The sequence below is a fragment of the Ischnura elegans genome, chromosome 9 (genome assembly GCF_921293095.1).
Source record: "Ischnura elegans chromosome 9, ioIscEleg1.1, whole genome shotgun sequence".
Lineage (NCBI taxonomy): Eukaryota > Metazoa > Arthropoda > Insecta > Odonata > Coenagrionidae > Ischnura > Ischnura elegans.
In genome coordinates, this window is record NC_060254.1 from 66,257,092 (window position 1) to 66,329,180 (window position 72,089).

The window sequence follows — 72,089 nt, forward strand, 5'->3', positions numbered from 1 at the left end:
CTATCCATTGCAACCTCTCCGACCCGTCTGCTCTCCGAATCCCCATTTGCGTTTCCGGAAAGTGTAACACCACTCTCCATGGCGACCCATGCGTTTCGCATTCCATTCCTGCTTTCCAGACTGAAACATTAAACCGCTGCATGCCGTACGCAATAGAATGGCCGGAGTGAGGGTCGTTGCATTTTTGTGGAAGTTTATGTACCAAGGAAGCGTTTTCAAAGTACACGGTGAGCTCTTTAACCTGGTTTAGTTATTTAGAAGCGTTAGGGTCGAAATCGGCGATTCAAGTCGTATCAAATTTCCCCGATTTCGTCTTTCCCTCTCTCAACGCTCTCTTTTCTAAGGTTTCTCTGTTAGTTTACTTTTAATTATACCACTTCTATTTTGCATGAAGTGACCAGGGTTTCGATGACTTATCGCCATCATCAGGCGTAAATTATAATAATATTAATACAAAATTGTAATAATTTACGTCTGATGATGATGATTATGCATCGGAATCCGGACTGCTTTATGTAAATAGGGTGTGGTATGAGTAAAAGTTAACTAACAAAGAAACCTTATAATAGAATAGCATGCACTTTAAAAGAGCTACTGAATTTTTAGAAAGTAGGTCATTTTTGAGGAGAGCCTCTGAAATAATTAAATCAGGGAATTTTCAATTATACTCCGTCTATTGCTTGCTTTTCACGCAGGAAATAATTGAAAATTTATTTTGATGTTATTTATTTGAAACAATCATGTATCATTTACTGCATTATTATTTTTTATTGACATACATTTTGTTATTTGATGGTGGCTCAATTCTGGTCCTATGACCTTGAAGACCACCGAAAGCTCCTTCTCTGTGTTATTTTTGTATTCAAATGTAAAAACAAAATGTAGGAGTAAATAAATTAACATTATTCATCACCAGGCCTTCTCGGTAAAATTTTCATCTGCCTCACACCATATTTAACGAATAACGAAATAAACGAATTTATTATTATTATTATTATATTGTATTGCTATGCCAAATTCTCGTATCTCCGTATATCTGAGAATGAAGGTAAGTAATCCATTGCTGTGTAATGAAAGAGGATTAATATCATGTGTAGCATCCATTCCATTTCACTTCACCTTATTCACTACACCATTACGGTGAAGGAAAGAAATCTCTCTGACACTTCTTTTTAGGGGCAACTCCAAGGGGTTGTTACGTTAATGTATAAAACGTGAATTTCTTCTGCTTGATTTTCTACTTGATCCGCCCGCTCCATCTCCGGTAAGAAGATTGAGGTCGTATTTCAAACCAGCGAGATAAGTCCCGGATATTCGGTCCGCGGAGGAGGGGGCGAATCTGTATCCAAGGACCTTGGTAGGGATAGATAAAATGAATAGGGGTAGGAGTGGGAAGTTAGGGGAGGGAAAGGGTTCAGTTTAGTCAGTAGACGAGATTCGGGGTCAGTTTAGTCTCAAGCCTCGTTTAAACTCGTTTTCTTGAGCGAAAAGAGGAAATGGAAATATTTTTACAAAAGGCTCGGCTCAGTGAGCTGGTTTCGGCTGTAGCAAAAAGGCAACTTAGTACTTATCTCGGCGTATTCGGAGCTTTTAGATAACGACAAAAACTGCTACACTTACAGAACTAGAAAAAATAGTTTGTGTGAGTTAAATGGAAATCCTGACCCGGCGCTATACACGATAGCAGTTAATTTAGTGAATTTAATCTTTCATGGGTACACTGTACTGGTAAAATATGAGAAAAAAGAACTGGTTGCAATGCTGTGATGGTAGTGAATCATCAGCTGAAGTAGAATATTGGATTAATGGGTGTATTAAGTAATGAAGATATTAGTTGCTGAGGATCATAATTATAAGTTTCATTCCTCGTAATCTGTGGTGATCATAAATGCTTGATTGGCGTAAATAGTTTAATAAGTAGCTATGCCACCTCTGAAACTAGCTCTTAATCTGGTTATAGTAAAATGGCAGCTAAGTAGGTACTTATTTCGGCGTAGTCGGAGCTTTTAGAAAGCAGCAAAAAGTGCTTCGCTTACAAACCTAGGAAAAATAGTTAAAGTGACTTAAATGGAAATGTCGACCCGGCGCTATACACGATAGCAGTTAATTTAGTGAATGTAATATTTTTTTTTGAATTGAATTGAATTGAATTTTAATACTCCAAGCTTGAATGTACACTTTTTTTTTTAACAGGACAACACAATGGAGCTTTAGGTAGCTCCAATGGTTAAAAAAACCAGCATGGGAGCTACCATCTTAAAAATATTAATTTCACGGCAGACCAGAAACAAAAAGAAAGTATGTATACTTTTTTTGAAACATTATCACTATGAAACATATATGTGATACAATAACTTACAATAAGCAAGAATAAAGTATAATATGTGGACAGAACAAAATTAATTTCTTTTTTTCCTCCTTTCACAAAAATATAAAAATAATATATAATAATACTTATATTATTCATAAACATCAAAAAGATCATCCATATCACCATGGGACAACAACCAAAATTTAATGGATACGCGGCACTGGAACATGAGAAAAAGAACCATCTGCAGTGCTGCTGCGAGGACAGTAAATGTCCAACTGCAGTTGAATATTGGGTTAATAGGCGGATATAAGTGTTGTAAAAATTAGTAGCCGAGCATCGTAATGGTATGCCATATTCCTAGTAAACTTTGGTCATCATGAATTCTTGTGAAGCTTAAATAGTTTAATTGAGCAATCAATTGAAGGATATAGCTAAGATAAATTAAAATTATATTTGTTTATGGAATGCTGTGAGGAAGTCCTCCTTGGTATATTACCAGCCAGAAATTTCCTGATATCCGAAACAAAAGGCTGTATATTCTGCTTCAGTTGTTTTGGAACTGAATTTCTAACGCTCACCTATTACCAACATTATCTACCTATTCAATTTTTAGCACAATAAATCCTGTCAAGTTGATAACTGAAGAATAAATAATGGCGCGCCGCGCGGCGTGGCATTGCGTTGTTTTATTTTATTTCTAGTAATATCAACGGTCATTTGGCTAAACAGAGTTTGTACGTATTTAGAAATGTATCGTTAACGATAACCCAGCTCTGATACTTCGTATATTGGTTTGTAAAGTTTTTTATTGGATGGAGTACTTGACTCATGCCTATCAAGTCAAGAGGTTAGAATATTAATTTGAAGTGGTTTCGAATAGACCAGTTCCTGGTGCTTAACTGCGGACATTCCCCATATATTTCTTCTCTCGTAAAGCGGATGCAATTTTATCAAGGCTCTTCTGGTTGATCTTAAATTTCCGTGCGGTCGGGAAGTGCGAAAGCGATTTTTCGAAACTTAGCCACTGGAAAATGCTTCACAAAACGTTGTCGAACTCGGTCGTCGGCTATCTCGTCGATGCTATTGGAATTAGGCAATTTTGCCGGGTGAACGCGGGGAATTTGCCAAGGGAAACTATGGTGTTCCCATCCCTCTTCAGAGTCTCTTACCTCCATCGGTAGAAATCGCTAACTTTACCTTTTATTCCATTCGAATTACGCAATAACTATTCACCGTCACTTATAAAAGGGCATTGAACCGTACAGTTTGGAATCCTCTCTTGCGCCTGCATTCCCTCACCTTTGATTTAATATGAATTAAAAAGCCGCTACTTTAAAAATCTATAATCAACTTTTAAATCCCGACAGTAATTAAGTACGAAATATTATCCGATTCCTGTATTTGTAGTTGATGATCACCTCCTCTTCACAACTGATGATCTCCCCTCCCAACGTGAGATAGTTCCTTAACAATGACGAGGTGGACTTAGTGACCTCAGGTTTATCCACCGAATTTCAGGCCAGTTATATCTAAGGAGAGTTTCCGCGGTTGAGCGCCAGGAACTTGCCTTCTCGAAACTACTTTAAATTAATATTCTAACTTCCAGGGCTATTAGGCATGAGTCAAGTACTTCATCCATAAAGGAAATCTGGCCACTTCAGGTCTAAGGACATTCTCTCAATGTTCTGCCTCCGTGTCCCCTCCCGTAAAATACGGAACTCGTATTTTTCTCAAAGTTTCTCGTAACCGTTTATTTGTCACTCAGAGATTCTCTAACTACCAGCTACCTCTTACCTACAATTCCATCAAAACTCCTACTGTTGATGTAATATCATCAATTTCAGCATATACCACCGCTATCAGGAGACTTCCTCCCTCAATTCCTTCTTTCTTTTCACCTCCCTCCTTAACTTAAATAAAGAGCGGATGAGGCAGTCATATTTTGAAATAATGCGTGATGTCTGGGTTTATTTATTGAGCGTTTTTTGTTTTTGTGTCTATTTTGCACTTCATTTTATAACAATTTGTTTACAAATCCAATGTAAAAGGTCTTCTTGATTGTTTTTGGGTTTGATGCATAAATATATCAATAAATGAACGATGTTATATACTAATAAATCTTTTACTAGGAATTTAATAAACTAGGAAAAATAGTTTACGTGAGTTAAATGGAAATCTCGACCCGGCGCTATCCACGATAGTAGTTAATTGAGTAAATGAAATCTTTCATGGATACGCGGTACTGGTGAAATATGAGAAAAAAGAACTAGCTGCATTGCTCGGTTAACTAGGAATATACTTAATTAGTAATGATATAATAATGACGAGAAACTTTGTTCGCTGACCGCACACTTTCATTCAAGAAAAATTGGTTTATTCTTTATTTTCTATGGATGGTAAAACCTACATTCTATGTTCTTAAATCAGACATGTAGATCTACATTCTTGAAAAAATGATGTGATCATTTTATTGGAATTTTAACTAACAATCGTCACCCTGAAATGCTCAACGTTGGAGCATTATTAACGTTCATTTGTTCAGATGGTGAGTAACTCATTTTTATGCTGGCGTTTATCAACTCAAATTGTCACATTGGTCTAATTTTAATATTTTTTTGTATGAACCGGTTCTTTCGTGAAGGTATTGATTGGTTGCGAGGGACCGATATTATTATCCAATAGTACCGAGGTCGTTGTCTCTCATGACTTTCCTGTGTCTGTATGTTTTCAATATGCCAGGTTACAGCCAGGTTTAACGTCTCAAGCAGGTAATATTGACTAAAATTCAACAGTTTAACAATATTCCTTAAATGCACTGATGGTCAGTACTGAAGCCACAGTTATATTAATTAGAAGACCTATTCACGCTCGGTTTATTTAGATCCTCACTCTTATTAAACTAGAATAAATTATAAGCGCTAAAATTACTCAAATACTTTCATTATGGAACCACTGATCATCGCACTAATTTTATTTAGCTTTGAAATATTACTTTAATACACTGACTATTTCTTTCTTATGGTCTCTTTTAGGTCTTTCGAAGATCACGAACTATGTTCACAGAATCTGAGTGTTGTTATTTTCTGACTATGATGTATGCTTTACCTGTTGAAGCCACTTTGGGTAACATGTTCAATAACTCTTCACCTGTATGAAAATAGAATTTTTAAATTCTAACCTTGGTTACTCATGCTGCACCATTCGTATCTCTCTCTAGAGGGTTAGCGGTTTGGTAGATCCTTCCTTCTACCCTTGGATTCCTTGAGTTTTTTGTATATTCTATTATGGATATTCAACTAGTCGTCTCCAACTATTTTTTAATTAAATGAAGTTGCGCCGCACTATGGCATCTTCATACCGGTATAATATGTGGGTTTGAGCAATTATCTCCAATGAATTGCTTTATATTTAGAGAGCAATGACTGGACTAAATCTCCCTGACTGCGTCTCGGCAGTACTCAACACTCCATCTTATCGTGGAGTATAGGTAGACATCGATTTCGCTCGGGCGTTGACCACCTCAGGCAAGCTTTTAAGAAGTAGTTGAGGAGACTTTCGTCGTGTGTAGAAGGTCCGATAGACTTTCGTCGAATTGGCAATTCCCATTTCTTCTTCGCATGGAATCCTCTTTCCCGAGAGCATTCGCATCCCATTTGAGCGCTCCATTCCATTCCTGTTCGATCTGCACGAAACCAATTCCGAATATCACGGGAGCTGAATGGGGTGGCGACGGGAAATGGAGATAGCGGAGAGGATACACTGTGAGGTCGTTCCTCGCGTGAGTGGATCGGGCAAGAAGAAGACCGAGGAGGTGACGGGGCTCACGTTGGAGTGAAAGGGAAGACGCTTTCCCTCTGAGGTTTTATGGCGTCTCTAAAAAAAGGGCATTCCCTTAGCTTAGCTGTCATCGATATTATTTTATTTTCGGTTTCCTACGGTAGTAAATCTGATTGGTGGCTTCCCTTCACTCAGTGTTTGCTTCAATCTCCGCAATTTTTCAGCGTAGCCCTGGTCATGAAAAATGAATTGTGTAATGTTAAATGATGAATAACCTCTCGGAGTATAAGTCTGAGAATGATACACAAAATTTTTCGCCAATTATTTGCGATATATTTTTTATATCATCTTTAGGGCTTATTCGTAAATATTTGTTTAGCGATTAAGGTTCAGTCGGCCAATGAGCCCTGAAGAAGTTATTAAGAAGACACATCCGCAGAGACCTACTAATCACTCCAATGCTTCACGAACTTAAAGCTAACCTTAACACCCTCAGAAATTTACTCTCCCGGGCCGAAAATACCAAAATCATCAAAGAAAGAAACCTTTCAGTGCACCTCTTGCAGTGCCCAGCGATTGCATAATAAGAGTCATTCGTAGCAGTATTTATTAATTTTACTTTCTGGAGATTATTTTCTATCACTATTATATCTGTTATTCACATATAAAAGTGAATGAGACCATATTGCATCCACACGCTTGCCGCGTCGCCGTACTCTCCGCCGCTGCCGGCCAGAACCGGAGTCGACCGCACGCTCGAAAAAACGATTTAAAATTCGGGGTTGCATGTCGGTGCAAGGTTTTACTTTAGATCCAAAATGTAGAAGCTTCATAGCTTAAGTCCGGGGTAATATCTACTTTTGCTCTACGTTTATGTAAAAAAAGGGCTGAAAACAGGCTCCGCCATTTTGTTTTATATCTATGGTTGTTGATGAAACAAAATCTTTAAAAACCCTTCAAATGAAAGATAAAGAAGTGTCAATTAAGATGGTATAACAATTTTGGTGATAAAACTATTCTTAAAACCACTGCACGAGGATAAAGTTGGCAATTTTTAGAAAAAATTGAGGGTGGTCGTTTTTCGTTAAATTTGTTCAACTTTGACCTCACATATATTGTTAACGTGAAAACACAGGAAATAAATAATCTGGAAAGTTATGCACAATTTATTTTCAAATATGTATGCGAAGTTTCAACTTCCTAGCTCAAAAAAATCGATTTTGAGGTTTTGGCCAGCTTTTTTCGATTCTAGCCCTGTGCAAGGTGAAGAAGATATGAGAAATATATCGAAAAGTTGCCATAAAATGTTGCATATCATTCTCAGACCTATACTCTGAGTCGTTATTCATCATTAAATAATTGAGGTCAAGAAAACGAAGTGATTTGTAATGTTCTGTAAAACGTCTGGTCCCGCACTTTAACGTATCGGGAAACTATTCTGATGGATTTGATTCATATTGACCTGTAGATCATAAAATCAATGTGAATTTGCTCGACATACCTACCGAAGTACTTGTTCTTCGTACTTTGAATTCACCTTCCACTGTAGTGCAGCTGGTTAAATGTGGAATACTACATGCTAAACAAAGATTTATGGAGGATCTCGAGTGACCAATGGCCACAAATAGAATTAAAAAATTGTTACAAATTATCTTAAAATCCTGTCATAGTCTTCGCACGCACTACTCCATGGGTTGAATTTCAATGTTAATCTACTACGCTAGAAGGGGCTCCAGTTTTTCTCTAGGTTACATCTTAGAAATATCAATAAGGTGCTTAGTTGGTTACTCAAAATACCTTTGGAGTTTCCTTGCGGTGGTTGAACCTTCAAGTAGTAACATCGAGAACCTTTTGGTTGTTTGGAGATTAATGCTGCTGAAAAGAATTTTTGACGCTTTGATGCGATGCGTTTAGTTTTTTATACCTAAAGACCAGTATGATTCTTGCGCATGACGGGAATGTATGCCGAATTGATGCTTGTAAATTAGCTTCTCTGGGAAACTCACCAATAGGTTTTTCTCTCAATGATGCATACACCAGACTTCTGAAATTCAATCAATCCACGTTAAATTGATGAGCAGCGTTACTGAGCGCAAAATCTCGGAAATAAATTGCCTCATCCGTTTAAAATTAGACTGCAGCGTTCATTGGCGGAATAATCGAATATCGCTGTTTAAAGTAATTAATGGACAGTCAATATAAATTGAAAGTGAAGGGTAATAAAGTAAAATTACCCAACATTTCAAAAGGTGACCAGAATTTATAATTTAGATTTATGCCGCTAATTAAAGATCCGGTTATATTTTCATTAATTTACGTCGAAATCGTATTTGCGTGTAAAAATTTTATGCCTTGAATATTTCCGAAGAATAAATTAACTAGACTCGTTAACACAGGCGGAAACTCAATTAAAAAGAGCAATAATTTTAAAGTGAAATTTATCTGCAGTTCGTTGTTCCTTGCCTAAATAATGTGCCATTGGTCCAGATAAAATGCAAATGAGTCCCTCATGTCTTTCACTGTTTGAGAAACAAAGTAATAGAAAGGACTAAATTTGGTGTAATACTAGCGCTCAGGCTTTGAACATGATTCTTTCAAATCAAAGTCCATTTTTTACCACGCTTTATTATACCCGCTTTCTTGTTTGTCCTTCCAGGAAAGATCTTGTAACTCAAATTTCGACCAATTCCTGATTAGCTATGAAGCTGAAATTTTCAGGATAACTCAGAAGCAGATGAAGGATCTAAGGCGAATAGACTGGAGGAAGAGTTCTCGGGTTTCCAGCCAGGTCTAAGGGTTTTTCTCCACCGACGTTTCGAAGGCTAAGTCTGCCATCGTCTTCAGGTATTCAAACTGAATCTTAGATCCGACGCCTACGTTCTTAGATCCGAATTCAGCCAAGGGAATGTGGAGCTGTGCGCACAAACTTGTGTCTTGAGGCATTGAATGTCTAGCAGCATGAAAATCTACTCCTCTAGAATCAGCAGAAATATGCGGGAGGAAAAAGATGCTTTGGTAGCTTAAATGCTAGAGCACATGACTTGAAACTTTTGCGGCCCAAAGCGAGTGAGTGATAAGATTCATAGCCGGACGGAAAGCTGTAAGAAAAATCCTTCTCCTAGCGGAAATCGGGAAAATCTAACTCCGTGAGATAGCTCCACAGGCGGCGGCCAAAATGACTCCCCGCATGATATGAATATGACGGAAGAGAGCAATCTGCCGAATTTGCATCACGATATGCCCTCAGGGCCTCGCTTAATCCTACCGATCCCACGGTGGGAGGGCTTGGGATGAGAGGGCCCTGAAACTAGGTCCGAGGGGTTGGTCCCACCCCTGGCAATCCTCAAATGGATGATGGAAAGGAGAAGATATGGGAAGAAGTGGGGGGGGGGAGCGGGGTTGGTTAGAGCGATATTTCACTTTTCGGCAAAAGACGGGCATTAATACGCATCAAGCACGATGCTTATCGCAGTGGCGGACTTTGGGAGCATAAATCAAACGATTTCCTGGAATCCTATTCGCTCCCTTGTTTATCTCCTCGGGATTTTTCTTTTCGAGAAATAAAAGAGCCTTCCGCTTGTCGAGTCGTTTTGGTGGAAAAAGGCTTATTTTTCGGAATCGGGAAGGAATGAGAGGGTCGTAATTGATGGAAAAAGGTCTCCGGTCGAGTCGTCCCGCGGGAGGTGCTCCGGGCGCCGTTCCCTTTTTAAATGGCGCACCTATCCCTTAATATCCGCATCTCTGTCATTTAATTTCTACCTCTCTCTCTTTCCTTTCCTTTGCTAGCGCGGCCAACTCTCGAAATTCAGAGTCTACTTGGAAATATGGAGTCTACTTTTGAGATTGCTTGTGGCCCGTAGCGTACGCGAAAGGGCCCTTCCACGGCGCTCATAAGGATAGGAAAAGGTCGGTGAAAATCAATGATTAGAGCAATCGATTTTAAATCGAAATGAAATGTTGGAATTTTCAACAAAAATCACTTTTGTGTATACCTACGCATTTTTACAGCGAATTTGATCCTGACACTACTAAATGCGTTGCAGGGGCGCAGCTAGGAATTAAGGTTAAGGGGGTTTCAGGCGCAACTAATACTGGGGTGCTTGGGGTATTGCATACCCCCCAGGGTTAGCGGGAGGTGCGGAGGCCTTCCGCCGAAAAAAAATTAAGATAAATGGTTCAAAATATGTAGTAATTTTTGCGGCCTTCTGAGGGATATTTTATTAAACCTCACAATATTCTCTCAGCAATATTAATCCAATTAGGTAAAATAGATTTAACTTAAGCCCCCAAAACCCCCCCCCCTCCCTCGCTGCGCTACTGATGCGTTGTAAAATTTTATAGAGGATTTTTGGTTTCACCAGCTCATATGGAGCTTAGCGTTGGAGGAAGCAAGGCTCACTTGTTGTCGGAAAAGAAAGGCGTTGGTTATCCTCCTACAAAGCTCGTTTTGTGGCCACGACTGCGTTTAAATCCCTCTTGGCTGCACCGTGAGGCCGGACGCGGGTATTGAACGACGCGTTCATGGCCAGGCGCATGGAGCATACTAGTAGTTTCAGATCAACGCACTTCACAGCCATTCTAAAGCTTAGCCTCTTCTCAACCAGCTAAGCAGACTGCATTGAAACGGGAGCAAAGGAACAGCGAACATCTATAGAATACTTTGCCCGCATTTCGTCCCACGGTCAACTGCGGAAGAGAAAAGACGGTAAAGCTTAAAGAAAAGCTATTACGAACCGGATATCACTCAAGAACTAGTGATGGAAAAATGTTGGCCAAAATCGATTCCAGTAATCGATTTTTAATGAAAATGAAAAGCTCGACTTTCAACAAAAATCCAAATTTGAACTGAAAGATCGGTTTATTGCATGAATCGAAGGGTATTGAAAAAAAACAGTTTGTACAAAAACGTGTTTATTATTCATTCGAAAAACACTCAAAATACGCATTTGAATGACTGAAAAAATCCACTTGGGTTAGATTATTTGATTAATAGGTTGTAAAAATTAACAAACGCACCAATCTACATATAAGTTTTGGAATCACCGCTTGGAGCCATTCGGCTTCACTTAAATTTTAAAGAACGATCAACAGATGGTGATTCTTTTTTGATAATCGCGGGAATGCTTCTCAAATTTTACCGGCCTTAGAGAATAGTCTTTTACGTTGGATGGATGACATAATCATAGGCATGACGAGACTGAGTTCAAACAAAATGGTCAAGATCGAAGTTCAAAAATCGAGTTTGGGTCGAAACTCGAATATCAAGTCTCGATCTCGATTTCCTCGACATTAGGCATTTTAAAATCAATTTTTTATTTGAATCGAAATGAATTTTTCTATCACTAGCCGCAACAAAAGTTTTTTTTTCCGTCAGCGGAGCGTTTTCCAGGAAACTCATCTTTATTAATTAAAAATATCCTTTATTGATCATTCTACATCTTTTGAAGCAAGTATTTTACGTAGTATAACTGCAATTGTTCTAGTATTGTAGTAAATTTTTTCAAAAGGTGATAGACTCGCTGGTTTCGGAAATAGCTTTGTTTTGCTAATTGAAATTTAATGGTGAACAAATTTTTGGACATTTATTTGAAAATCTTTTCATTCCCCTGTCGAAACTACAATTATGGTATTTGAAAAGGATGTTGTATTACGCAAGGCCCGAGGAAGTTACTCGTGGCCAAATTTTCCGGGTCCTATCTTCTCAAACTTCTCTTCTCTTATTGGCATAGTATGTGCTGTACATCTGTTTAGTTCTGCTGGTGTAATGAATCATGTGCACCACCGGTGTTACAAATTTTAATTAACATGAGTTCCAATCTCTTTTCAAAATGTTTGCGCTAGGACGTTTTATAAAGTACAATAGCTTGTATATTGACATTATAAGTACATCAACCCTTCTCTTACTTGATCTGTAGGAAATATAGCGATATTTTGCTCTATCTTGCAAACGATATTTAAATTAGTTGCAGTATATTGACCAGAATCCTAAATGATAGTGGCATTTAAGAATTTATAGCCAACGTAGTCGTCCTAAATGAGAGCATGAGGATTAGGAAACAAATAAACGCGGGTTGACCCGACTTTCGATGGTATAGTTTGGTATATTGGTGGGCAAAAAATAACCAGATACCGCATTTAGGCTTTGGCTTTTATTCAATTACACTATTAATCATTCATTTACTGCTCCCTTTTTGTTGTCACTGATCTTCTAGGCACCACCAAAGTAATTCTTGTTGTCTCTCGAAGGCAATGCATACAGAAAAGTTCCATACAGGCCTGTCTTTTTTATTAATTGCTTTGTAAAGCAATTATGCGTCACAATTACGTCTCGTACTTATTGATAATTTTTTGGGTTGGCCGATTTTTTTTAATTTCTGAACGATGGGTGGTGTCAATCAGAATATGACTGCATTGCCAAACCATCATACATGAATTCATTCATTATTTACGAAAGCAATGATATTGATGGAATAAGTCTCGAATATTCAGTCATCGTTTCTCACAGATTGAAATGGGATTGATGGATATCGATCAAAAATTTTCATTCATACTAACGTGCTTTAAATGGAATCAAATCAAACAGAATAATTTATAACCATCGTGAGAATTCAGAGCGCAGGTGAACTTTAATACCCAATGTTCTCGTTTCTTGGATTAAGACTTGATATATCCTACTTCTGGATATACAGGGATGTGAAAAGCTATTAATCCAATGCTTGGAAAAAAGTTACCGTGAAAAAGATTTAAATTTTTTATTATGTAGCTGAAATTATCTATATTTCTATATTTTTCATATAATTACACTTATTCTTTTTACCTGAAGGCATAGCAACACATCAGTACCATGCTCTGAATATTTGATTAATTGAAAAACTTACTGAGGAAAAAGAACATTGGCAGAAGCTTGGATACAAGCTGTGAACTACCGCGTTCGTATCGAGTACTTTCACCAATTCAGCTTTCAAGATTACTTGTTCATTGCGTAGCATCGGAGAAGCCGCTCTACCCACAATTAGGGTATCCAGGTCGCAGTCAAGTTATAAGCAGATTATTTTTCCTTTGTGGAACTTTTGTAGATTTTTACTGGTGATTTTAGTTAAGTTTCACCCTTGGATTTTTTGCGGGTTTTTCGCAGGAACTTAGTTTTGCGGCAAAATCAGAGCTCCTCGGTTCAGCTTAACATTCCTGATACGAAAATTGAAAATGAAGCATTAGTAAAAACTCGAGGAATTTTTTCATTGTAGGCCTAAATATATTATTGTGAAAAAGCCTGTAAAAATGAAGTCGTATTTTTTTCGGAGTACAAGATTGAATTTCCTAAATACTTAAATGAAATGCCATTTATTTACTCGAACGGGTAAACGATATCTTGCGTTGTCCGATTTTGAATTAGATGTTCAGTCATCCCGCATCCTTTTTTTTAACTCTGCTGAGGAATATAGTGCTTTAATAGGTAAATGGGCAGAAAACCTGGCGCGAAGTCGGGCTATGGGGGTTCCAATCCTGGTCAAGGAAAATGATTTATCCTCTCTGGGATATCGCATATAATTTTAAGAAAAAAATTTCATTTCTTTTTCTCTACATGAACGTATCCTGGGGCTTGGGTTGGTGTGGTGGATAGAATGTTGCCTACCCAACCCGTGGGCTCGGGTTCAAATCCCGGCAGTGGCAGAGAGTTTTCAGAGACTGCCCGATCCCTGCTTGAATGTTGCGTCGAGGGCGTTGAGGGCATTTCAAGTGCAACACTCCGTCCGTCGGATGGGACGTTAAACCGTGGTCCCCTTGACGCTTTTCGTTAAGATCAGGTTATTGCCGATGCCGGGTTTCTCTCCATTCTTCCTTCCATAACCTTCCCTCATGGCACAAATAACACAGCTGTCGGTCGCGTCATCAAAATACCATACCTGATTGTATCTGGTCCGGGTTTGAATCCTGGCCGAGGAAACTAATGTTTCCTCTTTGTATTGTGTCATATAATTTTAAGAGAACTTTTTTAGTTATTTTCTCCAAATCATTGGAACCTGGTTGAGATTCGAATACTGGTCGAGGAAAATGATTTTTTCCCCTGTCGAATTTTTTTAAATAATAATAATGTTTATTGTTCCTCACAATTGCGCGTATAATTTCAAGAGTCCTCTTTTAGCCGTTATTTACTACAGGATTGTAATGTAACTAAATTCTGTTGTGTACCCTGCTATCGCAAAGAGGAGATATCTCGCACTAACTCTCGCATACCTTCCACCGCACCGCATTTCTCGTGGTGCAAGCAATCCATCCATCAACGTGCCCCCGCAGCTGCTTCGATTGCGACTCTAGGGATCGACAACTCGCTATTGGAATCGCAGTTGCGACCGTCACGCTTGTCGCCCTCTGCATGTGATCAGGCAATCCGTACTCAGCCTACCTCAACATTTACCCTCTCTCGAGGGTTACCCCTGAGGAATTGCAAGTTCATAGAATAGTCTCTCTCCATTCGCCTATGATGTCCTCTAGTCTCCTTGCTAATTAACTGTGAATTTGTGAAATCGTTTCAGGCTTTACTTGGCAATAATGCGAAATATTCATGATAAAAACTACAAATTGTAATTTATAAACTTTAATCTAAAACTCCACTACCGTCCAAGGTTTCGATATCCTGTCATTTTCAAGGTGACAGAACAAGCACTCTCTCAGTTATGTAACTTTCCCGGCGAACCGAATATTTAAACTTTAGTCGCGATTCCGCGCGGGTAAGGTTTTCTAAGAGCGCCGACGTTTCGGGTTCCAACTCGTTACTCATACTCACGGCTACTCATTCTCAGTAGGCCTTAGAAAATCTTATCTGCGCGGAATCCCGAGAAAAGTTTAAACACTCTCTCAGTAGCCAAGGTGGGGGTATATGGAATTGGCGTGAGGGGAGTGGGAGGAGGAACAGTTTAGGTGAACAAATGTCATCGGTCTTCATTCATTTGTTTACCCAAACTGTTTTCCCTCCCACTCCCCTCACACCAATTCCATATACCCCAACCTCCTACCCAGACTCTGGGTATAAATACTGACGAGGTGAGTGTCCGAAAACCGGGTAATAGATTTTAGTCAAACTTTGTAGTGTTATAGTCCATCGGGAGATGTCCGCGAATCACCCCCCAATATGAGGTTATAAGAAATGTCCATTTATGTTTAAAAAAAAGTTATTTATTCTGATCTTACTATTGAAAAAAAACAAACTTTGAATTTATCCACCAATTTATTTTCGTGGTATAACTAGTTTCGACGCAGCGGCATCATCCTCTGGTACAAAGGTTGAGGATGACGCCGCTGCGTCGAAACTAGTTGTACCACGAAAGTAAATTGGTGTATAAATACAAAGTTTGATCTTTTCAATTAGTTAGAAAGAACTTCCACAAAGTTGAGCCTGAGACTATAGAGATTATCATGCTCTTGTTCACTCAAAAATCTCTTATGGTATAATCTGCTGGGGAAAGTGCATACATGAACTCATTCAAGTGTGCACTCGTTTTGCAGAGAAAAATAATTCGGGTAATGCTGTCCAAAAAATCTTATGAACTCTCATTTCCAATGTTTGTGGCACTAAAATTGCTGCCACTAAGGAATTATATTTATTCAAAGTCCTAAAACTGCTTTATGTCAGAAGTGGCAATCTGCCTAGTGGATGTGATAAATACAATTATAATTTAAGGAGTGAGGCATGTGTGGTAACAATTAGACCAAGGTTAACATTCTATGAACGTTGTTTTCTTTACATGGGGCCAAAGTTATTTCATTTACTGCCCCCTAAAATTAAATCACCAAATAAAATGTTAAGACTTGCCAAAGACGGGCTTTTCTCACAAGAAATAATTGAGCATTTACTTTGATGTTCTATCTTTAAAACACGAATGTATTATTTGCTTAATTATTATTTTATTTTAGTGGCATACATTTTTATTTGATGGTGGCTCAATTCTGGTCCTATGACCTTGGAGACCATCTAAAGCTGCTTTTCTTTATTATCTTGTATTCAGCTAGAGAACCAAAATGTAGGAGTAAATAAATTATTATTATTTTTTTATATAACCAATAGTTTAAACAAAAAAACGCAGTTAAACATTTACTGGCCTTATATATTCCCATGGACATGGGTTAGATTGAAGTGTGTGCGGTAGCCCGACGTTTACGGAGGTCGTATCCTATCCGGAGATCCTTGTTTCGATTCTCTTATGTTGCACTTTTTTCTAAATTTTTTCTACTTTTCATTTTATAAAAGCCTGCTTTTCATCATTATTTCCATGATTTTCCTTGAAATTTTATTTTTCTGCGTGGAAATCTTTTTCTGCAAAGCAGTAGCGTCAGATGTTTTCCCATTTTTTTCACGCGAAAGCCTAGTTTCAATAACGTTATTACGGTGTCGCAAAACGTGGCGTTTTTAGGTTGAACATGTTTTTGGTTTCCTTTTATGCTACAATATGGACTCATATTCTTACAAACTCAAGCCTAATTTTTGGAATTGGATTACTTTATTAGTTGAAATTTCAGCATTATACGGATTGGGAAACGAAAATGGTAACCGCAAAGCAATATGTTTTACGAATAAGAATTGTTAATTCCATTTTAGGGGGAGGTAAAAGCTCAATTTACCAACAATATGATTCTGGGGAGCTTCTAGTGACAAATAGTTTGCGAACAACAGCGACCGCTCGCTGAAAAAAGTTGATGACCGCCCGGAACTCCGGAAGAAGACACATGCACCTACCAGCAGACTTCTTCGGATTTCAATGGTTCTTTTCCAAATATATTTAGGAGCCTTTTTACACTTGCATGCATTCCCTATCGCAGAAAATTAGGTACGAAAATGTTAGTTGCTGTCTTTTAATCGCGTGCAAGTTTTGAGGTAATTAGCTTCCAGTGTGGGCAGGTCTTCCTTAATAGTAGTCGTGCATCCGCAAGTAGTGGAATATATTTACGCTTCTTCGAGCAAGTATACTTCTGTTACACTCAAATAATTAAAATTTAGACCATCCAAATATGTGTGTCGCGGAAACGCTTCGTTTTGCGACACGGAAATAGCGTAATTGAATCTGGGCTTCCGTGTGAAAAAAATGGGAAAACATCTGACGCTGATGCATTGCATTGCGTTTAACTTGAGGTTATTTTTCATTATTCTGATTGCAATGGAAATTTCTGTGGTCGTTTAGTTACTCTGTTTGTGATTTGAATCAATTGTGTCTTCCATACTGCAAAATTAATTTTGTTGGCTATATTAACGACTCGGTACTGTAAGCTTAAGAGTGAGAATCAGGATCCTGCAAGAAATCGTCATGAGAAAGGTATTCAAGAGTATATTTTTTCAAAGAGGAGGCAGTTAAGATCAATAAAATTTTTATACTTTTTAGTTTCTCTAAATAAACTCTGCTCATAGGTTCTGTGATACGGGATGAGCGGGTGGAAAAAAAGAGAAATTTTAGGGTTGGGACTTTTGGATGCAATGGATCACACCGAGTCAAGAAATATATATGTATCCTCCCTCAATTTCTCCCTATTTATGCAATGACAGGAGAAGCACGATGTCCCGAGACTCCTGCACTCGTAAAATACGGGCGGCGAATATTGAACTTCCAGCACCGGTGAAACTGGTGCGAAGTAGGTACCTACTACGTAGGATGGAATGGAATCGGCGCCAATGGGTGGAAACGCTCGACCGTGCTCTCTATATGAAACCTTTCGACATATGCAAGAGACATTCGAGAGAGTTGGGGACGTCTCCTCGGCAACGCGGAGTTTTCTCGTGGGACCGTCTCGGTGCAATGCATGCCTCCGAAGTTCCGCTGAATCGGCGGAAATGACCGTTGGGGAGACGGCTGCCCAATAGCCAATCAGAGACCTCTCTTCCGACATGTGGCTTTCCCTTCCTCTCCTTCAGACCGACTGCCTGCTTGACCCTTCTCTGGCTGGAGCACTTTTTTTATTCCGGTCGAATATGAGAGGCTATTTGTTTCTCTCGCGGTGGTGGTGCGATAGCTCTCGCACGTAAGAAGTCTTCTTCGAAGTTAGAACTCCTCTGAAAACATCTGCGAATCTCTCCGCATTTATATTCATGGGGCATAATAAATTACGAGGTAATTCTGGGGCTGAATTTTCTGAAAGAGTTTCAAAGGCGAAAAATATTTGGATTTGGGAAACGGGGTGTTCTCGTATAACCATCAGCATCGTTCGTGTAATCATTTAGGGTTTTACTTTTGCTACACTATTTTTAATTATTAAATACTGAAGATAAAGATCGAAAAACATCAGGGTGAATACACTTCAAGTTACATCATAGGATCAAATTATAGGTAAATAATGGCTTAATATTTCGATTTCAAAATTGTATCTGTAGAAGTTATCTCAAAATAATATCGCAAAACATCACTTACATAGGTTGCCGAAATAATTGGAGGAAGATATTTCTCTTTTCTATTTAATTGCATTAACTTTTTCATTTTCCTCCATTTATTTTAACGATTCCCATCACTAGATTGTTATTAGCCGTCAATAGTAATATGCTAGCTTATAATTTTCACCCTTGGTTCATCAATTTGCATATTTTTGATTATTTTATGTTGCTTGAAATTTTAGGGTGAGGGTGAACCTCGAAGATTTCTTTAATTGTATGAAATGTTTCAATTTCTTCACCAACCTCTCCGGAGAAGGGAAAGAATTCTATATAATTTAACATATTTTTATGTATATCACTTTTTTCCTCAATCCGATGTCTTCTCAGGACTAGCTGAATTATAATAAAAATATTTTGATTGCCCTGATTAAACAAATATCCAGTATAGTATTTACGTTCTGATGGTGTAGGGAAAGAAACTAAATAGAAGACTGACAATAAAAGACTTTGTTTGATACCCGAGAGTCAAGGATTTCTTAGGTAGCCCTCTTCGGCCAATCCAGAAGTTAGCACATGAAAGTCACCTGGAAACCATGACAAGTCTTCTTATTTCCTTTCCTGGAAGTCTACTTGTGATGCTTCCCTTAAGAAAATTGTTTTTTGGTCAACGACCGAAGGGATGAGAAGCAATCGTTTGTGGAGGATAAGCAGATCTCAGTGGTGGTGTAGGCTTATTGAAAATTGAGGTGGACATTAATTTATTTCATTACTTGGTCACATTTTACGGTGAAATAGTTACAGGATAATAATTAATGTATGTAAAATGTTTAGAACATAAAGTACAAAAAACACATGAGACATGATTACAAAAATACAAATACAACAATTTAACGAAAATATGTAAGGGTAAAGAAGAGGAGCTTAATGTTTTTAAACAAATATATGGGACGTAGGTTGACGAAAGAGTCAGATGAGAGCAGGGATGGATCGACATTATCGTTTGAGAATTAAGAAGTGAGGAGAGGCGGTAGTACAGGGAACGTTTGATAAGAGAAAGTCTTGGGATGGCTCAGTGGATAAAAGTATGGGAACGAGTGAAACGGTTCGTAACTCGACATTAACGGAGGAAGTAATTCAGAAGAATCGAAGTTCGAATTGAGAATATAGTAGATTAATTTTTAATTATGTTTGCTTGTTGATTGGAGTGATTCGGGATGTCAAGGGAAGATTAGATGGAATGAGTCGGCTTGTCACGGAAATGGGGAACTCTGTATATTTCAAGCCTGGAAAAGAAACTAGTTAGACCAGACATCTATTGCTAAAACTTATACAAATGCATCAATAAATACTATAGTGTCGCCAACAATCGTGACGGAAAGGGTAGTGGCAGTAAGGAGGAAAATAAAGCCGCACAGTAAGTAAAGAGATCTTTTAATCAGAAATCCTCTCTTCATAGCACACCTGTTTCACCATATTTGCTCCCACGAATGTTGAATTAGAGGGTTCTCAATTCCGCCGCTAGAGTTGATGTCGCTGCGGGCGCATTAAAATGAAATTTCAAAATCGCCACTCGCGGCGCTACTAGTCATCGATTGAATAGGAAATGCACTGCAGTAATACAAAACTGAGCCAATAATTCATAAAAGTCGCAAATACAACACATGCGGGACGGTTGTCAACTAAAAAAGACCACTTCTACTGGGGTTAACGTCAAAAGTTACACTGAACGAGATGCCGCTGCCTAGTAGCGCCGCTTACTGCCCTCGAAACGGCAACACATATAACGCTTAATCGCCATGTTCTCGGCCGCCTTTGATGAAGTCCCCTTGGGGCATATATTCTCATTTTCTCACTTAGCCGAACCTTGAGCCCCTCAGGTTCAGCTCAATCAAGGAATGTATCAAAAATGACATTTTTTAAAAGGTATTCTACTAATTTATTTTCCTGTTGCAGTTTTACTAGAATATTAAATACGTTCTCGTATTTATCCTTACACTTAAAAAACTCACACACAACAGGTAAGAACGAATGTTTACGAGGGGAAAGTGCAACCTACCGTCAAAATTAAATGTAATGACCTGCGTTCCACAATGTCAAGGAAAATAAATCCATGAAGAAGAGAAAACATGATATAGTACTTACTGAACCCATCCAGTGTGGTGATTCTGAGGGATTGTTTCGTTACCTCTCCCACAATATGTTTTCACACATTAAGAACGGAAATACAATCTTCCAGAAGGGATGTCGTACTTACGGCACCTTACCTATTTGTTAAACTGTACATCCTAGAGTTATTTGAATACTTCAAAATTTAAGAATGTTCCATGTCTGGACTTTGAATTAATTGAATGAAAAAGCTAAAAAAACTTTTTAAAATGTTTCCTCAAGGAAATATATGGGGAGAAAATTATAAAATTCTAGTGCAGTCCTTGAAACGCGGCGTTTCTGTTCAAGTTTCACCATTTATCAATATAAACCGTGTCATATTACACCTAAGTAAGGAACGAAAAAAAAACATCTGCCGTTAGTTATCTTGAGGTAATTACTCGGTGCCTCATCCTTCGCTTAACGGGCTAGTTTTAGAACTTAGAGTCATTTTTCATGGCACTGCTTTAAGACTTCGGAGTAGTTCTGAAGTGGAAACGAGGATATCCGAAGTAATTCCGCAGAAGTAAGGAGAGACGTCCCATTTAAAGAAAACATACCGCGGTGAGCCACAACGCTTTGAAGTTTTTTATCACGCAGTTTCATTTCCGTGTAATAACAGGCACTCTGCAGTTGGTACGAATGGTCTTCACTCTTGGGCTTTCTTTTTTCATAAATTTTGAACAATCATTTCGTAGGAAAATTATCGAGGCGTGCACTGCGTTTCAGTGTAATGTCCAAATGGTACTACTATTACCAACATTCTGATAATTAATTTTACGCTGCTTTGTTCCGTGCCCATTTTGGAATAGATTCCTAGTTTTGCTGTCTTTAATCCGCATTTATTCTATCTTCTAGCCGACTTCATTAGGGTGGATGGTTGGTCAGTGGATTCTATGTATCATTGCTAGAGTTTAATTACTTTATTGCTTGGGCATAAGTTGGGCTGTAATTTGAAGAGACAAATAGGCATATTTTGGATTCGAAAACATGTTGATGTTTGTTATTCAAAATTATATTCGTCCCACACGTTTTATCTTTTACAACCCTCTTTTAAAGCTCTCATCTGCCGGATGTTAACGATGGGTAGGTAATGAAATGCAAGGTTCAATAAAAAATAAGATGACAGCAAACAAAGAAGATTATAACCATGTGTTCAGTACACTTAGGGAAAATGATACCATAGGACCTAAATTCGTTGGTATAAATTAAAGAGACTAAAAACTATTTTAGGAAATTTAAGAAGGATTCTGGCGAAGAGAATCAAAAAATCTATGAGTTTGGGAAAATTCATTTGTGGCAGGATGTGGCAGAGAGCATTCATTGCATCCATTATTTTTAAACCATTAACAATATTGTATTCACCGGGGTTCAGCCTTGCCGTCTAATATTTCTTGGTTAATTTAACTCAAATTTGTATGTCTGTATTTATCAAATTTTCCTAATAGAAAGAAATTACCTAGTAACATGAAATGTTCATAAAAAGTTTTTGTGAATATTTAATTAGTTTAGATTGATTTTTAAAAGTATTCACTAATTTATTTTGATTCATAAGTTTTAGTTGCATGAATTTTGTTATTTATTAGTTATTTTCTGTATTCATGTTTTTTTTTGTGTGCAAGTGTTGCTATTTCAAATGCGGAGAATGTAATTTGTTGAAGCATAAAACAACAAGGAAAAGTATCTAATGCAGCGTTAGGAGGGCTTCAATTGGTACCAACACGCACCCGATATTTACCGTGAAGATACAAGCTCTCGAAGCTCTAGTTTTGAGGCTATTTCTTCTTGGGTCGCGCCTTATCGACCCAATCTTCACACGGCTTTAGCTCATTCAGGATCTTCCTTCGCCCTTAACTATATTAATAAAATTGTGGATTATAACCAGTATTAAGTTCATTGTAAAAAGAAGAACCAAAGTGTTAGGTTGGCTCATTATCGTTCAACCGATTGATTAATTTGAAAATGAATGCTGTAATTATGCTAACCATAGTTACATGACTGTGGCTCTAAGGTTGGCTGTTAACACCAAGGTCGTTATAAACAAATCGTGTCACACTCCCGTGGTACATTCTGATTCATTCATATTGGTACAAGCTCTTCGCCCGTTTGTATAGACGGCCATTGAGACTAAAGTAGATTTCAGGCAATCCCCGTGATGGAACAGAAGGCTCCAAGCCAGAAGTTTAACCAAATTCTCAATGCTTCAGTTATTTTTACCTGTGGGAAACTATGAGTCCTATGATATCTTTATTAACTTATTATTTCGTGTTACAATATGGTAGGTTTCGCAATTATCGTACGGCTCTGCCTTCTATAATTGGGGTACGTTTCGGTTTCCAACTCATTACCCATTCTCACGGCTACCATATATATGGTAGCCGTGAGAATGGGTAACAAGTTGACTTGACTTTGCTGTTTATTTTACCAGGCCCAGGTGAGGCCACAGTCCGGCCCCCTCTTCCCCAGGGCCTGGGCTCTTATACATGCAATTTGTTTTGGTATTGAACTTAAATACAGGAGTTGGTACTAATACATTCTTTCGTCTAGTCGTCCATCGAGATTTGATAGGATTTCTCCTTCCTGACATCTTGTTGAGCCAGTCAAGTCTTTGAGTGGCCTCCTGTAGCTGTCACCGCTCAGGAAGTCATGATACATGGTAGGAATAAATTATAATTAGAATTTAAGCCATTAGAAGTTATCACAAACCAGGTTAAAAAGGCATGATAAAACAATGAATAAATTAGATATGTGAGGTTTGAAGAAATTAAAAACTAATAACGGGAAAAAATTGTATAAAATATCAATAAAGAATCAAACAATGTTAGGGTGATAAAATAATTAAAATAAGTACGTTAAAAACAATATAAAGAATAAAAAATGAAACTCTGAGAACGGTTTATAGGGTGTAAAAAATATTAAAACGGTAAATCCGGTAAAAGATTGATTACAGGATTATATAAAATCAATAAATAAAAAAAAAGTAGATGGATAGTAAAATAAAGAAACTAGTGTCGATATGCTACAATAAATACATAAATAAATAGAAAAATATAAATAAATTGGCATGACTATGATCAGAGCGTAACGAGTCGGAACCCGAAGCGTCCGAAAAGCGCCGACGCTTCGGGTTGCGACTCGTTACTCATACTCACGGCTACTCATTCTCAGTAGGCCTTAGAAAATCTTACCCGCACGGAATCCCGAGAAAAATTTAAATACATATTATTAATTTTCCTGCTAATGATTACGGGGGGGGGGGGGATAATTCCAATCCATATTTTTCTTAGTAGTTGGTTCACAAGTGGTGTAAGGTGAGTAACCTTGGTTTATGCTAGATGGAGCTTAAGTTTAAAAAAATATCGGCTTTGAGTTTTCTAACTTGTATGAATCATTGTTACATCCGGTCGTATTTTGTTTTTTCATCGCACATTACTTGTTAAAAATATATTATATCTCATCGAAATAGTGAGAGTACCTATTCTAAGTAAACCCGAGCCAGCAGTTACGGTAGAATTTTGAAAATAGCGAGGTCAAGTTTTCAAATTGTAGTCACCGTCAAATGGTGAATACGGTTTATTGTAAATATTCTTTGGTTCTTAAGATGATTATGTAAATATTAAGAAACCCATACGGTTCGAAAAAGATCAATCGAGCTTGAGCGATGAGTCCCGTTACACTAATCTTTACGAGGCAGAATATCTGGAAGCTCATCCTGGGTCTTATTTCGATTCTTCCCTTCTCCTCATATATTCCCTTACTGTCCCGAGACATCAGCGTCACAGATTCCACTTGCTCGCTCGCTCGCCGGAATATCTTTTTGTTTTTTTCTCAGTAGTCGCAACCTACTTGGCTGTCTACGATGGAGTTCTTTAAAAATAATTTCTGGCATAAATTATCATAATTAGTCGTATTATGGCAATTTATCATATGAGGGGAAGGAATATAGTTGGGTAGGAAAGCGAAGTGGGTGTTCTGTGCCTTGCCGTAGGGTTCGGTAAATAATTCCTAATATTTACTAACATTTTGTTATTGGTACGGGCAAGAGATTTTTTTAGTAAAATAAGTTTTGGTTTAAGTTCGCGGAGAAAAGAAGAAATTTAGAGATCTTTGCGGAGGTCCCGGTTTCTGATGAACAATGGTACGGAAGCAATTTTTCTTATTGGAACATTTTCACTTCTCTGAATTTTCCGCTGGTGAGATTTGGATAACATGAGCCAAACAAGAGAGGAACACCTTTTTCGATATTTTCGTATCGTGAAATTTAGGATCTTTTTCGTATCAACCATTTATTTAATTTAATGCTCTAATTGAAATAATTATACTTTAGGGAAAAAGAATCGGCCATCTTGCCTTCAATAATCGTTTTATTATGATGATTTAGCGTTAGACCCTATCTATCCCAGAGCTAATTCTGGGAGAAATTAAATTTCAAGACATATCATTTTAAAAAAGTGAAAAATTTTCTTCTCAATCATTATTATTGTGGCAGTTACATATTTCACCATGAAACATTACAGCTTAAAATAACACGTAATTTAAAAATATCCTGAATAGAGATGCTACTTTGAAGCAATTTTGGGCTATAATTTGTTAAGATAGGGCCTAGAGCAGTGGCGGTGGCTTTTTCTTTGCCGCTAGAACTGTAAATAAGGTGGTTGTATGTTAATCTTTTCTCTAATACAACGCCTAAAAATTTCGTTTTTCGATTCCTAGGAATTTCTGTTCCCACAGTATATACGGGAGCACCGATGCCGCGCTCGGCGGCTTCCCCTCAGTGGCATCCCATGTTCCTTTTCTCTTTCCTCACCTCAAAACCACGCGAAAAATCCCCTCCTCAACCAACCCTACTCCGAGACAAGGCCTTTAACATTTTAAGGGCGCAATAATGTCAAGAACAATAATTTTACGATTTCTCTATCCCCCTCAAAAGTACACCGTCATAACCGCACTCCCATGTTCCCGTGAGAACTGAAATATTCCGTTGCCTGCCCTGAGCCACGGCGGTGTTGCCCGTATTTCTTCTTCGCTCGTCCGACTCCCTTCGTTCCCTCTCATTTTTACGACACTCTCTGCGTTTGAGGAGACTCTGTTTCATTTTTTATGCGCCGAGTGAGAGAAAGAGAGGCCAGGTCCCCTTCGCGATGGAATTACGACGTCCTGGCCACCCCTGTTCGCGGCCGAGACACCCCCAAAACCGTTTTCCACCCCCGCAGTCGCTTACATCCCTCGGAGAGATGCGTGGGAACGCCGCTTAAGATAATCTCATGTCACCTTACCTTCAACCTTGTGTGTGGGACTCTTATAAGGATAAACTCGGTTTTGAAGACTTGGTTCGAATGAACTCAGGAATTTTTTCCGGTTGGGATTAGGTCTAGAATATCTTTAAAATTTACAAGTAGGCTTCCGCGGAGATTATGATGATATTTAGTGATTTTTCTGTGTATTCTTCCGCGTTTATCCATTTTGTAGGACAATATTTCGCCAACGTTCCAGTCCAACGTTCCTCAGGTCCGCTGAAGTGTCGATGCAGAATGTTGTACATCTTATTTCGGCAAACGGGGTGTATATAAGATGAGCAACTTTCTGCATCGACACTTCAGTGGACATGAGGAAGCCAACTGGAACGTTGGCGAAATATTATCCTACAAAATGGATAAACGCGGAAGAATACCCGGAAAAATCACTAAATATCATACCTTTAAAATATCTAATGAGTGAGGAAATTTTTTATCCATTTGCTCATGTATACAATTCAATACATTCAAATATTTCGTGTTCAAGCTCATCCTGGGTCTTATTTCGATTCTTCCATACCTACTCTTCATAAATTCTCCTACTGTCCCGAGACATCAGCGTCATGGCCTCCGCTTGCTTGCTCGCTCGTCGGAATATCCTTTTGTTTTTCTCAGTAGTCGCAACCTACTTGGCTGTCTCCGGTGAAGTTCTTTAAAAATAATTTCTGGTATAAAGTATCATAATTAGTCGTATTATGGCAATTTATCATATGAGGGGAAGGAAATATGGTTGGGTAGGAAAGCGAAGTGGGTGTTCTGTGCCTTGCTGTAGGGTTCGGTAAATAATTCCTAACATTTTTCTAAAATTTTATAATTGGCGCGGGGAATTGTTTTTTTAGTAACTTTATAACCAGTTTTATATTCACCGGGTAGGTAGGTGCTCGGAATTTCGTATCTAGGGAATTGGCTCTATTTATAACAAAGAAATTTGCTAAACTAAATGTTCAATGCTGTATCTAATTCAAACTAACCTGCATGTCTGGTTCATGAACGTGTAAACATGTTGTTGATGTACCAGGATGATCCATGTAAGTGCACGGGTGCAGATGATATTTTTGGATGTGAACAGTGAAGCATATTTATATTTGGTTCTTCACGGCTGTATAAAAATAATGTACATACTTCTTTATTTACATGGTACGCCGTATTTCACTTCTTGAGTTCTTGGTTGAAGGTGAGATATTTTTCAAAATCAATCACACTATATGCTACACCGTTGTAGCTGTTTGGTAAAAAATATTGTTAAAGAGTGAAGTGAGGTATCTTTAAATTTTGTTTTACACCATTACATAAATATATTTAATTTATATCTAAATAGCCCCTTGAAACTCATCTCTATCGTATTTGGCGCGAAGTAAGCGTATTAAAGCGACATACACGACATGAGTTATATTATTTAAGGTGTTACCACCATAATGAAAACATATATTTGGCTAGAATACCTTACACCAAGCATGCACCGCTCGGTTTGTGGGGATTAATTACGTTCACCGTGGAGATACATGCATATAGAAGTTGAAAACATTAAAAATCATCGTGAGTATCGATATTTGCTGGTGCAAGGCTCATTATCAGATAATCACTAGGTATAGAGTATGTTAAGTGGCTGATGTACATGGTGAAATCAAGGATTTGAATATTAGAGAAATTTGGTGATTGTTGTTCGGGTTCATTCCGCGTTGACTCATGTTTATTTATTTTTTTATTTATCCTTGGAGAAATGTGTTCTTCTGTTTTGGTATTTTTAATGTAAATAAAAATTTGAAATGCGTCCCTCCTGATTTCATTACTCTAATTTTGTGTCAGCCATCAAATCTACCGTGGTAAGCACGCCGCGACGCGTTGTATCTCTCCTATAATCTCTTCAACTACGTTCTAAAGCAGATAGCCATTCGACTTCTTTAATATTAGGTGAGGCACATGGCGGTCGAACATTATTTTATGTCCGAATTGTAGATTAACGTTAATTCATAAAAATTAATGCTATGTCACCATCAACTCTGTACATATTTCAGCAAGTATTGTCGTACGCTGTGAGCGCATGACTATCAGGTCGGTAAGACCATTGAACGTCACAATCCTTCAACTGTTGTCGCAAATAGTCGTCGAGGACGATAATGAAGTGATGAATAGTCTATCACGGGAAGATATTAAACGATCATTTTATGATGGGCAGAAATAGCTACTTAGATTAATCTTTACCATTACAATCATTTCAGTTGTTTTCATAGTCCAATTTCTTTTAAATTTTCGTGATTTTTCAGTTTATAGGAATTTCGTCTCAGCAAATCTGTTATCATAATGCATTGCGCAAAGAATGTGCGTTTCATCTCGAATTAAATTGTTGCTAGTGTGCCCTATATCACAGTTATTACGCATGTAGTACTTGCAACTTCATGAAAAGAATAATATCTTAATCTGAAAACATGCAACTAGGGACAGGGGATTATATTTTTCCGTTATTTTTAATCCTGCTCTGTGTGGGTTCTGGATGAGTTAATACCTTTCTTAAAGATGTTCAAAAAGGAGCACGGAAATAATGAGATAAAGCAAAGAAGTTACCCAAATTGTTCTCTTTGTAATTTGTAACCCAGGTGACTGCAAAAGCAACGCAGATTTCATGAGCGCATTGCTCGAGTTTGTAATTTTTGCTACAATTGTGCCATCTGTTGAATAAAAACTAAATGTTATTGGGTATAGGTATTCACGTCATTGTTCAATTGCTTGTATACTCTGCTATTTTACTCAGCATAGTCTTCTTTGTGAAATACTTCACAAGATAATTGTATCAATAAATTAATTCTTTAAAAATAAATCATATCAAGGAAATGTAATCTTTAATATAAAGAAGGCAGAATAGCAAATCATTATTTTTTTATCAGCCGAGAGCGCGACGAGTGATTACATGTATTTATGTGATCTTTCGGTGGACGGTGTGTGGAAAATCAGTCCCTTGCGGACAAAAGATTAGACGATTCTCCCATTTTTTTAATTACCAATTAGGGGAAGGCTTACTATGTAGCGTGTTGATATAAAACCTAGAGTTAGAATACTAATTACGTTTCATGCATCTGTAGCGATTTGTATCATGTGTACATTGTCTTCTGCATTACATCTTAATAATGTGGTAAGTATATTCATTCTTACATTCACCCGTCCCTTTCGAATTTGCTTACTACTTACCATATTTATCTTAGAAGCTTGTTTATTTGGTCACTTGATGCTTGGAAAACCCATGGCAACCCTATATTTTCTTGTTTTAGTGATTGTCTCCTCTACATTCTCTATTGCCGGACGACTAAATCGAAATACTAAAATATATGTACGTCATTGTATAGGTGGACAAGGTTATTTGGAGTTCTGCAGATTTTTTTCGCGCCTTGTTATTTGATTTACATTTCGAATCCCTTTCTTGCGAGAAAACTGATATTTGGTAGTTACTCTTTGGTGCTTATCGAGAAGAGTTTCGCGGAGCCTGACCTTTGTTCCTACGATTTTTTCCCTCGCAGGTAATAAAATTGCAATATTTTATCGAACAGCCGTATGTAATACCTCCAAAATCCAGAGATCAAAGGTCTGAAGTGGGATCACGTTGGGAAGATGTTGCTTGCGTCAATTCAATTAGCTTGTTTCCCTTTATTTTAGTTCAGAGCTGCAATTCTATCTGAAGCTTCCCTTTGCAGGAAAAATTTCCAATTTTTTCCTCGGCGTGGTTGTTAGAGAATTACTGTTTTTTTAATGGCATCATTAACCTTACTAAATCACACCATTGCCTGAAAATGTCTAGGAATGAGGATTAGCGTGGAGTAAATATAATCGGAAAATCTTCATGAAATACTTCACAAGAATCTTTAATATAAAGAAGACACGATAGCAAATCATTATTTTTTTATCAGCCAAGAGCGCGACGGGTGATTACGGGCGTATGAATTTATGTGATCTTTCGGTGGACGGCTAAGCAGGGGGTTGTTCTGCAGGGCGTGAGGCTTCTGAATTAGACTTGATCGTAATGATGAATTCGATAGACAATTGAAATAGGCATTATCGCTAACAAGATAGAAAATTTAACCTCATGAGGTTTCCTATTGAATTTATTTACACGCAGGTAAAGTAAAAAAATTGTCATCGAAATATATCATTTCGTTTGATTGTACCGCGACAAAAAAATCTACTTAGTCTTTCATTTCGGATGCAACTTACCTACCTTTAACTCGGGTAGGAATGTAAACAGGAATGTAAATTTATTCTTCAGAATCTTTTCATGTATGCAACGTTATTTTTTATGCATAGTCGAATGTCTAACAGCAGTGTGTATTGATCGTGGTAGACAGCTGTCTGCCATCGCCACATCGGGTTGTGAGATCGTCACATTCCCTCTCGTCACCAAGTTATTTCCACTCCAAACCCCCCTCCACCCCCTGTATTCACCCCTTCCACCTCCTGCGACTTACGAACTTCGCGCAGAGTACGGTCGAGGGCAGGCGGTGTTTTTTTCTTTCTTTCCATTATTATTTTTTTTACTTCCCAAGAACAAAAAAGTTCCCGAATCCTCCCCTCGGCTTCGAAGTTCACTGTTTTCCTCAATTTCCATTCCTGCTCCCTCCACCCTCACTCCTCAAATCTCAATTTGACGATTCTCTCCTGTTTTTTTGTTCTTAACTCGTATATCTCTTTCGTCATTCTCCTCGCTTCCTTGTCTTTCAACTTCCTATCTTCTTGTTTCTTTCCCACTCTTTGCCTGTTTTAATGTTTAAGAAGTCGTTCGGGGTAAAATGTATTCACTTGTAGAATATATCTGAGGAAAATATAAGTAACGTATCAGAATCAAGGTGTTTGAAAGCCTAGTGTAGCCAGGTAGAAAATCTATTTACCGGCCGAGTAAAGAAATACTTGAAAATATTTAATTTTTTCTCTTCATTTGACCAAATAACATGCTAAATAAGGTAAATTGAAAATAAAAATTTCGCAACATTGCAACGTTGCGAAAACGCAGCATTATTTTCCGGATCTGATTTTCGCTTAATGTTGACTCCCTGACGAAATGTAAACTATAATATCTATTAATTGAAATTTCTACGTCCACATGGATGAATAAAAACTTAATAAAGGGAATAGTTACTCTTAGGAAAAATTATTTACCTTGCTTAACAGGAAACTCGAAAATTGACACATTTTGAGTATTTTTATAATTATCGAAATACTAATTAAATGTTATTATAATCTGACTAAAAATCAGTTTAAACTTATTTTTATCGAAGAAAGCAAATTCTACATGAATAAAATTCAATTGAAACATTTTTTTTGCATTTCTCAATAAAGTTGGACGTAAATGGGTTAATGGAGAAAATGCATGGAATAATGAATTATTTCCAGAGAGTCAACTGCTATTGCCTCCTTATTAGCAGAATAACTCCGTCGTCATGATGTGAAACAACACAAAATTATAATAAAAGCGGAAATTCCTTATGTCAAACCTTTTATTTACTTCATTCGTCTCTTATATTTTCAATTTAAGTATTATGTAAGAAGTGCAAGCGAAAGTTAAAATTACTTTGGCTTGACTCAATCCAACATTTTATCAATGGTCTTTATTATTATTTCTTGCCCCTATTTTGCCCGACTGAGATCTAAAAGTTAGAGGTCATATTTATTTAAAAGAAATTAACTACTTTTTTTCGGCTAATCCAGCATATGCGAAGATGTAAATTTATTTAATGGGTGTCCGTGATATATTTATCTTTGAAAGTTTTCCACTGTCTGTATACGCTCACGCACAAGGGCAAAACTGGTCGATATTAACATATTTACGTGAAATCTACTTTTGTTACGGACCAGTTAGGTATCGGAGGTCGTTTTCTGTCCGAGAAATAAAGGACTTTAATAGGCTTAAAGCAATGGGGTAGCCAGGAATTTCGTTTGTGGGGGGTGGTCGAAAACCAGGGTGGAAAATGTATGAAAAACAGGGTACTAATTATAGGGTTTAAAACTAATTTAACACTTAACAATAGAAAAAACTTTAATTAAAATAACTGTCAAAGAAATATTTTGTAAATTCTTGATTTTTCAATATTTTGTTTTCATTTATGTATTTGCTAATTGTGTTAATAGCGAGGGGGAGTCCGGAACCCTTGCTACGCCACTGACTCAAAGGACTTTTTTTTTTGTTTTCGTTAACGGCCGATGCCTTAACTCTACCCACCACACGCCTATTGAGGCAGCTTGCCAAGTAGTAGTACTTGTAGAAGTAGGTGAAGATGCATGCTTGTTTCCTATAATTAAGCTTTATATTTCTGCTGTAAATTAAGATATACTTTACTGAACAAATAGGCATAGGAATTCCTTTTCTATCGGAACAATAAAGATCTCTAATAAATTCTAGGTGGGACTCAGTACCCACATAGTTTCTTCTTTTTTTTCTATAACAGCCGATGTTATAGTTACCGATTACTACACCACCCAACACATGCCTATTGAGATGGCTTACAGGTTAGCAGTATATTTAAGCTTATTATATATATTTATGTACATTTATGCTATTTCATTCCCTAGCACCACCCGAAACACGCCTATTAAGGCTGCTTGTGGGGTATCAGTAGATGTAGATGAAGATGTAAACTTATCCTCTATATTCTGTTCTTCTGTTATATCTTTGTCTTCCGTTCACCTTCCTCTCATGGACCAACCCATCCTCCCGTTCCGTGGAGCATGATTGAAAGGGCGTTCTTTGAGACTTTGGTCTTTTCCCTTCCATCCAAACCCCTCTTCCTTTCCTCGCCGAACTGTAACAATATCTCAGCGAGTGCTTTGCTCAATCTCACTTCTTCCTCTTCCCAACTCATCCCGCTGCCTTCAAACCGATTCCTCACCCTTCCTCCATGCCATTCTCCATCTTCCTTATCTCCGTTCGAGTTCTTGCATACATCCCTCGCCTTTTTCCTCCCCCTTCAGCTACGCTTCACAATTTTTTCTCTCCTCCGACCTGCGTTCGTCCCTTTGTTTTTTCCTCGTCGACCTTATACGGATGCCCCTTATACGCTCTCGGTTAAAGAAAACTCCAAAACGAAGAACAATAGCGACCCCTTCCGCATCACTTGCTCCGTTAGCTGGTAGGTGCCAGTATAAGCTTGGAGAATTCTTTCAATTTTTTTTCTACAGCTTATCGGTCAAAATCATCTTTGGTGAATCAGCCAGTCCTTTAAGGAGAACATCTACGTCAATATACATATCATGATTTTCAGCAGATAATGAAAATAGTTAATGTTAAATATTTTGTTAAAAATGATGTCGGATTCTGTAATATTGGTGAATCATGTCAATTGCATGTACTACTTGTATAATATGTATGTTCCTAAGGATTACACTTGTTTCGGAATAATAAATTTCATTTAATACTTTCTAAATTGTAAAATGTAGTGGGTACTAATATACCCTCAGAAAAAACATTCTCTCCTCGATGTATTTTAGTTTTTAAAATAAGAAGATTTCTACTATGCCTTAATTAAAAAAGATATGTATATCCTTCATTCTTAATGGCTCTTTTTCCATCATTTTCAGTTACAACTGAAAACAATCGATGTTTATCTCCTAGTTTTCTTTATAATTTTATGTCTATAAATCTGTCTGATTCAGATATGACATTATTAACCATAAAACTTAGTCAACTATGGTATTCCATTCATTCTCATCCCTCACAAGTCCCTTCCCCTTACATTAACTGTTTCTTTGCATGCTTCTGGACTTTTCCTGGAAAGCTTAGAATGAACCTATAAAGCCACATCTCCTAAAAAAAGATGTAATCCGCTGAAGCGGGTCACCTTATTGTCCATCCTCTACGTTTCATCTGTGAGGCACCGCACTGTAAGGAAGAGGCGGCTCACGAGTGGGTATTTTGGGACTGACATAAGGGACCTCATCTGCGGCGGAAAGGAGCTTAGGTGGAGAGATGTAATAAGATGAAGGATCGGGTCCTAGTGCTCGTTAAGAGCCATGGATCCTCTTAGTTTCAATATTTCACTTTCAAAATGTTGGAGGTAGTGGAATGGTCATTTAATTTTGATCTACGAACATTCTAGAAATATCTTATTAATTCTGAATAATTCTAAAATCGAGGTGGAGAAAAGAATTCACCAAGAGTGCATGACTACCGTCGTAGTCACATTGTAGACGTACCATGACCTGGAACAGAAATCTTCAAGCAAAGTTTCCAAATCCTGGGAACCAAAATATATTTTGCGTTGCTTAAATTTTAAAATAAAATTTATAACTAAAGCAATGAATGAATATTATTGTTGTAAAAGTGTTGGAAATTGATGATGAAAAATTATGTACTAATAATGTATTGAAAGAATTAATTAAATGATATGTCTAATTTGATTATATAATGCACGGAATGAGGTAGATCAGTGCGATGTCAGTGTCTTCTTCAGTGCGTTCACGTTTTAAATTCATATGAAAATGCAAATTGTTTTGTACAACTCGTTTTGAACTGCCACCATTGAGATTCCTATGTTCAAATATGCAGCATTACTTCCCAAATATCCCAATATAAAACGAATCGGTAACTCCAAAGCGGGTACTCAATTCCAATGGGGTACCTATGTTCAAAATTATACATTTACAACTAAAAATTGTATTTATGTGTGGAATAAACATTATTATTATTACTATTAATAAATTAGGTTTCCATATTCCTGTCAAATAATTTTGTCTTCGTTTATCTCTTGCTTTCGGATAATGCTAGTACTGTTCGAATATTTTTTTCACCATATGAAATTTTGGCTGTTGCGTGTACACAAATGAAAATTCATAATTATATTATTACTCTCGATATTAAGATGTATCCTCGATTTATTGAATATTATTTTCACAACTTTACCGTAATGCATGTTAATAAAATCTCCTTTCTCTCGAAATTTTGTTGTTGTCTCGGGAGCTTAATGCACTCTTTTACAATACTGGTTTTCGGTGTAGAGAGCAAAATTGACGGAGGAATGACGTGGCCAGATAACCTTTCGGGGATGGTTAATTTAGTGAGAAGGTTACGTGGTAAAACATGAGGAAGCCTCTCTCCCAAAATTTTCGATATGGTTTAAACTTCTTCATCTCAAACCTCAAAATTGGTTATGACCTTGCAGCGGAGTGCAGTTTCTAATCGTCCTTAAATTGTAAAAATTGGCATAGAAAAACGTGCTCAAATATATCTGTGCAATCATTTAGTTGAAACATTGCTCAAACTTTATTTCCGTGCTTCCTTGTTAACAAAATCATATTTTTGACAGATTTATTCTATTTTTAAATTTTCCAGTTTATCAAGTAATTATGAACCTAAAGATAATTATTGAAAGATTCAATCCCTGAGAAGAAAAAATAAATAGGGAAAGCGATGCGATCCTTTAGAAACTGAGAGCCTTGTGCAGATTTTTAACGAATTAGGTCAGGAGGCGATAGAGACTCGATGGTTACGTGTTAGCCTTAATCTGCTGGAGGGATTAAGGGCTTGGAAATCCTTCAGAGTGACCCCGTGAACATCATCATAGATCCGCATTATGTGTCCCGACCCGACAGCGATGATCAATAACACCGGGGAACAATTTTTACTCATTTTCTGTTGACTTCAATTTTTGAGCGTTCTTTTGGATAAAATAGGCGTACTGATGTGAAAACTGTAGTTAGTTTTCTTCTACCACGTCAATTTTTTTCACTATTCCTTGTGTAATTGTGACCACTCTCTGCTAGATTAAGCGTCGATCACAGGAGGCATCATTGCTCTCCAATTGATAGACACTAGCCATATCCGACTGGCGCAGGTGACTGACTCTTTAAAAGACCAGTGCAGTCAGGTTACGCAGGAGATACTTAAGCGAGATTCAACCACTAAGCCCCAAACTTGCTTGGTGAGGGAGTTTTGAAGATGTGCGGATTGCCTACACTGATATATTTTTTAGTGAATTTACGCTCATATGTATCTTAAATCATTCTTTATAGTATAAAAGGTAAGATTTCCCTTTTAATTCCTTCATTTGCAGATATTTTTATGACGTATGAGACAAAAATGAGAAAAAAGAGAGGGCATCCTGTACCTTAAAAAGTTCACGTGATAGATAAAAATTGAGGTTATTTTTTTATTCAGAGGCCAAAAGTTAGTCAAGAGTAAGTCACAGATCAGATAAGTAAGACAACAATAACGCTGTTCCTCAGTGTAATAGGAGACAGTTTTCCAAGCGGAAACGTATAGGGAATTGTTTTGCATATTAAAGTGAAGGACTTGTCTGGAGCGTAGTGGAATTACCTTACCAACGCATATCTTTGTAGTTTTAGCAAGTACATACTAGGCTTATAATCCTAATACCACCCAACACTGGCGTATTGAGGAAGTCTTCGGAGTAGTGCGTTAATTTATTGAACCATGACTTAGTCTATTTTCGCCTCATGCCATTCCGTATCCAATTTTCTCTTGATAATTTCATTAATTTTCCAACAACCGCGAGTACGTGAGCTAGCGTCACCCACGCCTTTACCCTCCTTGATCCACCATGCTAATTCAATTTAATCATGTCTCTATCTTGTCATTTTTTTTGGGAAAGGGGAATTCCGCCCACGACAAAAAGTTTGTCGTGAGGTCGTGTCCGATGTCGCTCTTTCATTTTCTCTTGCGTGGCTTCCCCATCCTCTGATTCCGTTCCCGGAAACTGTCTTCGTCTTAGCTTTTCAGAATTATTATTCAAGTGATTCAATCCGTCTACTCCAAAGATGACAGTATTGCCATTCACGAGGCTCCGGGCAGTGGCCTAGCCCACGGTGGGTGGTTTTCCGGGTCACAACCCCCTCCTTGAGCCTTAAAAGGTTTTACTCCGTCCAATTTATACACTTTATTTTCATAAGCGCTCGTACAAAATTACTGTTATTCACTCCAAAAAATCACGTTTTCAGCATCAAAATTCCCAAAATTTCTGGGGGAGGAACTCCGGAGCCACTTTGCCCTGGGTTGTTTACCATACAACCCGGAATGGCCCCGAAATCCCCGGTAATTCACCCCATTTAAAAATCCTTGCTACACCACTGGATTCGGGGAATATATTTTGACTGGTCATGAATACAAATATTCATATCTTGTGTGGTGCGCGGGACGATGTGGTGGAAGTTATTAAAATTAGCTATCATGAGAAATTGCAAACTTTCCAATGAATTTATTTTGAACACGGCGCGTCTCGTTTTTACAAGAATATTATCCAGTGCACTTGAGATTGTTGTAAAAATGCCAATCTCCGCGTACTCACTTTGGAAAATATCTATGGAAGGATAGAAGTTTTGCATGTGGAAAATATTCCATTGGAAGTATCAGATTTCAATTATAATTCACAATAAGAATTGATGACTGAAAATGCAATTATGAAAAATAAACAGTGAGTTTTTTTTCCAGTCCCAGTTCTTTATAAGCGACTGTGCGACGCTTAATACTCTCAGAGGCATGTGAGGAGTAACGTCCCGTAAATGATATCCCCACTTCCCATCCCATCACTCTTTTCCTATTCCTCGCCCTCATTACGCCGTTCGAGGCTGTCTCATACCACTGCTGGTAGCCTTTAAATGGGAAAACGCGGTCCTTTGATCTCCCAAAGCGATATCGGGACGGTGGAAGTCGCCTCTTCTACTATTCAGTACGGTGCATTAATGGGCCCTCTCAATATACGGCGGGACATCCTGGGTGCAAATCTTTTCCAGCAATTATACATGCGTCAATGATGCCCTGGCGTCACAGCCCTGCGTTCGGACGTCTATGAGTTTTCAGTAGTCTGTTTTGTTGGCTGTAAATAAATCCTCCTCGGTCATTTAAAAATTTCTCCTCGGTCATTTAAAAATACCAAATTCAGAGTGAAATGTTATCAAATTCTAATTTCTATACAGGGTGTCCCATTTATCTTGACCACCCGAAGTAACTTTATGTCCAGATGCACATTCAAAAATATGTGTCAAGCAAATGTTCATTAGCCGTCAGGGGGAAATTTAATCAGCATGACTGCCTTCCTTGTAGCTTTGTTATTTACAAAGATATGAACAGCGGTATGTCTTTTTAAAATGGAGGAAATGATGAAACTTAAATGGTACCATTTAAAAAAGAAATACCGCTGTTCTTATCTTTGTAAATAACAAATCTACAAGGAAGGAAATCATGCTAACTAATGTCCCCATGACGGCTAATGAACATTTGCTTGACAAATTTTTGAATTTGGATCTGGACAAAAAGTTATTTCGGGTGGTCAAGATAAATGGGACAACCTGTATACGAACATAGTTTAGCTTTAAACCAATCCGTAGGAAAAACTAATAATTAGACATTATTAGTGAAAAATGACTTAATTAATTCTTAACACACTCAATGGGAATGCCATGAATTCAAGGAATCTCGCAGAGGCCAATTACGGATGCTTTGAATTCAAGGCATCGGTCCCCTTATGTTTCTTAGCCCGCTTTATGTCTCCGCGTCTTTCGCCAGGCACTGCAATCGTGCCCAGCGTCTCAGTGTGCCTTTCGCAGCGAACGGAAACGCGTCGTTTGCTTAGAGCAGATATTTTGCCTCCATACTTCATTTGTTATTATTGCAAAAAATTATTACCTCATAGCGATTTTAAAAATAACGAGCGTGCTGCGCCCGCTCCCAGCGGGCTCCCCCGCTCTTTTCAATGCAGGTCCACAGAGGGATAGGCGCGTTTCTAATTTTAAAATGTAGAAAAAAAGGCAGGGCTTTATGTACAATTTTAATTGGAATATTTATGTACGAATTGAGGTCAGAGGACCTCTTTAAACACAACATTGGAAGTAATTACACTATCCTCTGTTAAACGCACATGGTGACTCATATTTACGTATCAACAGGAGACTTGAATGTGGAATCAGCCGCATTTTGATAAAAGTTATTTAAAGAATGCGAGATATTGTTGAAAATGAACAAATGTATCAGTTTGTGCGCCGTTAACGTCAGGAATATTTAGTTTTTTTTTTTTTTTTTTTTTTTTAACTATTTAAAAACCAATTTTAGGAAAAAATAGCAATTTTTTGAAAGTAAGATATGCCGTCGCATATTCTCTGATAAATTCTGTGCATTTTGGTATCTCATTTGTAGGGTTTGGTTGCATAAAAGCTGAGAAAAAGGTATCTATAAAGTAGAAATAATATAGAAGATTTCCAGCATCGAATCTGTTCATTAATAGGATGATGCCAGCGGACGTCCATGACCTAACCTTTTTGGTGGACGACGTAGCCCAGGGATAGAAACTTGTCCCAATTCCACGAAGGTTTATTATTCGCACATCTGTGACTTTGACAGGGGTGAATTCTACCCTCACCTATCCCAACCAATCTTCGGATAGAATTCCTGAGTGAGTTTTGATACAGATCAAAATAGGAATCACCCCAAAATAAGCCGTAGGCCTTTGAATATCACACATTCACGGTGAGGGAGCAAGTCAGTTTTTTTGGGCCACCTCGCTCCAAGAGGGTAGGTATTTTGTATGACGGTTAAAAGGATTCGTTCGGATGAGTGGCTCGAACCCTTTGGTCATTAGGCTGCGTATAGCTACCGAACTAGATACCTTAAATCCCAAATCACGTTATTTTTCTAAATTAAAGGCTAGGTTCGAGTGAAAACTTGAATTTAAGCCGTACACGATTATGATTATCTGATAAAAATTAGTTGGTAAATTACATCTTTGCTGTTGGCAAAATAGTGCGAAAAATTGCATATATGTATCAATCACCATTTGGAAATTGCATCATATTTACCTTCACAGGAAATAAAAATGCTCTTAATTTCTTAGCAAACGTGTTGCAGCTATGAAGGTTGATGCTAGCATTTTTGAAACACTGAGAACATTCATTTTGATTATTGGGGAGTAGCCAGTTTTACATGTAAGAGTAAATGCAATGCTCATGAAATAGTCTCTAGACTCTTAAGGTATTATACCAGCTTTCTCGTTCTCATAGCAGTACCATACTTCTGAAGTTAAATTTGCGAAAGTCATTCCCAAAGTTTCAGGGCATTGAGTTAAAAAAGTAGACGAATTTCATGGCCTAGGGCATGAATCTTGATTATTATGAGTCCTTACAAAGACCTGAATGAGTTACATTTCTCCTGAAGTAGTTTCTGCATGAATGCAGGTTATTTTTGTGGAGTTCCTGAAGGAATTAATTTTTTGCTTAACTTTTCAAGCATAATTTTTTTAATGAAACCCGTGCTTAATGCTTAAAAAAGTATTTGCAAAAAGTATTTGTGTAGCATGTGTTGCAGTGAGTTAGCCAGGAATTTCGTTCGGGGGAAGTCCAAAACCAGGGGATAAATTTCTGAAAAACAGGGTGCTAAGTAAGGGTTTTAGACTAATTTTTAACACTTTTCGTAATCGAAAAAACTTCATTTGTCAAAGAAATCTTTTGTAAATTCATGATTTTTCAATATTTTGTATTCTTTTACGAAGGAAAATAATTGTGTTGTTGTATTGCGGGGGGGTTCGGACCCCCCAGACCTCACCCCTCTCTACGCCACGGGTATGTTGGGTTCATCTTGATGTGCTTTAAGGCTCTTTCTAAGCGTTTTGAACGATGTCAAGGAAAAACCTGTACCTACTTATTACTTTCAAAAATCTTGGTTAGACGGTTTATCCTTCCCTTAAAACATGTGACGAGTTTATTTGTGAAAATTACTTCATATTTTTTGAAGCGGAACACCATATCATCAGATTATGAGTTACTACTAATTTCTATGTCTAATTTGTATTAATATTTTCTATCTTTACAATGCAATAGGATGCAAATTATTATGCTACATGCATCAATGTTAGCAATGTATATATCGTATGAAGTTTACCTCAGCACAGGTACTCTTTCGAGGTAAACTAGCTTGCAATCATGGCATGTATCTTGTGTCAATGTTTCCTGTATATCATGAAATGTATCTTTATAATTCTTGTACCGTGCATATCTTGTTTAAATTCGTATTAGTTGTAAGCAATAAATCTATCCATCTATCTACTACTGGTAGCACAATGCTGTTCAAATATGCAACCTTTTAGCAGTAAAAAAATTGAATGGCAAAACGTGCCCATTTCCATTTTTTTTCTCTCCATAACTTTCATAATGGCTAATTATCATCAATGATATTCTGTCCTAATAGTCATCCAAGACTTGACAGCTGTTGGGAAAATGACCAATCGCGAACGAGTGAAGGGATTTTGCGACCCTGCGGCTCCGAATTTTAGCCTTGCGGATGTTGCTTGGGAGAAGTGATTTACGGTCACCGTAATCCCGCCAATTAGTGCCCGGGAAGTGCGGCGGTGTACAGCGCTGGGACTTCGTCACCCGGGACGCGCAAACACCGCCACCTCCCCACCCCCCGGGCTCAATTTGTCGCAGGCCTGTGTGCCCCGTCAGGCGAGAATTCTTCCCAATCTCACGTCGACAATATTCCGAATATGCGGAAGCGACCCGAAATTTATTCATCCCCATTCGCCGTCGAAAAAAAATGTACCTATCACTCACACTTGGACTATCTGACTCTGTTCCTCATGTACTGTATTCCTTCCCTTTGGCTATAACTGTCTTCATCAACAGAGCATTAATACCATGTATTACATGGATAATGTTCTGTTGTTAGATAATAATAATTGAAACCAATGGCGACATTGGCGCTGTCATCAGTGCTTGTTGTTTATGGCTATACCACGCGATTTTAAAGCACTGATACATGATAATCGTCATTTTAATCCATAAAGCGAGGACATCCTTAGGACCGGTTTTATACCAATATATATGTATAGTTAAGCTTTTTTCGGAGCGTAACAATCTGAGTTAAATCTGCCTTCAACTTAAGGTCACCGGTTTAACTAGCCGTTATCTCGAACAACTTATCATTGCTCAAAATTGTATAATATTATCCAAATATTTGTAAATAATGTTTACGTTAGTGTCATGTTCTGGGTGAAAAAATTACTGAAAACTGGCCCTTGTAGTTTCGATAGAATGTTATTCAGTTTTTTTATCGAATATTTTTTTCATCAAATGCCCTTTTTGGTATACTATGTTGTATTATTTGATTAACGAGGCCATTGATTGTCGTTTATGAATTGTATCTATCATCTTATCAATCATTTTATATTATCGTAGAATTGTAGGCTGTGACCACAGGATGATGTCGACTTCGGTAGTAGCAGATCGAAAGAGATATCTCGTTTCTGCTTTCGACGCAGAAGTGTCTGAGAGTGCAAATACTCATAATGTTGGCATTAGCATAGCATCAAAAGTATGAGTTGCAATGAAGATATAATTTTACTCCCTCTTTTGCTATATAATGAAATCAATTTATGGCTTTCATTTGATCAACTTTTGGAAGTACATTAAAAAAGCAATCTCTAAATACACTCAATGTCTTAGTAGTTTGCCGTCAAGTATTTGCGTGACATAAAGTTACATAAGCATTCACGTCGTCTGGAAATTGACCTAGATTTTAAACCACCTAAGTAATAATGGTCCTATGATTGGAAAAAAATCTGGATTATAGTTCTTAGAAAGAGCAACTATTTAAAGAATTTTATGTTGTTTCCCCATAAGATTTAGTGGTCTAATACATATCTTTGCAGATAATTTGCAAGTACTGCTCTCTTGTATCAAAATCGCATCCTAAAGGCTCGCGATGAGTCCCAGAGCAGTATACTTCAAGGCGCAAATTTTCGCGTCGTGTCCAAACGATACATTTTGACTCACAATTCATATATCCGGACGCATAAATGGGATGGAAAGAAAGATAAAAGTACGAAATGAGTTTACCTGGGACGCAATTTGCTAAAATATTTAGCTGAATGTATATTTTATTCATTAAAAAGAACCTCTCGGTTCATGTAGACCTGACGCTACCACTGAATGGTCAAATCAAAAATTGCCGCTGTGATATTTCCATCCCCTCCTGCTGCGTTCAACGTTTTACCGATTCAACATCGCTAATAGATGGAATCGTTGCCTCAATCGATTCCTTCTCTTCGTAGTGATTCGCAGTCGTTGTCTACTTACGAGTTGAGATTAACAGCCGACTGCCGTATTAGTCAACTTCGAAAGGTAAACCCAGGTTTACTTCAGGTAGCTTTCTGTTGTTGACAGCCTTTAAATATCCAAGGATCTTACCGTCCATGGAAGTAAGCTACCCACCTCTGAACTCAGTACAGTAATAATGATTGCGATGACCCGGGATCAGCTCAAGCCAGTAATGATCCAGATAGGAACCTCCCGTCAAGACCGATTACCATGACATTAATTTTGATTGCCAAAGTTGGAATGAGACACTACTGCTTTTTGAGGTGCATATACCTTACTATAGGGCTCCTATAATGGCTTAATTCGAATAATCTGAGCTGAGGAAAAAATCAAGTACGCATGATACCCCAAGTTGACCGGATGTGCATAGTTTTTCTTTCGCTCGGCAAGTGGTTGTAATTCCATTTCGTGAAGTATCGATGTCAACGCCTCCGATGTGACGGCAAGACGTACACAGAACAGTGAAATGGACTCTAAAGAAAGTAAAAATCCCTTCAAAAATGTATGGATGGGAAAACAGAAGTATGAAATTTTTTAAGTCGATGCATTTTTCAAAATAATCTGTAGCATATGATAACTAAAGTTTTTTTTCCTGATGGCGAAGGGCCCGATTCCAGATTCGTGTGTTGGCTGGAGTTAATTCAGTCGATTCTAGAATTTGGAGGAAATTGGAGAGATATTAAAAGTGAATTATTAAATGCATAATAGAGTTGATTACCGACGATGAATACTCGTCAATTATTAAAATGCTGGCTCCTCAATGAAGAATATGATAACACTTTCAAAAATTCGTTCTCAACCTCCGAAGTGGACGAATCTTGACAGGATAAAAAAAACCTTACATTAGCCCATCTCGGTAACTTTGACAGCTGTCCAGTATTCGGCAATAATTTATAATGAACATTCTTTATGCCATGCAGATCCGTCTATCACTTAACGACCTTCAAAAGTCGATGATAAGCAAACACCGCCGTGCGAATCATCTCATTACACGAGTTTGCTCCGCGTGATGCGCGGTATTCCGAAATTGGAATGCGCGTCGTAGTGTGTAGGTGTCTGTGTAGGTATTCGCTTTCTCTTTTCTCCCCTCAGCTCTTGTCGCGCCGCTTTTGTTTCTGCACATCGCTCCGTCGCCATGGGGATCGCTCCCGCCTAATCTGTTTATTTGCTTCCCGGTGGGAGGTAATCGCTTTCCAGGCCTTCCGGGCACGTGGGCTATTCTTTCGCCTCGTGGCATTTTTAAAACGGAATTACAATCGTTCGCGAACGTCGTTGGATCTCTCCATTGGGGCTATTAAGGACAATTACAAAATGCCGTTTGATCGGAGTGGGGAATTTTTCAGGAATTACGGTTCGGAGTGGAAGCGTATTGGCGCTATAGATAGTCGAGGCTATTGGCAAGGAAGGTGGGGGTACTACATTTCTCCTCGGATCCGCAGCGCCTCTCGCGGCGAAATTACGCTCATAAAAAGACAACGCTGTGAGGCGTAATCGTTTAACCGTGGATATGCCACTGGTGAGGTTATCGGTGAATTTTAAGGATAAATAAATGTCTTTGTCTATAGCTTTCTAATGAAGGTCATAAATATGAACAACGCATTTTTTATGGCTGTTTCGGTAGGATCTCTTACCCATAAATTGTACCTAGTACAAGCGACTTCACGTCATTATGTAGATTAATTAAGTTTCGGATTACCCATGCTGATATGCACGGTTAGCACTTCTTATTGTTCATTCTCTTTAGTGTAATCCTGTTATTGATAAATCTCCCTTTGAAATGTATTGTCTTCTTAATTTTGCAGCATGGTGAGAAGTTATAAAATTATTAAAAACACATCCGTTTGACTTTTTTTTGGGCCATAATTTTTCATGATGTCTTAAATTAGATTTTTATGTCTACATTATGCTCTACCGTAATCAGACATAATACTTAGGGCAAAGCTGGAAATAGGTTGCAGGATTCAACCAATCTATGCCTTGAAAATAATTTAAGAATAGCATAGCTATCCATTTTTCATCTAATTGAGAAGAATAACTTGTTTGTTGGATATTTGGGGATTTTATCCGAAATAAATTCAGCGGTAAAAAATTGGCAAATCTAGATTTAATGAATGTCCATTTTTTATAAATTTTATCTTAATGCTAAACACATGGATATTTTGAAACTTCCTCAACGAATAATGTACTTCCCAGGAGTAAATGTCAAAGTAATGTCATCCCCACTGTTGGAAAAATAGTTGAAAAATTTTCTTGCTTTTCGGGAAACTTTTGATGCACTCTCAATTTGACAGTCCATTTATGTATGCGGTGGGAAACATGATAGAAGATTTATTAGCGCTCTTGAAGTGGCACGAATCGACAGGGGAAGATGGAACGTGCTCTAATGAGCGAAGGCTTTGATGGGGAGAGGGAGATGGGGTTCGCTCCGAGCATTTCACGTCGGAACTCCCTCATCAATATATATACCTGCCCGCACGCAACGCTCTAAGTGGATACGAGATACTACTTCGAACATGTCGACGGTGAAACACGACATGGTGTGACAGCGCCATTGATCAGCCGATGGGAAAACAAAAAGGCATCGGATGAATCCAAAATTAAATCCTTTCCCGCCGGCCGCCCCTCGCTTTGTCCGTTTTGTTTGGTCAGCCCAAATCTCATGCTCGACAAACTGTTTATTTTAGGTTCCGCAATGACGTTTCCATCGGCGTTATCGGCTGCCATCCGGGGATCCCGAACGTGGAAGGGAGATACCTTTATCTGATAACCCCGGGACGGCCTAATTTTCACTTTGCCTTAATGCGCTTAACTGTTTATGCAATAGTACGGGTGCGACCCGATAATACGATATCACCCATTCGATTCTATTCCGATTATCGATTGAGGAACCGGCCGGACTACTCACGTGATTTTGAAAACTCTGCGCTGCTTCTGTTTCCTTCCTCATTCGGATCAAATAGATGATATCTAGACAATAATCTGGAAGCATTGTCATTATGAATCTATTGCTGTTTTACCGTTAGGAATATAAGCTGTTTAAACTCAAGTTTATTTGATTTAATTTAATTTGTTACACCAGTACGGAATTAAGTCACATTGAAACTTTTTCAATTTTCATTCAATCGTAATGTACCTATACAAAATTTAAAAATTAAAATTACTCGCTGGATTGAAAAATGGCTTATTAAGGTAATAGTGATTAGTAGTAGGTAGTGAATTAATTGGTTAATGTGTCTTTGTCAACTCAAATTAAGCGGAAGTTTTGTACCATGGTAATTATAGTATGAAATAGCACTTTTGTAGTTCTTTCATAAAATACCTCATTATTTCCTTATATATTTCATTTCCATTCGAAGATAGACGCAAAAATTTTCGTCAATGAGAACAGTTTTTTTTTCTTTTACACTATGTATCGGCAAAATGGCCTAAGATGCTGATGTGTGAATATATTAATGTAGTAGTGCAGCAGTGATATGTTAATTTTTGTTTTCTTAAACGGTAAAATTTAAACGGTATACATTGCCGAGAAGGCATCTTGATGTTGTTACGGCAAAGAATATGCCGTAGTTTAGGAGATTTTTTGTCCTTTACCTATCAGTCACTTGATAGCAAAATTTTGTGTGTAAATCCTCGAAACTTCTTTCTCATTTGTTCTGCTCTCTGTAATTTTTCGCTGGAACATTGTGTTGTTTGTTAACATATGCTTTTTTTATAAACTTTATGAACTTAGTATAAAGAAACTCTTTATATTGTCCTGTTAGTTTGCTGCTCACAACGAGTGAGTTGATTTCATGATTTTATGATTAATTTTATGTTTAATCCTACTCTATGATTTTGTACGAGTTGTTTTTGTTGTTAGAGTACACGAGTCCTTGAGCAATAAGTGTCTTTATAAATCTAAAATCTAAATAAATAAGGCCTTTGGAAGACTGTCAGCTATTGAAATGTGTGCATTACATCCTCTCGAATTTATGTGGCTTCTTCTATTCCTAGATTATATTGTCTTGCACACGCATTTTTATGTAAGGCGATTTATTTGCGACATAGGAGTATCCAATGTTATGCCACTTATAAAACCAGGTGTTTTCTCCTAAAATCAATGCTTTTTTGAATTTTGTTGTCGTATTCATCATTGTCACCTCCTAAATCAATTCGGAGGTAAGGGTTTTCCATAGAGTATGACCAGCATAACTTTGATGTCCACTGGTTTTTGACCACAGCCTCAAAAATTACACAAAATTTGTATTAAAAGAAGTTGTCGATAATAGTAAAACAGTAATAAATTTTTTCAGAATAATAATTTTTGTTTTTCTGAATGTAGGGTGAATTGTGGCGTATTTTAATAATTGTTAGAGTGAAACATTTAATTCGAAGTCACTGATATAATTTTCAATTTTCCTTGAAGCAGCTGTATAGCAGTGCGTATATTTCTTCCCTTCCCTGGTTTTGTAGAAAAATCATTAGACTAGTGCGTTAATCTCGTGCTTAAAATGTAGCTCTGATCGTCTCTTTGTCGTGCTATCTTAAAAATAAAGTTTTGCTTTATTCTTAGATTTCAGTGTGAGTGAGAATTTATCTTCAGATGGAGTGCCCATTGTAACTTCCGATCTTGGTTCATGAGATACCTACCCCAACATTGAGACTCCGTATAACTCGACGCCAAGTTTATGCAACGATGGATTAGGGAGTAAACGGTCCTAAAGGGGGACTTAACGTCTCCATGGTGAATCATTGTTGTCCAAGCAAGCCCTTTAGGCCACCCACTCTCGTGGCTATGCGATATCTTTGAGTTTAAAGGTCAGAGGCGGTGACCCTCGTGAAAATTTGGATGGCGAACGCCTTGAATACCCTGCGAGAATTTAATCGCTTTGTTCGATTCGCCGGTGGCTGTTCCGCTTTGGTACCTTATTTTAATTATGTAAAGCGTCTCTTTATCTCGGTGGCACTCAGCATCCGATATCGCTCGATATATCGTAAAGCTCTGCTTATGTTTTAACTCCCTGAATCACAATGAATGGGCTGGCATCCTATGTGAGAATGCTGGCTCAAAAGATAATGAAAAGCTACCTAGCTGTAGTTTAATGACTTTGGAAGAATATTTCATATAAAAGGATGAATCAAGGAAGATAGTACTCATTGTAAAGGATTTCACGATTGATGTCCTCCTCGTTGAAAAACATTGTTTTCAACGAGGTTTTCAAAAGCATAGTCCATAGTTTCCCCCATAAATTTCGTCAGGAGACTATTTAATCCCTACTTAGTATCGGTCAATTTATCGCGACTGAACTGCACTATCTAAACATGCCTATAGAAAGAGGCCATACGTCGCTTTTAATTTAGTACTAATTATCTCTAATATCTAAGATCAATTTTTACGGTAAAATTGACTACTTCCAAAATGTCATACCTCCATGCCCCTCTTAAATGTTACGGTTTCCTTATCTGTGGAGCACGCTACTTTTGGCGTAGATAATATTTCCTTTAATATCAGACTTTTGTATGACTACCTTCCCTAGTAGCACCAAAAGAATTATATCTATATATTTTTAAGATTTCAAAATACATAGGTATACAGATTTGCAAATCTATATATTATGCATATTTTATACCTGTCTGATGATCCATGGTCCTTGATGTATACCAGAATCTTTATAATATGCAAATAATATCCTTACCATCATCAGACATGCATAAGATGTGTATAATATACATATTTACGACGAGTTATACGTATTTAATCCATATAAAATCCATATTATGGCAGCAGATATAATACGCACAATATCTAGATATTATCTGCGTGGTAGAGGACATTAACATGTATTTTATACAGATAAAATATGATTACAGTGTATACTATGATACGTATTCAATCTAGATATAATCCTTTTGGTGCTACTAGGGTTAATCAGACTTTTCGATTTTCCTTCTGGATTTGTGATTCTGCTAACTCCACTCTGGTTGTAAATTGTTTTATCTTTGTTGAATCCCAATCCCTTTCGGCGTTTTTCATTCCCAAACATGTTGCGAAATTAAATTCCACAATCATTTAAAGTTTTTTTGTATTGAATTATCTGTGAGTTTGTTTAACACAATTGAGCAAGGACTCCCTTGCCGCAGTCCCCATCAAATAGCTGCCACTCAATCAGTGTTTCAACCAGAAGGTTCTTTTGGAATGGTGATGGGAGAGCTTACCCCAGAATTAGCCGGTGACGTGTGGTTTTCACGCATCCTTGGTAGCCGGGCCAGTTTCTTGTCCTGGGTCACCACACATTTCTAGGATTTTGAAAAGCTGTATTGCCCCTAATTCCGCCGTTGCCACATGTCTTTTATTTTGGCTGAGAATTACACTATGTAGAGAAATGGTATTTAGTTGCATTTTTCACTTGTATACAATCATGTTTAAGTACTCGTGGTTCAGTTTACGTCGTCAATCAGGGAGGCTCGATCGATGAAGATTTCATTAAATTCTTCTCAAGACTTAGCAGTATCGATGGGGTATCAAGTTATTGCCGGCAAATGATTGCCAGGGGTAGAACTCATCAATGCCTTGTCATTCAGTTGATAGGGTTGTCGTGGGAAGTCAATCCAGAATTGGTCTAATTAATATTTTTATTGAAGATGGGTTATGTCGTAAAACTCTTCTCTGAAGATGGATTGATGTGGCTGACCATATTTTCCTATAATTTGGTGGAAGGTTAGGGAAATGCAATGAAGTAATAACACCGTTGATTTTATTGCACCACAAATATTACGGATGCTGGAAATTCAAATCATTTATTTAAAACACTGACGTGGTTGTAGCTAAAATAAACTTGGAATCAAACCAATGAAGCGATGCATCTTTTTAAGTCCAAATATTGGGAGGGAATAATTGCTCTCAAATCCTCGTATCTTTCCGTTATTTCATTTTAGGGCTCAACGGCATGTTTTTTCGCCCATTCACACTCGTTTGGCCAGATAAAAAATGCCCAGTGAGGCCATTTTCCGTGACCTTACTCCAAGGAGCTAGGCATTCTCTTATAAGAGCTTCCGTTTTTCATTTTAATGGCGGATTAGAAGTGCCGGAATGAATGTCGGGGCACGTGGAGCAGTTCCGAATTACGGACCTCGTTTTGGGAGTGTCTGTTTCATCGAGTTACGCCTATATGTTGGTGAGACAGTTTACATCAGTGGAACGAGAACGTCTGAATTAAGGCCATGCAGAGCCCTTCGCTTTGACCTTTAGCCCCCGGTCATTTCGCACGCCGTGTCGCTGAGGGTTCGCCATTCTGCGAGGCCGTCTAGGTCATAAGGACACGTGGATCTACGGTCTCGGAGCGGGAAAGATTAAAACGGTGGAGTAAAAAGTTACGATGGAGAAGGCGCACCCGTTTCTTTTCCGAGCTCATCAGACGGTACTTAAGCAGTCTCGGAATAAAAATGTATCCCAAACAGAAATTTTGCGAAAAAAGCTCGTTCGCAAGAAATTTGCAGTCGACTCACGGGTTATTATCCTTATTTGCGCGCAGACGGAAGTCATATATCACGATTTAGCATATATTTTTTTCAATATGGTTGTATGACTGTATTCTATGGAACAAAATTAAACTTATTTAGCCTTCACAATTTATTTTTAATTTGACAGTTCAGCACCAGGTGCCTCATGCCATCTTTTACACGCTTTTTCTTGACCTGCTCCATCTGTTTGTCTGTTTCATCGACGGAATTGACTCTTTAATCCATTTCCCGTTGTTGCATCGGCTTTGATTTTCAGTGCAGACCGGGAACAAAATGGCAATGCATTTGTACAATATTTTAAAATCTTTAGAGAGAGCACGAGCCACAATTTTCGACTGTTAATACTCGTATTGATTGATCAGATTTAGGGTATGTATTAATGATATTATCCATTTATATACACTTAAATGTTATTTGGTGCAACGTTGAACCCAATCTTGCTACTAATTAACAAAAAAATGTGTACATTTTTAGCTCTGTTCGGAAAAGATTTAAACTACTTATTAATATGTGCTGTAAAATTTAATGGCGAAATATATGGCTTCCACATTAATTATGATTGAGTAGAAAAATTACACATTTTTAAATGAGAAGAATTGAAATTTAGTTTCTCCCAGGAGCAGCTCTGGGTTATTAAGGCTGTTTTAAGTTTACAGAATTACTGGTTCGAATCCTAGAAGATCGTTTGTTTTCCTAATATTTTTATATGTTGTTTACAAGTTGAGTTTACGCATCTTCTATCGTTTTAGGCTTTGCAATCTCGCACTTTATATGGGGATGTTGTTGGTAGCCTTGTGGGTCTCACTTTTATAAGACAAATTGTAAAAATAATATTGAAGTGGTTTAAAAAAGTAAATTTAAAATTTATATCCGTGTTTTAGCTAAAATAAAAAAAATAAAATAAAGAAGCACGTTTTTTTAAAAAAAAAAAAGCATAAAAAGACAATCGGAAATAAAAAATGATCTTTCCCCACTCCTAGAATAAAGCATGGGTGTCAATCCGTGGTTGTATGACTGTATTCTGTATTGTTAACTCATTTAGCCTCCAAAATTTATTTTTAACTTGACAGCTCAGCACCAGGTGCCTCATGCCATCTTTTACACGCTTTTTCTTGACTTGCTCCATCTGTTTGTGTGTTTCATCGACGGAATTGACTTTTTAGTCCGTTTCCTATAATTTGCATCGGCTTTGATTTTCAGTGCATGTTAGGTAACTACACCATAATGAAGAAGGTAATCATTTATGAAGAATTCAGATTCAAGAATTCTATACTAGAACCATTTATGTCATTTGTTTATTTCCATAGCCATGAAAATAGCTTCTTCGAGGTTTTATTTGTGTAGGGTAATTTTAGGATTTGTAGTTAATCAAATCGATAAAATGTAGATCGATAAAAGCAATACTGTCATTTTTAAATTACACAAGGATGACTCGAATAAATGCCCTTCGGCATGGAAGATGATCATTTAGCCACGTCCCATCGTTGATGGCAATTAATCATAAAGTTAAGTTATCATATGATATTAAGTATGCTATATTAAACATGCAGACGATATGAAAAAATACTTCGTACATTGAAATACATTAGGCGATGGAAGTGATGTAGGTAGAATATAAGTTCTATTAACATGAAATCTATTAATTCGGCTTTAACTTTGTGAAAATCCATGTTGAAATTCAAAATAAGCAACCTTGGTAACTTTTCACTGGAAATTTTTATTGGTACGATGCATTTCAACGCTGAGACGTAATTTTCAAGTACAAGACATTTTCACGTAATTGAATATGACGCCTCAGCGTTGGAACGCGTCGCACCAATAAAAATTTCCAGTGAAAAGTTACCAAGGTTTCTTATTTTTCATATTTATTAACAATCCGTAGTCCTCCTTTTATCGACAGTCTCACACTTAGGTAAAGAATACTTATCATTATATAACATTATTGTTTGATGATTAATTAACAAACTCGATAGGATGTGGCTTAATTTTTATCTTCTAATGGAAAATGCAATTTTTGTCTATATTCTCTGAGATTTTTAGTATCATAATGCTAGCTCGTCAAGAATAAAAGGCAAAATGCAACGCAACGAGCGGAATTGTTGCGTCACCATGACACATGCAAACCGTGTCCTTGGTAGACTTGTATAGTCACAGTGGCAAATTATCTGTTCAAAAAATACTTGCCCTCGGTGCGGAGTCGAGAGTCTCCCATACTTCTTGTAAAGTTCCGCCTCGTAGTCGGTAGGTCTCCAGTCCACCCACGGCATTCGCAAGGAAAGTAGATTTGTACGTGCATCTCACGTAAGGAGGTCGCCAGGTGGTGAAGAAGAGATTCCCAACCTTTGAAGGGCCGCGCCTTGGGAGACGCCGGGCGAACCTAGCTCTCCTAGCCGCTAACGAAGTGCAACCCAAGGGGGGGTGGACAAATTCCAGGAATGGGACGCTTTCCCACGCCCTTAATTCCGTTTTCCGCGTCGCTTCCCCTTGGCGGCGCTACCATTGCCGTTTATGCATGCTGACACATGTAGTCCGCTCCCACCTTTCTCGTTGCACTTCTACGAAGTTTGCGAGGGTCCGGCTTCTCTCTCTATCTCTCGTGGGGGTCACTTCTGGTTCAAACGAGGACGGACCGAGCAACGACCAACCCCAACAGTCTCCCCAGAGTGCATTTACGCTGTTCCTTCTTGGCACTCTGCGTCGTCTTAACAGATTCTGCATGTTTCCCGTCGTCCGCTAATTAAGGTGGCTGAAGCGAGTTCATGTCTGGGTAGGTGCTTGGTTGAAACTATGCCAATTAATTATGATATTAATTATAACAGTCTTACTTAATAAAATGATGTAAATAAATAATGATAAAAATTAATAATTAAGTATACAATTAATTATAATACTAAATATAACAATATTAATTATAATCTGCCAATAATTTGCGTGAGATATGCCAGAAATACCTGTGTACATTTTAGCGAATAATAATAGAAAACAGAAATAATTTCTTTATAAGCAAACAAAATTTTTATGGCTAACTAAAGATAGTTCAAGTAAATTTTTGTCCAATCAATTTTTCAATGAACTTTGATGTAAAAGAAATTGTTATAATTTTCGTCCTTCTCAACGTGAGCAACGATGCCAAAGGATTTTGGTGGCCATTTTTTGAACTAATCTCCATATTTAATTTTGGTGACTGAATAAAAATCTAGGTACAGTTAAAATCGTAATATAAATGTTAGAATATTGAATTATCATGTGATTCTGAGTTATCTTGAAAATTTCATTTTTATGGATAATCGGAAATGGGGCTAAAATTGAGTTGCAAGAATTGGCTCGGACAAAAAACAAACAACAAAGAGAGTTTATGAAAACGTTATATAAAATGGAAGGAAATGAAATTAACCTTCTTAACTTTTAAGGAATGAGTCATATTCTCATAACCATTGTCCATTGCATCGTGAGTTAAAATTCGGTCGAATCCGTTTGACTAGGCATTAAAAAATATTTTCTGTAGGCTTCTATGATTAAAATCAGATACTTATATGGAAATCTATATGATTTTGATTGCCTACCAAGGCATATATTCTTAAACAACTTTTGTTGCGGCAATTTTTACCAAATATTTTTTCCTTTTTTCTTGCCACTTTGTCTCGACAGATACGGATGAAACGTTGCATGCTCTTAGCGGCGTGTTACATGAATAACATTTAAAAAATATTTCTTGTCCTAACCTTCCAGAAATTTATTTAATTTTCAAACCCACCATATAGTTTAATAGTAGCATCATAATTTAAAGTGAAGCCTGGTAAATAATTCACCAAATATCCTTTGGTAATTGTAAATTATGGTAAATATGTAGGTTTCTTATCGAAGCAAACCGTCCTAAAATTCTAGTTTGATGCAATGCTTACGGAAACGACATACACGCATAGGTATTTTTTTCCTTGTCGCTAGAATAGGTATTTATGGAATATGTTAAGCCTTGAAGCTATTTGTCGTGAAACGATAAATTTTTAAATCATCAGTTATTTTTACATATTCGATACTTACATATTTGTTCTGTGGAAGATTAATGCAAAAGGTTTAGTCAATGCGACTGGCTGCGTTTAGCATAGAATTAAGCTTGGGGTCAGCAGCCATTTTCTGAAAGCTCTATTTGCTTTCTGTATTTGGTAGTAGGCTGATGTTTGGAAAGACTAATCCTGGAATTAAAATAAAGCTACTTACAGAGAATGCTCCTAAATTCAATCATAATTTTTCCAGCATAATTTAAACTCTTCTACAACGAATTATTGAGAGTAAGAATTTCAAATTCTACTTAGCACCATTTTACGAATATGTATAAACCTTTGTATAAAATTTCATTAGGACATGATGAAGTCAAAGCATAGTGAGATTGTGTGTAATTAGTCATCGATCATTTTACCATCTATCGACGTCCTAAAACTTCCATTTCTAAGGAGTAATCTTTTCTACACGTAAAACTTCTTGTCATTTAAATGTTGATTATTCATGGGTGAATAACAGCGTTTTAATTTGATAATGAAGGCGTTTTCCGCAAATGTTTGCTCAATATATACAGTATAAATAAAAATTATTACATTAAATTAAAATATTAGTGAAAAACCATGCTTATATTAGAGGTGAAATAAAAAAAGAAAAACTCTGCCTTGGTACAATATCTCACGATGTAATTATACACGTAAATGGCTCCTCATTCGTAACCAACGGTGCACTTCAATTTATGCTATGTAAGTGAAATTCTTTAAAAATTTTCATTATGATTCTACAAATTAAACTCAAAATGTCTAATGATGCATTTGCATCATTTCCAATTCCAAATATAATACGAATACGAATCATGTTTTTTATTTGGAATATGTAGTCTTTAGGTGAATGGTAATATTTGGTGCAGCAACTCTGTAACAGGAAACATATTCACAGGTTTTTTCTAACCCACCAGGGTCAAGTCACAGAATTTTCAAACGACCTGTCTTTACCCATCTTCACATTCCAAAACTGTGAAAAAAGCTCGCAAAATGTGCATTTTTCACATTTGAGAATGACATTGGGTACAGTGCCGAAATCTGTGGAGTAAAACATTAAAAAGTTTGCGGTTCAGGCATTATAGTTTCTCCTATCTGTATATCTATATAGTTCACAGTGTCCGGTGATATCTGGTGGAAATGTTTTATATCCATGAGAATAAACTAAAATGGTAACCTTCCACACAATTTTATTTGCTAAAGTACCGGTCGGTCGGTACTTTGGTAAATAACACCTCAACACACCTTGATAATGACACTACGTGTCGAAACCGTGTCGGTACTTTATAAAATAAAATTGTGGTAGAAGGTTACCATTTTACTTTATTCTCATCTTATATAGTTATCTCTTGTCTGTAAAATTTAAACTTGGGGCCTTAGGTCCACGCAGGGTGGTATATTAAAAAACCTGGAGACAAAATCATAGTGGCACAGAAAAATTATTTGGCAATTTTTCAAGCATTTCTTAAAGAGCGCAAGACTTGGAGAATGTGAACTCGAGCGCATTATCACTGGCTTCGTTCATACACTACTTGCAGGAGAGGCGCATAGGCTTGTTCGTCAACACACCTCCTCCACCCTCCTCCATAGACTTTTCTTGGACTCTCCGCCGCGACGTGGGAGTGGGAGAGGCACTATGCGCCTTCCACCATAGTTGTTTGCTTCCTAGAGCACTTCCTTCACCGACCTTCAAGCAAGTAAAGCCCACTGGCCTTAGCGAGGCTCCTTTGAGGTATTAAGCTGAGGCAGTCCCGTTTTCTCGGTTAATTTCAGAATCCTTAAACTAGGCACAGTTGCACACAGTCCTTACTTCTACCTCCTTAGGGGTATTTTCCAAAGTATCTGGAAGTAGTTCTGGTCAGCAGAGTTGGAAAACTCATACGTACGACTGATTTGATCGTTAAACTGAAGTGAAACTTGTTGCCGGTATAGTTTCTTGGCTTTGCCGATTATAGTTTCCTTCCCTGATCTCACGCATTAGTTGGTGAATGCATTTACTAGATGGATATTCTTGCATCTCAATCCTCCACTTGTTTGGTTAGTTCCGTTTTCATGGAAACCTTTGACATCAGGGAGAGAGCTCTTACGTCTTTGTGCGGTTTCATAAATGGATTGACCTTATAGGCAATTTTCGTCGCTGCAAATTAGAATTCACCTGCTAAGTAAGTGCATTCAGTCGGTTTGTAGTTCTTTTGAGAAAAACAGGACCTGTAGGTATATCGTTCGGCATAATGTTACAAATATTAATTCGGAAATTTCTGCGAAAATTATTGTGAACGAGGAAAATGTTCATTAACTGTCAAAGACCTCTGTGTTTCGTCAAAAATAATTTTATTTTCATTTATTTAAAAAACATAAGGAAAACCTTTTGTGGTCAATCAAATGCAATTAATCTGCAAAAATGTTGTGTAAGACAAACTTTCCTTCTTCATTTTCACCGTTTTTTTGGGTTTGTATATGATTTAGAGAAATATTTGTGCTTCGATGTATATTTTTTATAACAGCTAGTGAGCGTATTAATGGCCCGCTATTCTAATGTCTATAATTCTTGACATTCATTGGCTTGTGTTTAATGGACAATTTCGTAAGACGAACTGGAACTCCCTTCTTTATGCATTCTGAGTGATTTTAATCGATCCTTATTTGTCATATCCATGAAGATAACATCTGAGGACTTACAATAGCAGTAACATCGATAAAGCGTTGCGTGACATCTTCAATAAAATGGAGGGTTTATGGTTTCGCTTCCTACGGCGCTGTCGACTTCGTAGAGCCGAGTGGTTTATGAACGACGTGCATAAAACTATCTCGTGTCCACCATGACAACTACTCATTTATCTGCCTGTGCATCAATGGCATTTTATATCTGGGAACATTCAAGGGTATTTACTTTGATGATAATTGAAATAGTGAGTTCCCAATGACTTATTTCATTCACTGCTTTTACCGTGACCTTTTTTTTATTCAGCCGATGCATATTGTAACACGTAATTTTGAGTGGTTTGTTTTGGTTGTTGGTGTGACGAAATAAAAGCAATAATAAGCAGCAGAGGTGGAGTGAGGTAATTGTTGGGATTGTTGACGGCGCGGGAAGAAGTGAAATGAGAGGACTCGGATTGTGATAGTTATGGCGGACGGGTGTTCCCTCGCTCCCGAGTATGTATTATTTAAAGTGAAATAAAATGTTTGAAAGTAACGTGAAAACGAAGTGAAATTGATTGAAACGTTACATTTTGGCGCCGCAACGTGTAGGGCACGACTTCTCGAGAGGATCGAGACCACGGAACGCCTGAGAAACGAGTCGCGTCGTAGAGAGCGGGAATTCAAGATGGCGGGAGTGAAAAAATTTTACGAACTGAAAAAGGTGGATTTACAAAGTTTGTTGAGAGATCGGGGATCGACGACCCAAGGGGCGAAATTTGAGCTGCAGGAGCGTTTAAAGCCACTTTTAATAAAAGAAGGGGTAGATATAGAGACACATGAGTTTGAAATGGAGACGCAGGACCAAGGATACAGTGACCTACGGGTGCTACTAAGACAGATGCTAGAAGAACAGAAGAGTCGAAATAGAAAATGGGAAGAAGAACGGGAGAGTCGAGATAAAAAATGGAAAGCAGAACGGGAGAGGCGAGATAGTAAACAAGAAGAAAGAGACAAAAAGTTGGAGGAGACAATGAAAAGCATCAACGAAGGGCTAGCGGCGTTTCGGCGAGAATGTGAGGGGAGAAAGGAAAAACAAGCGGAGGAAGTGCCCGGGAAGATGGCGGACGAGATAGGACAAGAATCCACCTCAAAGGTAGCTGGGCTAGATGAGGAAGCAGTCCAACGCATCGTGCGTGAGAAAGACGCGAGACCCGGCGTCACGATGGCATCCGCGGTACAGTTGAAGGTCCCGACGTTCGATGGGAGGCATACATCAGGACCCCGTGAGGAGAGTGCGTGGAGGACGTCGGGAGGCGCGTTACAGCACAACCAGCAGCACGGATGGGACTCGAGGAAGTCGCAGCAGCAGGAGTGGCAGGCGTCGAGCCAGCAGAGAGAGGGACGACGAGACAAAAACTTTCGCGGCGATGGATACGTTCACCGGCCGGGCGAGATATCAGCTGATCAGCGGCCTGCACTAAACAATGTAGCGGAGGCGCGCCAACCGGAGCGACAGCACCTCGTCAATTCCATGATGGCGGAAGGAAGCAGTCACATAACCGAGCTTGGATCGGCGGGAGAAGGTGACTCTGAGAGGATCGCGAGAATATTTAGGATACGTGAAGGTAACGTAAGAAGGGACGAAGGTCGGGTGAAGAGAAGAAGGAGGAAGGAGAAAAGGAGGAGAGTAAAATTTAAAATGGGGCAATTAGATAGGTGGCGAGAGTGGTTACACCCTGGAGAGACGGTGGAAGGGTGATGTGACAGGAGAAAAGTGAGGGTAAATACATGTGTAATAATTTGATATGGGTGATTGCAGGAGTGTTTGTTGATTGTTTATTAAGTGCATGGTTGGTATTTATATGCTTGGAATGAATGATGACAGTGATGAATGAATGAGTAAAGTGAACGGAGAAGGGGAGTGATAAGTAAGAGAAGTGTGACAGATGGAATAATGAAATGCCGGTGTGTGAAGTGGAGTGAACTGTGTTTGTGTGATGGAAAGGGGGAGGTTCAAGACTGAAGGCGTTGGGGCCACGCCCGTAACCCATAATACTTTGTTTTTGAAGGCTTTGAAAAAGAAAATTGCATGTCATTCCATTTTCTTTCCAATGGGGCAAATGTAACACGTAATTTTGAGTGGTTTGTTTTGGTTGTTGGTGTGACGAAATAAAAGCAATAATAAGCAGCAGAGGTGGAGTGAGGTAATTGTTGGGATTGTTGACGGCGCGGGAAGAAGTGAAATGAGAGGACTCGGATTGTGATAGTTATGGCGGACGGGTGTTCCCTCGCTCCCGAGTATGTATTATTTAAAGTGAAATAAAATGTTTGAAAGTAACGTGAAAACGAAGTGAAATTGATTGAAACGTTACAATATATTACTTTAAATTTTAGCATTTACTAACGCAGTTTAATCAAACAGTCAATGGACATGTCCCATTATATATATTGTTCGTCAATTCAGTTTTTTTCCTTGCGATGAAGTTCTTCATTTCGAGTAAAATAAAAAGAAAGGCTGCGCGGTTCGTCAAAAACTGCTACGGTCGTACAGGCAGCGTTACCTAGATGTTATGCGAATTAGGCTGGTACCCGCTGGGTACTTGTAGGTTGCGCGCTAGGCTTAGAAGACTTGAACAATTGAAAATAGATATCTTTAAGAGCGAACGGAGAGCATAACATTAGAGCCTTACTATATTTTTAGGTCCGACTGAAGAAACAAATTAAGAGGCATATTTTGCCGAACGGATAGATATGGGAATTCGTTTTTTCCCCAAGCCATGAAGGGCTTTAATAAATGCTAGTCGTAGTTTCCTTAGAGTACTTCCTTGTTAAGTGTAAACGGCTGGTGTCCTAACACTCCCTGACGCACGCCTTTAAGGCGGCTTGCAGGGTAGTATTTAGATGTAGATTTCCGGTTAACACCGCGTTGGTTGCTGTGGCGTACAAAATAGTTTCACTAGCACAGCCAAAAAGTCAATCATCGGCGAGACTTGAAAGTGCGCCTGCAGGAACACTTGAGGACCTCAAAGAACGTACAGTCTTAACTGTTCGCCATTTAGAGCACGCCTGGACCCCTTCGGTGCGAAGCGAAATTTAACGAAGCTAAGATAGTAGCGAAAGAGAGCAGATAACATTCCAAAATAATATGACAATCCATTGAAATTGAAATTTCCTCACAATAGATGACAGCGACGAAGGCGCGAACATATAACTGTTCCGGGGAGTCCTTACCTCAACCAGTCAGATTATAATTTACAATAACATGACTTGGTGCATATGTATTGTTGACGTGTGAAGTGTTACCTGCGTGAAAATGAAACTTAAAACTATTTAAACAAAATGTTTATAATAACATGAATAGATGACAGCGACGAAGGCGCGAACATATAACTGTTCCGGGGAGTCCTTACCTCAACCAGTGAGATTATAATTTACAATAACATGACTTGGTGCATATGTATTGTTGACGTGTGAAGTGTTATCTGCGTGAAAATGAAACTTAAAACTATTTAAACAAAATGTTTATAATAACATGAACATTTATAGATTACTGTTGCATAAACATTCGTAGATTACAAAGATATGTTTTGGTTACGCTTTTTAGTTTTTCAATTTTTAATATTGTTAATTTTATTATTTTGTTATTCAAAGTAGTGGCAATGTTTTATTCCCAGCCAGAGAATATTTATCGATTTTGACGATGGATACCATATTGCAGAAAACTCGTGCAGATTCCCTTGAAAAATGACCAGCATGTGTTGTCAAACGTTAGGGCCATCCAAAAATTGACCCGGCGACAGAGCCCGGGTTTTCGAGGATGCCCGGTCCCCCTTAGAAAACTCTTGAATTTACAGTACCTTTAAGACCTTTGTGAACTTGTAAAGTTGATAATTTTTTAGTATTCATATGCATATTTATGATTTTGGTCACATGCCAGACATACTTTCACAAACTAATATAATATTTCAGGTACTTCATTTCCATTTCATTTCCGCAATAGCTACATCGACGCCTTGGTTATTTTACTCAGGTTATTTTGCAATAACCGGATAATAACCGAGTACTTGTTCCATTTTCCAAGTTGAGATGCATTGAAAAAACCTATACCGCAGCGATGAGCAGCATGGTTTCCTCACGAGTGTTCAGTCGTCCGGTTATTTCTGCTGGTCGTTTAGATATAACGAACATAACCGAAAAATAACGGAGTACTCGTTCCATTTCAACTTGAGACCCATTGAAAATACCTTTCCACAGCGATAGGTTTCCCCGGTTATTTCTCTCCCGCTCGCCATCGGTTATGCCAACGAGTACTCGTCGCTTAGGTTATAAACGGCCACTAGGTTTTTCGTTTATATCAGAAATAACCGGTTATAATATGCTCTGTGGTCGGTAGAGGCACAGGAAAACCTCATCCAGTGGGCAGCGGCAAATAGTGCTGGTAGTTCCAACCGTTCCCGAGAGAGTGCGGGTAGCAGGAGCCAGGTTATTTTTCTCAGGTTATTTTTCGTTTATGCCAAAAAATAATTTGATACTCAGGTTAACGGCACCTAAAAATAACCGGTTTTTAATTGGCTTATCTAATAAAAAACAAGCAAGACTTTCGGATAACCTACGCATATCCACTCACATAATTGACAAATACCTTTTTGGAAAAGTTCTGCTCAACAGTCATCAGGGTCCTTGGTTATTTTCTATCAAAACCTAAGAATTGCATACTCACATGGCAGATTTCTAATGAGTGCTCGCTCCTTTTCTGCAGGTGAAAAAACCTGGTATACTCTTTTTGCACAGTCTTCTGTCTTTCGGTTATTTCCTTGTGCAACAGATGAAAAGTCCTGCGAGATAACCGATTTCGGTTTTTCTCATCGCGAGTGCTGGGTTATTTAAAAAATGCTTTTGTTTTTTCTTAAGAACCGCCTTATTGCGTCGAAAATATGCAATGCGCTATTCTTCAGGTTATATAACATGATTATAACCGGTTTTAATACTCAAGTGCTCTACTCACTCAAAATAACCGGTTAACCCAATACGTTTATTTTCTCATAAACGCCCATCCCTAATGATGATTCTTAATGTTTTCATCGGAGGATACCCGTATAATAGATGATCATTTTTTTCTGGAATGCCGCTCTGGTAGATTGTTTTCACCTAATGAGTATATTGATTTATGGTAATAATCCTTAAGAAAAATATAACTTTATATATATCTAATTATGTTTTTATTTTTTGGTTGTTATATTTTTGTAGGTAATTATATTCTTTTGAGCGCTTTATTAATCATGTTTGTATCCAAGTGGCCTTTTGGGTGCCCAATTATAAATTTACAAATAATTTCAGCAAACAGTGGCAAAGCATCATGGGGTTTAGGAAAATATATGTGAAAGATGTGTGCGATTTGTTTAAAAGGGTGCTGCCATCTGGTTTTTACTTGCATAACCCACGATTGGCCTCGTGCTCTGTTGCATAGGATCAACCGCACGTTCCCATCTTGTTACCTCGCTCTTCATCCCAGCTCCCTTTTGTTCATTATATACGTTAATGACCTCTGCTCCCAAATAAGCAGTAAAATACGTTTATTTTCTGACGACGATGTCATCTATTTCGAAATCAGTGATCACTCTGGCTCTGAAATAGGTACTATCATCGGATTTAAAAATCGTTCATTTGTGGAGCCAAGAGTGGGGACTCGAACTTAATCTTAGCAAATGCACGGTGGTACATTTATAGCGGAGGTCGTCCAACTATAACCATGTTTATGCTGTGGATGGTTTTAACATAAAGGCAACAGATTAAGTAAAGTCCCTGGAAGTTACGATAACTTCGTTCCTCATGTGGGGAACGAATGCAAGGAATACCTATGTGTGGCAGAGCCCTGAATAAGTTAGGATTCGTCAAGCGTATTGTGGGATGATTTTCGGGTGAGCAAGTAAAAGAAAGGTATTATTTCGCACTCGTCCGACTACTTTTTGAATATGCATCGAGAATATGGGATACAGTGCAGACTTCATTCGTGAACTGAATAAAAAACAAAGGAAAGCTGCTCGATTCGTCATAAACAGATACCGGCGTGCAGAAGGCGTTACTCAGATGTTAAGCAAATTAGGCTTGGAGCCGCTGGAGCCTCGGAGGCTGTGCACTAGGCTTATATTGGTTGAGCATATTGGAATGGATATTAAACGATTTTAATTTATCCTGGTGAATACTATTGATGAATTCATCTCGGGTTCTCAGCCAGGTTAATTCTGTCGTATTAGCCGAAGTTTCGAGAGACGACTTGTCTTCCATCTTAAAGGCCGTGTTATTTGAATTTAAGTGTGAAATTGGACTTCCAGAGAGTAACAAGGCCTTGAAGATGGGAGACAAGTCGTCTCTCGAGACGTCGGCTTATACGACAGAACTTACCTGGCTGAGAACCCGAGGAGATTTCGTCGAGGATGGATATATTTAATAGCGACACAGAGAACATCATATTAGAATCCCTCTACATTTCCAGGTCTGACAGAAATGATAAATAGGGAGAAATCAATCATATTCATCATTAACATTAAATTGGTGTACGAGAAAAGAAGTGTAATAAGTACATGTTTGAGAATATTTTGCCGAACGGATAGATATGGCAATTCGTGTCTCCCCCGAAAAATAAAGAACTTAAATAAATTCTAGTCGTAGTTGTTTTTGAGCATGTGATTGATAAACGGATGGTGTCCTAACAGCACCTGCTACACGCCCTTTTAGGCGGCTTGCCGAGTAGTTTGTAGATGTAGATGAGCTCTCTCGCGGTCTCGTTAAAATCCTGTGCTCATTACGGCGAATACAGTATGACCCTCCCAACTTGGAATGTTGTCGTCGGGCTACCATTTATGGCTTTTGTAGCCATTCGATTCGGAGCCACCTAGCAGGTGTTAAAAATGTGTTTTACCTTTCTACCTCGAGCTACTTAAAATATTCATAGATCCTGTAGTAATTGGCCCTTAAGATGGCAGTGTTGAAAGTTGCATTTCTATTTGTATATGATTTTTAGTAATTGAGTTTTTATGAATATAATATTATACATTCTAAATATTAAAAGATAGGAAGAGTGGGGCGATATTTAAACTAATATGGGCATTCGCAACTTCATAGTCACCATCTTATTTATCCTTAAAAAAAGGGGATTGTTCCTTCTATTATTAAAGGGCGAGGATTATTTCCACTTAATCTCCAAAGGAAGATATGAATAATGCAATTATGATGCCCTAAAATTTAAAAGACGGTAAAATTGGTCAAGGAGTCTAATGATTGACCACCAAAATTCTCATTTGTTTATGATTGTGATAGGAATGGATGCAATGTTCATTCATGGATGCATATTCTCATTCGTTCCAGCACTGCAACATGCGATGAAGCTCTCGATGGTCTGATTAGGAAGTTCTGGCTTACTCGGGTATTGGAAATTATCATTCCTTTGAGATGAGTTATATTCCATCGTATGGAATTCATCGGCCTCCATTAATTCATCCAGATCCATGAAAACGATTATTATTATAAAAGGCAGAGTAAATGTTTGATGTCAAGCTATCCTCTCAATCAATTTTGTCCTGAAGGAGGATGCTTTCTCTCAAAATACTGATTGAATATGGACATTTTATCAGATATTACCAAATGATACGCATAAGATTTACGAAATAGGAGAAATATTTATCCCAAGTTTTTATTGAATTTATCTCTTGTCTCCAATACACAGGATGAATTGTGGTAAACCGGCAAAATCAGTCCTAAATATGGTTATTATCACTGGGTTATTTCTAAATAAAATTTCAAACTTATTGATTTAGGATACGGCTAGATTGTAAATATTGCTTATATAGTAGTAATTTTAGTATCCAATGAGAAGCGTGGCACTTTAATTGAAAGGAACACGTCATATTTCCTGCTGCGGTGCTCCGAAAATTGAGCTCTCCGATGTCGACGCGGTTTTGAATATTTGTTTTCACGATCGTATCGACAGAATTGGAGGTAATTGACAGAAAGGAGCGGGCATTCAAACTCGGTGTCATTGAATGGAAAAATGGACATGATAAGAACCAGTAATTACCTTCGATTATACTAATATCATTGTAAAAGTAAAAAAAATATTCATCGCTTAATTCAACATTACATAGGTAACTACATACGTGTATTTAGAGATCCCCTCTATGCTGCCGGTCGTGAAAATAACAATTATGTATACTTATATCATCTCAATCAATAGTATTTTATTTTTGAAGATTGATTACAGAACGTATATATAGTTCATGAAAGTTCGAAGAAAGATAAAATAGATGTTAGAAATTAAAATCAACCAAGTCGAAAAGGTGGGAAACTGATATTAGAGCATTATCACTTAGAAAAGTGTGATCGTCCTCTTTTCAAAGGGGAATGCGCTGTGCATTGTTTATTAGGTTATCAAATGATTGAATACTGATACTCGTAGCTACAGCTAAGTTGCAAACAAGGAGAGCTCACCCTCAACCTGTTCTAGCATTGAATTAACCATTAGATTCAGCGTTAATTTCCTGATATGAGATCATTTGATATATAGTTAATATCACTTGATGTCAGCTTTTAATTAGTTTGTTGCGAGCATATTTATGATGATCCATTTTTTTATCTAGTCTAAGCAGAGAAAACAGAGAATTAGTCTGATAGTTCACTGTTCACAAAAGGTGCATCTTGGTCTACTCAGCTATGTATTTACAAGGAAGGGTATTTAATGGTTAGAATAGTCCTTCATCTTCGCCATTCACATCTATAAAGGCCTTCAAGCCTTAATTTTCTTCCCTCGTCATATTATCACAGGTAAAATCAGTAATAGACCTTATAAAACGGCAGAAAAACATTCCATGTATGCGTTGCTTAAGTAGTAGGCGATTTATATTCGTGGGTACGCAGTTAGCTCCACGCGATACATCGTCACAGAAGTCACGAAAGCAGTGCTTTAAATTAAGTTCGTCGATGAAACATGTCCATGTGAATATCCCTGGAATAAGTCGTTAACGGTATGAACAACAGATTTGAACCACCCGATGAAAAATATTACCCTTAATTTGGCCTCTCATCCACCTCTGCTTTTTCCATTCCCAGTTATTGTCGCGTAATTAAATTGGCCTGAATAACACTTAGTCGCGAAATGGGGGAAAAAAACAGTCAGTAGAAACATTTCAGCTGTGATTTACTTCATAGCACTCGTCGACCATCCAACGGCACTTAATTGAAAAACCACTCACTCCATGCATTCCACTCCATAATTAACTTAACGGCTAATGGAACTGTTAATGAGCGTTAAATTCTAATGGGCGTCACGTGACTAGCGTTCCTGAAAACCCACTCCATCGCTCTTCTTTTTGTCCGCGACATACACTCGGCCTCCATTCTGGAGTTAAGAGCAGACTGAATGGTTTCCAATGTGGAAGGGCCTTGTGCATCGATTCCGTGGAACGTTGACTGCCGGTGAAAAAGACCTTAATGCCCTCATGCATACCAGTCAAAGCGCCCTCATTGAAAGAGGGTTGGGACAGGGTTGCAGAGTCAACAGGGCTTTGTCACAGGGGTTTAGTCGCTTTGGAAACTGACGCTGTTCTAACAATGTACTACTCTGCATTGTCTCTTCCTTGCGCAATCCCACAACCCTTTGTCCTCGATCCCTTGTTCTTAAATGATACTAATATTTTTTTTCCCAGAAAAGTCACCTTCACCCATTGACGTATGTATTGGGAACGAGGGGGCGTATTTGCTAATGAGCCCGTGTGCAAAGATTACTCCGCATGATCTCATGATTGTTGACAAGAAATAGTTTCGCATGTATTGGTTAGTGTCAGTCGATATTTTTTTTCTTCTTCTTATCTTGATCCTATTTAATTAATGATAAAATAATTCTTGGAGTATAGGTCAAATGTATGTGATACAAAAAAGTTGTTAGCCAACGTTTCAGTTTATTTAAAAATATCATCAGGGCTATGAATGAAAACCTGAGAGCAATATAAAATACAATGATATACAATATTTTTCCATAAATAAATGTTTGGATAGTTTTTTTAACAATAATATAATAAAAAACAACCGGCTAACAACTTTTTGCTTCATATACATTTGACCTACACTCAAAGAATTATTTTGTCATTAATCAATATTTTTTAAAATTTAGGTCAGTGGAATAATTAAAACGTTAAAGCAACGCCGTTCAGTGGGCCAGAATCGAAAAAAGCTGGCCAAAACCTAAAAAACGATTTTTTTAGCTAGGAAGTTGAAACTTCGCATACTTATTCTCAAATAAATTGTACATAACTTGCTAGACTATTTCGTTCCTGTGCTTACACCTTTAAATTTATTACCACCTATTTGAGGTGCTGTCTTTCGCTGTTTTGTGTTCGATTCGGTACAACTCGAATATGTTACGCTCCTACCTTATTGTCAGTCGTCCGTCAAAATGCCATTTTGAATGAGACTTTGGCATTATCTACCAAATATGTTGTGCCATGAAAGGAAGCAAATTAAAATACAATTGAATAGAATTTTCGCCTACAAGAAATCTCGAGTTAAACTGCTCATTAGTGTCTAACTAAACGGAAAACAATTTTAGCTGCTCATTACTCCTCGCATTTGAAGGGACCTTTTACCAGAAAGTGGATTATTAACTCATCTAAGTAAAAAAAGTGCTCACTACTGAAAGAATGTCAATGTTTTCGTGTACGAATCCCATGTGAGCAGAAATATATGTGGCAGCAACTCAACACACGTTTCGAATATCGTATCTTTCGGTAATTTCAGGTAATTATATTTTACTTTAATCCATGCTTGTCGCACTCTTCGATCCTCTAAAATTTTTGCAGTAGTTCATCTGGAGATAGAATGAATTGTCACTCGGGCTGAAGTAGTATTCTTGCAAAATTAATAAATTTTCGGGGCCATACATATCCGCAGACGGGGAAAAGGTCTGTGAATCCTTTTAAGAGAAGCAGTTGGGAGAAAGAATCCTAGGCGGAGGTGGAACATCTCTCTCTCAGACACAGAGGCACATACGAGCGGCAGTTGGGCTGCTCAGTTTGAGAGAGTGCAGGGCTAATTGCATAGTGCGTTGAGAAAGGCTTTCAACCCTCAAAACCTCTTATCCCGCTTCTCCCGTCCCCCACCACTGCAAGCCATTAAATCAGTCGCGGCAGTCTCTACAGACTCGCAGTTCTCACCTGTTATCTAATTTTTGCGTGTCGTAGAAGCGTCCATTTTATTTTTTCCGAGGAAAGCTGGTCTTAGACCTCTATTCAGTATCCCTGGGATCAAGGGCGGTTTGGCCACGTCGCACAGTGGGCTGAAATAGAAAATAGCTAGACGAAACCTCAAAAACGATTTTTTTTGAGTGCGGAATTTGAAACTTTGCACAGTTGTTGTCGGTACATTAGTGCATTTTTTGACGCAAACCAGTTTTCATAGATTACTATTTCAAACAAATTACTTGGTCTCAAAGTTGAACAAATTTCGCAAAAAATGCCCACATTGAATTTTTTTCGAAATTCAGCATGCTAAAACTTATGCCACACCTTTTGTAGTTGTTCAATAGAAACAAATATTTACAATATTACTATGCGGTTTATTATTGTTAATTCTTGGCAACTTTCACGGATCAATTTTATTATTTGTGGCCGATACGATAAAAAATGGCGGACCCTGTTTTTGGTTGAAATTTTGTGTTCATGTAGGATTATAAAAAAAAGGATCACCAAGTTACCTCGAGATATTTACACCACATATACATCAAAACCTATAGAGTATGATACCAAAAGGAAAATTGCAACCACCCGCGACGCCGTGATTTTTCTTACGTGCGGCACGGCTCGCACAACAGATGTTGGACGTTGAATCTTTTAAAGCAGATTGATTGTATAAAAGCTATAATATCTTAGCACCACATTTCATTTCCATTTCATACAACTTCATTTATTCACTTTCTAGCGATATTTATCGTCGATACGATACAAAACGGTGGACCCTGTTTTCTATCGAAATTTTGTGTTCATGTACGATAATAAAAAAGGATCACCGAGTTATCTCGTCAAAATCTATTTACAGGCATGAAATTTCCCCAAAACTTTCCGGGGGAGGCCCCCGAATCCCCCGGTAAGAGGGGCTCTATCATGAGCCCTGTGAGGGCCCCATATCACCCCAGAGTGCCCTTAACTGGGCAAACCAGAGGACAGGTTGAAAGGTCTAACTTTCAGGAAAAAATCATCTTCGTCCATCTTCCGCGGAATAAGAACTACGAATACTACTTAAAATACTAGTTTGGGGTTTGGGTACTTAATGCAGGTTCATTTTTAAGTTACAGAATCGTAAAAGTTTTATATTTGTCGATATTAGTTATGGGAATAATGAATCATCAGAAGTATAGAAGAGTGTGGTGCAACAATGCGCTTGGCGATGTCAATGTTTCAAGTCACGGAGATGGTCAGTCGCTGGAGACGAGTATTTATACCCCATACGCCACCGTGCTACGATTTTCATCACTTAGCAGCCTGAACATCGGCTGAATCGTCATGGGAATAAAGAAATATGGATAGCGAAGTGGTGTGCGCTGTGTCCTGTACAGGGCCGGATTTAGATGAAAATGACTCTGGGGTATTCCATTTTCGAGGCCTTTTTACCTCCCATTTTTCAGATTGTAAATTACATGAAAGATTTTAAAATTAATGATTATCGTGATGTATACCAATATGTTAAATGAACCATGTTGTGATTGATAATAACCTTGTAAGTGTAATTTTAATATCGCGTGAAATTTGATTGTAGGGACCTCTTGAACTTAAGGGCAGGGCTGAAGATTATCTAGCCCATAGGAAAATCCGGCCCTGGCCCCGGATAGCCTAAGTATCTTGCTTGGATTTCCGGTGCATGGGTATATTTTTCCGAGCTGTTGGTGTGAATTTCACCGCCGCGGCGCGCAATTCCTTCGGCAGGTACTATATTTATCGCAGAGACAATTCTTTTTTGATAGCAGCGAAATAATTTTGTTTGTATTCATATAAATAAAGACTAAGAAGAGATATATTTCTGGATCCGTCATCCTCACTCTGTTTTTCAACCTCTCCGTTGGTTTACAGGGGAGGGAAGAGGTCTCTTTAGGCTAGACCAAGGGCATGTGAATATCACAATCAGGATAGGAAGGAAATACAATCTTGTTCTTTCCTGGAGTATGATGCTGGTAAAGTATTATCGGGTTTTTCTGCGGGTGAGTTGACTTTAGGCCAGCGTTTCGATGGCCACCTCTGCCATCGTTTTCAGGGAAAGATTTCACCAGCAGGGTAGGAAGGGGAAGATCCTTTCCCTGGGCTCTCAGGATTTGAACCTGGACCATAACAGGAACCTTTTTATATATTTTCATAAATTCTCTTATTTTATTCGACAAACCGTTATTCTAATTTTAGCGCTAACTTGTAATAATATACCTGCAGTTCTGGAAGATTAAAATTTCGTAATTAAGTTAGCGTAATATGGTCTGCGAGGCCAGATAATTCGAAATATCTGTTTAGCCGATTTTGTTTACTCACCCATTTTTTTTTAGCTTGAATGACTATATTTTTCCATTCACTCTGGTCGAATGTGGCTGTGTATTACATAAATGAAATTATAATAGAAATTCTGAAGCCAGTTCCCTTGATGAATGAGTGGGAATATTTTGCTCTTCCTTGCCTTCTTGATGAGTAAGTGGTTTATAGAATATTTATAGGTAGTCTTTTTAAAATTTCTACTTATAGCCTGTATTTAATCCACAATTCTTAGAAAACGGAGGTTGTGCTCCAAATAACGCAGAAAGTTTAGTTTGGTCTAATCCTCTTGGCTATTACTGAAATTGTACTCAATGTAAAAATTTCACGAAAAAAAGAATATTTTCGTAAGCCGGAAGTTGGAACACAGACCTTTGACTATTGACCCCGTGAACTTCGACGTTATGCCGACCTGGCAAATATTTCACAGGCTCATTCCACTAATCGGGGTTACAGCGCTGATTTTGGATTCTTGACTTGACCTCACAGGTTCAATCCCCAGGTCATGGAATTTAGCAGACTAGGCGACATAGTGGTTAGTCCCCGGTCTTAGACTCATTAAAGAAAAGTTGAGGAAACTTTTTCCTCACAATCCCAGAAACTCTACTTTGGAGTCCTAATGTCCAATGCTGATAACAAGATGGTGTAAGACTTGCACACTAGGACATGTAAGGCAATGAGTTAAAGGGAAAAGCAGTGAGTTCTGTGCCGAGGATATAATGAGCAAGAGAATATTTTTTCAGGCTGTGACCAGCTTGCCGGATCACATTCTTTGTTTGTAATAGCAGTAGTGAAATCAGGGTGGGGGCTGAGTAGTGAGTATGGATACTCTAGGGATTAATCAATGAATGGATGGATTCTAGTACTGCAGCAAAAGATAGAGATCTGCTAAAATAGTGTGCATCATATTGTTTTTATACTGTTGCAAAAGATTGACATCTACTCATATGCAATGCGTTACTTTGTCTTTTAGACACATCCCATAATAAAATATATAATACCAAGAGTAATTCCCATGCTTTAATACTCAACTCCATTACCGACCTTAGTTTCAACTCTTTTATGTCATTTTAAAGGGAGTTTTCTGAAGGGAGAAGGTTATTTTAGGTCTATTTCTCCTTTAGAAAGGCCTAGAAGTATCAAAACTGTGGCCGGTAGTGGAGCTGTGCATTAAAATGTGGAAATTAATATTGTTGTTTTATATTTTATCATGGATGTATCTTATTTCCACTAAGTCAAATATGAAACGATTCTTTGCGTTTTAGATGCACTACTCTCTTCTAAATTTTCTTCATTTCATATTGACACATGAAATAAAATTATTCTCATGCTGCAGCTTGGACGCTTCAGAGGTAAGTTTTCCGAGATTAGCGGAACTCTTTAGCTGAGATTGGATTTCAT